This window comes from Mirounga leonina, unplaced genomic scaffold, assembly GCF_011800145.1.
Source record: "Mirounga leonina isolate KUSES-001 unplaced genomic scaffold, KU_Mleo_1.0 Mir_127, whole genome shotgun sequence".
NCBI lineage: Eukaryota > Metazoa > Chordata > Mammalia > Carnivora > Phocidae > Mirounga > Mirounga leonina.
In genome coordinates, this window is record NW_023270316.1 from 79,489,916 (window position 1) to 79,562,004 (window position 72,089).

At 40.3% G+C, this 72,089-nt stretch overlaps 3 protein-coding genes across 4 annotated transcripts; 1 reads left to right on the forward strand and 2 right to left on the reverse strand.

Moving 5' to 3' along the window:
• Window positions 1-24,791: 24,791 nt before the first annotated feature.
• Window positions 24,792-25,210, reverse strand: LOC118009201 (elongin-C-like). Its single transcript, XM_035002979.1, has one exon. It carries the CDS (start codon window positions 25,155-25,157, stop codon window positions 24,819-24,821), a length of 339 nt encoding a protein of 112 aa, XP_034858870.1. The 5' UTR covers window positions 25,158-25,210; the 3' UTR covers window positions 24,792-24,818.
• Window positions 25,211-29,716: 4,506 nt separating this feature from the next.
• On the reverse strand, window positions 29,717-30,109 carry LOC118009202 (high mobility group protein B2-like). Its single transcript, XM_035002980.1, has one exon. It carries the CDS (start codon window positions 30,107-30,109, stop codon window positions 29,717-29,719), a length of 393 nt encoding a protein of 130 aa, XP_034858871.1.
• A 14,858-nt stretch (window positions 30,110-44,967) lies between these two features.
• GJB6 (gap junction protein beta 6) lies at window positions 44,968-55,743 on the forward strand. 2 transcript variants are annotated; one of them, XM_035003743.1, is made up of 3 exons: window positions 44,968-45,126; window positions 47,618-47,782; window positions 54,212-55,743. In XM_035003743.1, exon 3 carries the CDS (start codon window positions 54,227-54,229, stop codon window positions 55,010-55,012), a length of 786 nt encoding a protein of 261 aa, XP_034859634.1. In that variant the 5' UTR covers window positions 44,968-45,126; window positions 47,618-47,782; window positions 54,212-54,226; the 3' UTR covers window positions 55,013-55,743. The 2 variants fall into 2 exon arrangements, with proteins under 2 accessions (XP_034859634.1, XP_034859635.1); XM_035003744.1 differs by having other exon boundaries at window positions 47,618-47,768.
• Window positions 55,744-72,089: the final 16,346 nt, after the last annotated feature.

Genomic DNA, 72,089 nt, shown 5'->3' on the forward strand with positions numbered 1-72,089 from the left:
ACAGATAAGGGGACCCCAAAAATGTTCATTTTAATTTGAATCCCTCTTTCAGAAAGAAAACATATATCAATAGCAGAAATAATCAGACACATGCTATATTTACTATACTGTTGAAACTTGAAATTTTAAATAGAATTTAGTGGTAACCAAAAGCATCTTCTTCTCGGAAGCAACCATAAAAAATTGTGGGTTTGTTTGTGTGTTTTGTTTTGGTTTTGGAGTTTGTTTTGGAGGGGTAGTTTTTTGCTTGTTTGATTTTCTTGGAATAGTAAATAACGGTTGGCAACAAAAAATGTCTGTGCGAGTCTGCCACAGAAGTCAAGTTCTCCAGCAGTCTTCAGGAGCCCTCAAAAACAGAACACAAAAAGTACCTTCACTGGGGAAAAGAAGAGAGGGAAAGAAAGAACAACAGCCCCCACTGCGCCTCTACATTTTTGCAAAAGTCCAGCATTCAGAAGAAGCTTCCTTGCTTGGCCTACATCTGCCGATTGGTAATTTGTAATTCAGGTTAAAAACAAAACAGAAGTGGGCATTGTTCTGATACTTGCCCTGATAAGATCCCAAGAAAACTCTGAGAGCTGGCAAGAGAGAAAAGCAGATAATGGTCAATGCTGTCATTTGAGTTTAAAAAGCACTGTGATTTTTCTTTTAAAGGAACATCTTCAGTTTCCAAGACCATACACAGGGTTCCTAACTGCAGCTCAAAATTTTCCACTGGGCTCCCTCCGGAGAACAAACACCGCTCAGTGGAGAGTGTGCCGTACCAGTGCATTTCCCGGCTTCCCCGCGGGCCACTCTGCAGAACCCAGTGCCAGCTACACCCCACACTGGAAGCTTAGACCTTAGTGAGCAGAGGTTTGCTTTTATCCATTAGTCTGCCACTCCCCCATAAGAATTATTTTCTGTTTCACCTTTGCCTTGAAAATAAGAGGAATTCCTCAGACTGGCATTTCAGGTCTTTTATAATCATAACTGATCCTTCTAAGCTGGTCAGAATAATTTTTAATATTTACCAAGTGCTTTAAAATTAACAAACTGAACTTTTGCATATATTATTTAATCCTCCAAACAGAGCTTCGAAGAAACTGTTATCATCCCCACTTCCAAATGAAGGATATTCTTAGAGAAGTAACTTGCCTAAAGTCAGTGTGGGGAACAGGGGTGGAGCTTGCCTACACCCAGGCTTCAGACTCTCACCCTGTCTCCCTTCATCTTGTAGTTGGATCTGCCACAGAAGTGTTACCTGCTGTTCCCCAGTGCTGCCGGCACCATCCTCCTGCCTCCATGACTCTGCCTGGAACTACACTTCCCATTTCTCTTTGCCATCCCCCACCATTCTTCCCCTCTTCCTCAATGCCCATCCCAGTCACCCTGGCAGCCATGTCATTTTACAATGCGAATCCGTATGGGGCTATGTGTTGCCCTTGTCTCTGGGGCTTTGGTTATCAGTGCAGATGGGCTGAAAGGGAAAAGTCTTTGATTCAGATTTGGTTTCAAATCTCAGTTCTTGCCTTTAATCCTTCTAGGCTGATCAGAATAATATTTTATACTTATTAAGTGCTTTAAAGTTAACAAAATGAACATTTGCATATAATATATTATTTAATCCTCCAAATAACACTGTGTGGCCTTGGGAAAGTTTCTTAACTTACATGAATTCCATTTCATTGGCTCTCAGAGGTTCACTGTAGTGCCAATCTAAAAGGGCCAACCTGGCACAGAGATGGGATCACTTGGCAGATTTGGCAGGACCCTGCACAAATACTCAATAAGAACCAGTAGGAACTGGCATCAAAATAATGAGTTGATTAAACACACACACGTTAGGAGACATCTGCTTAATATGAGCCTAAACATGTATTTGCATCTCTACTCCCATCTTAAATGCCAATTAAATGATGGAAGAACAAAAGATATACACTTATAAGAACAAAGAAATGGGAAGGGAAAGGAGAGGGCGGGGAGGATGGCAGATCAAATTTATGAAGACATCATGACCAGACAAATATGAAGACATTTTTTAATACAGAAGGACACAAAATTGTATTCTCCATGTTCCCTTTCTTAGGAACCTACTAGAGCTATGACTCTGTTATGAGGTTGTATGTTTGGTAGGAATGGTGGGGATGATGTAAGAGCTAACCCATCAAATGCCATAATAAAAAGTCAACAGGTCAGGGGCGCCTGGGTGCCTCAGTCGTTAAGCGTCTGCCTTCGGCTCAGGTCATGATCCCAGGGTCCTGGGATCGGAGCCCCGCATCGGGCTGTCTGCTCAGCAGGAAACCTGCTTCTTCCTCTCCCACTCCCCCTGCTTGTGTTCCCTCTCTCGCTGTGTCTCTCTCTGTCAAACAAATAAATAAATCTTTAAAAAAAAAAGTCAACAGGTCTAATATCCATCAATCAGTAAATAGCATAATAAGCACACTGTTTAGAAATTTAGAGATAAATATCAGAAGCGCTTACAAGAAATAAAGGCACTGGTTGCCCCTGTGGCAAAGTACTGGCCTAAGTACAGAGGCTGGGCAGTGTAGTGAAATATTTCTTTGAAAGCCTTTTGGTTCTATTTGAATTATTAAGCTGTGTACATTTATTAGAATACAATTAAGACCACCTATTCTTCGGAAGCTGTTTCAAAAAATAGAAATGGAAAGAAAACTTCCAAACGCATTCTACGAGGCCAGCATTACCTTGATCCCAAAACAAGACAAAGACCCCACCAAAAAGGAGAATTACAAACCAATATCCCTGATGAACATGGATGCCAAAATTCTCACCAAGATACTAGGCAGTAGGATCCAACAGTACATTAAAAGAATTATTCACCACGACCAAGTGGGATTTATTCCTGGGATGCAAGGGTGGTTCAACATTCGTGAATCAATCAGCGTGATACATCACATCAATAAAAGAAGGGACAAGAACCATATGATCATCTCAATTGATGCAGAAAAAGCTTCTGACAAAGTACAGCATCCTTTCCTGATTAAAACTCTTCAAAATATAGGGATAGAGGGAACAGACCTCAATATCATAAAAGCCATCTATGAAAAGCCCATAGCGAATATCATTCTCGATGGGGAAAAACTGAGAGCTTTCCCCCTAAGGTCCGGAACAGGACAGGGATGTCCACTCTCACCATTGTTGTTCAACATAGTACTAGAAATCCTAGCCTCAGCAATCGGACAACAAAAAGAAATAAAAGGCATTCAAATTGCCAAAGAAGAAGTCGAACCCTCACTCTTTGCAGATGATGTGATACTTTATGTGGAAAACCCAAAAGACTCCACCCCCAAATTGCTAGATCTCATACAGGAATTCAGCAACGTGACAGGATAGAAAAATCAATGCACAGAAATTAGTTGCATTTCTATATACTAGCAATGAGACAGAAGAAAGAGAAATTAAAGAATCGATCCCAGTCACAATTGTACCCAAAACCATAAGATACCTAGGAATAAACTTAACCAAAGAGGTAAAGGACCTGTACTCTAAAAACTACAGAAATTGAGGAAGACACAAAGAAATGGAAAAACATTCCATGCTCATGGATGGGAAGAACAAATATTATTAAAATAGCTATGCTATGCAGAGCAATCTACACATTCAATGCAATCCCTATCAAAATACCATCGACAGTTTTCACAGAGCTGAAACAAACATTCCTAAAATTTGTATGGAACCAGAAAAGACCCCGAATCAGCAGGGCAATGTTGAACAAGAAAACTAAAGCTGGTGGCATCACAATGCCGGACTTCAATCTCTATTACAAAGCTGTCATCGTCAGGACAGTATGTATGGTACTGGCACAAAAACAGACACATAGATCAATGGAACAGAATAGAGAACCCGTAAATGAACCCTCAACTCTGTGGTCAAGTAATCTTCAACAAAGCAGGAAAGAATATCCAACAGAATAAAGGACGGTCTCTTCAACAGATGGTGTTGGGAAAATTGGACAGCCACATGCAGAAGAATGAACCTGGACCATTTTCTTACAGCACACACAAAAATAAACTCAAAATGGATGAAAGACATAAATGTGAGACAGGAATCCATCAAAATCCTAGAAGAGAACACAGGCAGCAACCTCTTCAACCTCGGCCTCAGCAACTTCTTGCTAGACACGTCCCCGAAGGCAAGGGAAACAAAAAGCAAAAATGAACTCCTGGGACTTCATCAAGATAAAAGCTTTTGCACAGCAAAGGAAAGAGTTGACAAAACCAAAAGACAACCTACAGATTGGGAGAAGATATTTGAAAATGTCTCTTCAGAAAAAGGGCTAGTATCCACGAACTATAAAGAACTTATCAAACTTAAAAAAACACAAAAAACACAAAAAACAAAAACAAAAAACAAAAAACAAAAGAACTTATCAAACTCAACACCCAAAAAACAAAAACTCCAGTCAAGAAATTGACAGAAGACATGAACAGACATTTCTCCAAAGAAGACATACAAATGGCTAACAGACACATGAAAAATGCTCCACATCACTTGACATCAGGGAAATACAAATCAAAACCACAATCACACCAGTCAGAATGCCTAAAATTAACAAGTCAGGAAACAACAAATGCTGGTGAGGATGCGAAGAAAGGGGAACCCTCTTACACTGTTGGTGGGAATGCAAGTTGGTATAGCCACTCTGGAAAACAGTATGGAGGTTCCTCAAGAAGTTCAAAATAGAGCTACCCTATGACCCAGCAATTGTACTACTAGGTATTTATCCAAAGGATACAAACTTGTGATCCAAAGGGGCACCTGTACCCCAATGTTTATAGCAGCAATGTGCATAATAGCCAAACTATGGAAAGAGTCCAGATGTCCATTGATAGATGAATGGATAAAGAAGATGTGGTGTATAGATAGATAGATAGATAGATAGATAGATAGATAGATAGATGATAGATAGATAGATGATAGAGGTATATTTATGTATATATATAATGGAATATATACATGCATATATATAATGCAATATATATGTATGTATATATATGTAATTTTTATGTGTTTACATGTGTGTGTATACACAATGGAATATTACTCAACCATCAAAAAGGGTGAAATCTTATCATTTACATAGATGTGGATGGAACTGGAGGGTATTATGCTGCTGAGCAAAATAAGTCAATCAGAGAAAGACAATTATCATATGGTTTCACTCATATGTGGAATTTAAGAAACAAAACAGAGGATCATAGGGGAAGGGAGGGAAAAATAAAATAAGACAAAATCAGAGAGGGAGACAAACCATAAGAGACTCTTAACTATAGGGAACAAACTAAGCATTGCTGGAGGGGAAGTGGGGGGGGGTGGGGTAACTGGGTGATGGGCATTAAGGAGGGCATGTGATGTGATGAACACTAGGTGTTATATGCAACTGATGAATTACTGAACTCTACATCTGAAACTAATGATACACTATATGTTAACTAATTGAATTTAATTAAAATAAGTTGCAAGAAAGAATACAATTAAAACCTGTATTTTACAAATTTAAATAGTGGAATGTGATTTTACCAGTATGATCAGCAAGTATTTGATCCTCAGTGAGACAGAACTGGTAAACAGAACCTGCAAGCTGAAAAGACCCATGGATATCACCTACAACGATCCTAGAAAAGTGTTATTCCTGCTGATAGCATCTTATGGCACCTGTTGACCTGGAATACTTAATAATGGGTTTAAAATGCAAGACCTCTGAAGACTAAAAACTTAGCTGTTAAGTTTTCATGATACAGAAGAATTTAACAAAACTTAAGAGGAAGGAAAGCTTTATGACCTGAAATACATAGGTAAGCTGTCTAAAGTGATCCAAGGCATTTGCTCACTTTTCCCTTTTACATGCACTTATAAAACATGTGGCTTTGGGAAAGTCAGAAAGGTTTCTGTACTAAGTTCTCTTTGTTTATAAAAATTGAGATAATCAACTTCTCTAGGATTATTAACATCTTAGAATCCTGATCCATACTCATATAGAAATGAATAAGATTTAAGACTTTGAACCCCACCCAAGAGCATGTGGCTATTATGAAGATCCCAAAAGGACCTTCCTTATGGGTGATTTTGTTGTCTAAGACAATTCCATAATACATTTCCTAAGGACTGATGAAATCCTGGGTCAAGTGGAACCCACATATTAGGCATGGTTACAGGCACTGAGTGGAGAAATATGTAGAAGAAAGAATTCTTGTCTCTAAAGAACTTATAATCAAACTAAGGATATGTGAAAGTACAAAGCCACCACAGAATGGACACTTTGAGATAAATGCCTATGAGAAATTCAAGCCCCTACCAGCAGCTCATCCCAATATGGGGTAAAGACTTCAACACCCTGTTGGTGCTGATTGTCCCCTCGCTGTTCCATCACCTGCTGTCACCATGTCATCGATCTGTTGTACAGTTAGAGAGGGTGCCTGGGTAGCTCTGTTGGTCAAATGTTGGACTTTTGATTTCAGCTCTGGTCATGATCTCCGGGTTGTGAGATTGAGCCCCACGTTGGGCTCCCCACTGGACATGGGGCCTGCTTAAGAGTCTTTCTCTCCCTCTCCTTCTGCCTCTCCCCTCAGTTCTCTCCCTTTCTAAAAAATTAAAAAAAAAAAAAAGAGGAGAGAATGTCTTAAGTTGAAGTGGAGGTCATGATAAGGAATTCTTTGCATGCCCACTTAAAACACCATTATTTAAGCTGCTGAATCTTAAGCCCACTGGCCCTTCATTAACTTCCTTATTCCTGACATTCCCAACAATTTGTTGCATTTAGTTGTCTAAAATTGTGTCATTCCTGGTTGTGGCTCCCAACCCCACCTTAGAGTTGATAACACTGACATGTAAATCGGAACCCACAAAATGGAGACCACCCCAGTGGCCAGTCCGAAGTCACAAATCTAAACCTAAGACAGCCTGAGCTTGGGAAACACCTGTCACCAATCACATCAACACAATCTTCCAACTCAGTTTAACTATCTACCTTACACTAGAAAATAGGACCTGCTCGCCTTCTAAGGAAACCCCCAACCTCCTAGCCAACTATGCCATCATCCACATTGCCTCTTCTAAACTCATTCTTGCTCAAAACCTCACAGGAAGATTGTAGAGTTCTCCACTGTTTGTGAGGCACTGTTTTCCTTTGAATAAAGAACATCAAAGTCATTACTAAATTGTTTTGGTTTCATCATTTGACAAAGCAACTTTTGACCATGTCTTCACTATTGTCAGAAAACTCTGAGAAACCACAAGATTTCAGGCAGTGGCTACTTGCCATTTCAGAATACAAACCACTAAGTTACATGGGACTCATCTATCTTGTCAACACTATAACCCCAGTGCTTAGGACACAGGAGAAACTTGATAAATCTTTGCTGAGTAAATGAATAATTGGTCATCACACTTAGTAAAAAATTCGCTGGTGATCATCTTGCAGTTTATACAAATATCAAATCATGTTGTACAACTGAAACTAGTGTTATATGTCAGTTATACCTCAATTTAAAAAATATATTCACAGTAACAAATGACAAAGTCCTTAATCATATAACTTCTATGCTGTGAAAAATGCAGAGAATATTTTGAGACTCCTAGGAAATGTTTTAAAATAACTGATCCGATAAAAGTGAGGGGCTGAAATTGGCCTCATGAAAGAATTGTTATCACAAAAATGACTGTACAACTCTGTGCATGAAATAAAAGGAAGGAAAATAATGAGTACACTGGGAGAAAACAGTGCTGCAACCCTGTGAAAGCCATGGAAATGGAAATTATTAATAAATGGATCACATATAAGGAAATGCTTTGCTTCTGTTGTGGAGATGACAGAGGGTAATTTAGGAGAGCCAGGCACCAAGGGGCAAGACAGAAATGAAAGAAAAACTGGTAAGACTTGTTTAGGGAGAAAAATTTAAAAGATAAAAGGCTTTAATTTCAAAGCTTCCCTCTTTTCCCCGCATTCTTCTGAAGTTGAGTTTGAAAAGGAAGCAAATCAATACAGTGGCCACAGAGTCTACCAACGCAGAGCTGGAAATTACGTTCAGAGACACACTAGCCAAGCTGGTTGGCCAGCCCAACAACCCCAGAAACCCACCAGTGCAAATCTCCAGACACATTGTACTCATGATGGGTGACATACATCAGACGGAGGGACCTGAACATCCCCGTTGGACATCCCCTGTGAAGGCCACACTCACACTCGTACCTCATATATACTCTGGAGCCACTTATGAATCATGCAAGAAAATAAGTAACATGGTCTCCTTTCACACTCGACCAAAACAGTAAACCTACCCTGATACAGAATGACTTTCAAATGTTTCCAAAAATCAAGTCCACTTCAGCTGGATGAAGCTTTGTTGAAGAGATGCATCCATAGCACATGGAGCCCGGGGGTCAGGAGACATGTTCTGGCTCCACCTCTCACTACTAATGGGACATAGGGCAAGTCCCTTTCTTACTTTGAGATGTGGTTTTCTTAGGTGTGAAGGCTGTAAGGGCTCTGCAGATCATGTCAGATAATTGTGTGAACATGCTTTATAAACTGTAAGCAAGCATTAGCACATCTTCTGAAAATAGACAATGGGCATGGACTAGCGATGAGGCCATGTCCCCTCTGCTTGAATGCAGGCCATCCTCGGGACTTTCTTGGATCAATAGAATGCAGGAGAACTGACCCTATGGCTGCTGCGGGCATACACCTTGGAATCCTTCATTAGCAAAACTCTTTACCTTCTACATGGGTGGCTCTGCAGAGGACAGTCATCATTGAGTGTCTCAGTGTGCCTTTGGGTTTATGCTAACAAATCAGTTTTTTTTAGAGGTGGAAAGACGGAAGGGAAGGGAACTAACAGCTGATAACCTACAGGGCATCAGGGATTAATTAGATCTACTAGCTGAATTCACTTTTCCCAATCCTTTCCCCAAGTTCCACAAACACTTGACTTCTTATAAATGCAAACTCAGATTTTTACTCTTTTCTATTTCTCCCTTTAAATATTCATATTATCCATTGAAACAGTCTGTAGTATATTTACTACAGAAAAGGAGAGAGAATAGCTCTGGAGATTTGAACTAGACTCTCTCAACCCCAAAGCAGCTGGTGACCTATTGTGCCTAGATGCCATTTGCCCTTTGTTCTGTCCTGGGCTGCCACTCATCCTGCCTGGATTACAACCTGGCTTAGGAAAGGTAAACACCTTGGTTCTGTCATTCCTCTGCCTTAAGTCATCCTCAGACTTTCTATGAAACGGTCACTCTTCCACAGTTGGTCACCCACCTTGTGTTTTCCACACATCTCAAGCAATCAGCCTCCAGACATCATCAGCTGATGAAACCCTGAGCAATTATACTTGTGCCATGGAATTTCAGGATAGTTTTCAAGCACTCATTGCCCAGACAGGGGCAAGACAAAGCTGGTTTCCTATGAACAACACAAGAAGGGCAGCTGTGAGTGAGGGATGCTGCAGAGAGAAAGGGTGTTTTCTTATTGCACATAGTACATTTGAAGTATAATAAAGTGTCAACTTTCCCAGTAGAGGAACTACTATTTCCAAATACAAAAATACCCCAAGTGGTGCAACCTTTATGATTACAGTCCTTATTCTCAAACTCTATGCTCTCTTCATCTGTGTCTGAGTCCACACTATATCACAGATGACAGAGAAAAAAAAAGGATCATAATTAGAAACATTTTATAATCAGTGTCATGGAAGTCAGTTGTCTAGGCAGAATTAGTGACATAATAAATGGAATCTGACACAATGTTTCAGATTAAACTGGAAAGGGTTGCCCATCCTTGCTGGTAGACTGTGGATTCCATGATGGATTCCATGATGATGGGGGTCCTGGCCCTCAGACCAGGATATGGGAATTCAGATCCTAACTAACTGCCATTTACTAGCTGTGTGTCTTGGACACACCACCTAACCCATGTGCTTCGGTCACCCTCAGTATAGGGATCACAACTCTTATATTTTTTTTTTAAAGATTTTATTTATTTATTTGTGAGAGAATGAGAGAGAGCACATGAGAGGGGGGAGGGTCAGAGGGAGAAGCAGATTCCCTGCCGAGCAGGGAGCCCGATGCGGGACTCGATCCAGGGACCCCAGGATCATGACCTGAGCTGAAGGCAGTCGCTTAACCAACTGAGCCACCCAGGCGCCCCCACAACTCTTATATTTCAAGGATTGTTGTGAAGCTTAAAATCAAATTGAGAAGAAACACTTGGTAGCACATTATTTTTGCACAAAAAGTGCAAAAAGAATGCTAAGAAAGCATTGTCCTGAGTCCTAAGAAAGCATTGAGTACAGCTAAAGGAGTATAGACAGTATTTCTATCAGTCACTTTTTTTTTTAAAGATTTTATTTACTTATTTGAGAGAGAGAGAATGAGAGACAGAGAGCACGAGAGGGAAGAGGGCAGAGGGAGAAGCAGACCCCCTGCTGAGCAGGGAGCCCGATGTGGGACTCGATCCCGGGACTCCAGGATCATGACCTGAGCCGAAGGCAGTCGCTTAACCAACTGAGCCACCCAGGTGCCCTCTATCAGTCCATCACATCTATAAGTAAATCAAACAGAGATGGTAATACCTGGGAGAATCAGGCTCCAGGGACCACTCCAGCAGCGACTCCCCCCAGTTCTGCTGGGATGGTTGTAAAGGACAGAAAGAAAAAGTAAGTAGGTGGCCCTGCTGTCCTTCAGGTGACTCTTGACTGCAAGAGTGAAATGAAACAGTTATTCATAAGCTGTACCCACAGAAGAGGTGCCAAAGATAACCTGATTTTGCGAACAAAGCAAAACAAAACAAAAAACTGGAAAAAATGGATAAGCCCATAGCTGGGATATTTCATAAGGACTTTTGCACAATGGCAAATAGACATATATTTGATATCCCTGTGTTCTTTCCTCCATCCCCTATAAATACCCTCTCTCACCTCCAATTCACTGCATCACATTTTTGCTTTTTGTATATTTCATCTGCTTCAGAAAGCCATAACTGACTATTTAGCCCATATCCTCCCACTGCAAAGTGTCATTACATTCCAGCTAATGACTTTTGCTGACGCATACGTTGATTGTTTTGATATCCCTGGCTTCCCAAATTAAAATGTAATACTCCTGAGGGTGGAAACCATGTCCAATCTTTAATACATACCCCTAAGCATTGTGTCCAGTGGCAGTGGCAGGCTGTCTCCATAGACAACTCCAGGTACTTGTGGGATCTTTATCTCCAAGTGTTATAATTTTAAGTTATGTCAGAAGCTACCCCAGTACAGTTGGCTAGTCCCATCTTAAAAAGCCTAAAGACCTGAATCACACTGAGGTCATAAGGTATCAGCACCAGAATAAACCACCTAAATTGCCATGAAGAGGTCAAAGTCGCAATACAATAAATTACACGTTCCTAAAGCTACTAAACTGGTAAAACTAATGTGACATGAGAAAGGAGCCTGGCCAGCCTCTTACCCATGGGGACCCATTCAGACTAGTTTCCGTGTCCACAAAATCACCTATGGTTGGATAATCTCAAAGCGGTCCTCATTTCTTGCTTCCTTCTGTTTCACTCTGCTAGTAGGCCTGCTTGAAAATAGCATGTCCTTCCTATACTCTGCCCTAGTGTTTTGTCTGTATCTCCCTTTTGGCATTTTTCATTCTGTGCATCATATTATGATCATGGGCCTTCTCTTCTCTCCTACTCTTTTCTCCCCAACATGATTCTTCCCTCGACAACACCCATTCAGAGCACAATGCTTCCCCAGAGGTGTGAGGAAACAGAAAGATGGAGTGCGGGCCCTCCATCTGCTTAAAAGAATGAGTCCTGGAATGCACTGCCTCTCGGTCCAAGCTGCAACTATGCACCCAGCAGCCATCAGATTTTACTGGGCCCAGAGCTGGGTTCATCCTGAACATCACTGGCCCTAGCAATGAGGCCACAGTGCCTGGAACTTTAGGCCCATTTCAAGCCATCTTTCAGAGAACAGAATAAATGGGGATAGTTAAAAGATCACACAAATGAGTTGAAGCATAGGCAGAAGAAATTTACAGTTTAAATAGGTCTATGAAATCAAGGTTCTATCACATTGGTGCCAAAAATGTAGATCAACAGACTACAACCCAAATTTAATCTAATTTGTTTTAAGAGGAAAGAAGATTAATAAGTGTAACACTGTCTACACTCCCTGTTTATACCTTCTCATTTGCTCCTCAAACCACTTCATCCCCACTACTCCATCCCAAAGCCACAAGTTATCTCCTCATTATATAGGTAATATTAATGAAGTGTTTATTATAGTTTTCCTAAACTATGGCCAACACCATTCTACATAATAATAATGACCTGGGTGTTGTGAAAAATGAAGATTTCTGAGTCCCAAACCCAGAAAAAAGAAAAACTCATCAGCCCAGAAGAAGTATCTTTTAAATATTTTCTAAAAATGAAAGCAGAGTAAAAATATTTTCAGGTAAACAAAAACTGAGAGAATTCATTATAAATAAACATGGTTTTCAAGAAACACTAAGGCAAATTCTTCAGGCTGAAAGGAAATGACTCCAGATGATAAATAGGGCCTCCAGGAAGGACAAACACCACTGGAAATGGTAAATATGTGGTAAATATAAGAGACTCTGTATTTTCTTTTCTTCTCTTAATTTCATTAAAAAGCAAATGACTTTATTAAAAAGCATAAGACTATTTAGTGCAAAAAGAAAAGGAACGTATTGTAGGTTTTCTAAAATATGTAGATAGAAGATCTATGACAACAGCACAAAGGATTAGGGTGATAGGTAGCTGAAACTATACTGCTGCAGGTTTCCTATCTTTTATATTTCACATGATGTAGTACAATATTAATTCTACTAAGAAGTAGAATGTAAAATGTTAAAGGTGCAGATTTTAATTCCTAGAACAGTATTCTGGAAGGGTGGTCCCCTGACCAGAAGCACTGGCATTACTTAGGAACTTATTAGAAATGCACTTTCAAGGACCCCCACCCCCACCCACTGAACCAGAAATTCTGGGGTGGGGCCCAGCGATCTTGTTTTAACAAGCCCTCCAAATGATTCAGGTGGATGTGGAGTTTGAGAATCACTTTTCTAGAGCTACCATTAAAAAATAATGCAAAAAGACATAGTGACATAGGATAATTAATAGAATAGAGTAAGTAGAATAGAATAAATAGAATAATGAAAATAGAATACTAAAAAATAATTTACTCTACAGAAAACAAAAGAGGAGGAATAGAGGAGGAAAAACAGAGAGCAAGGAGGAGAAATAGGAGACAAATAGCAAAACGACAAAATTAATCCAACAATATCAATAATTTCATTAAGTGTAGGTGAACTAGAAGCTTCAATTAAAGGCAAAGATTAGCAGACTGGGGGGGAAAAGCAAGATCCAACTATATTCTGTTTACAGAAAATTTACCTTAAATACAAAGGCACAAATAGGCTGAAAGTAAATGGACAGAAAAAAATATGCCATGCAAAGAACTCTTAAAACTCAACAATAAGAAAATATATAACCCAATTTAAAAATGAGCCAAAGACCGTGACACCTCACCAAAGAAGATATACAGGTGCAAATAAATATATGAAAAGGTCTCCACATTGTATGTCATCGGGGAGATAAAAATTAAAACAAAAATGAGATACCACTACACATCTATTAGAACTGTCAAAATCTGGACCACTGACAACACCGTATGCTGGCAAGGATGTAGGACAAACAGGAAATCTCATTTATTGCCATTGGGAATGCAAAATGGTACAGTCACTTTGGAAGACATTTGGTGGTTTCTTTTTTTTTTTTTTTTTTGAGATTTTATTTATTGATTTGACAGAGAGAGACACAGTGAGAGAGGGAACACAAGCAGGGGAATGGGAGAGGGAGAAGCAGGCTTCCCACGGGGCAGGGAGCCTGATGTGGGGCTTGATCCCAGGACCCTGGGACCCTCGACCAGGACTCAAAGGCAGAAGCTTAACGACTGAGCCACCCAGGCGCCCCCATTTGGTGGTTTCTTACAAAACTAAATATGCTTGTTACCAAGCATTAGAAGTGGATAAGAGTGATCAGGGGTCCCAAACAGGACATTAGATGAAATAGATCATAGCCAAATGCACTGATCCACTCTCCCAGCCACTTCTAATGAAGACCCCCACCACTACCCTACTGAGAAGAAGGGGCAATGACAGAATCACAATTGTGCCTGTTCATTAGTTATAACTTAGACAGTGTTTATTTATGCTGCACGTAGTTGTCTGATAACCACACGGTTCCATTCTTCTCACTGATCCTTAAACAGACTTGAGTTATAATAAGGCAGTGCTGAAGAGTAAAGACCAGGGCAAACCCAACCAGAGTTTGCAATTTGTACCTGAGTGCTAAACTTGAGTAAGGGCAGGCAAGCAGCATCTTTTACAGGATGGGTCAGGCCCAGTGGCTGTGTTTCTGGGTGTGCCCCTCTGACACAGGCATGCCATCATCAAACTGATCAGCAACGCACTGTCGACTCTGCAGAACTCCCTGTGTGCTCTTGCAAGACAGGTGTGCAGGCCTATAGCAGCAGCTGTAGCTCAGGACTGATGGACAGCTCTGTCCATAAAAACACGGCAGACAGTCCGGGCAGGACATGGCACCTCTGTGTCATCAAGCACTTTTACTTACATCAGTCTGAAGAAAACAGATTTTACCTTGGCGACATGGGCAGTACACCCTAACTCTAACTTAAACAATAACTGGATGGTAAAAATCATAGCAATGTCCTGAACTTTCCTTTGAAATGTTTCAAGTGCCTTTATATGTCTTTGTGATATTGGAGACATATGAAGAAAAGGTAAATGATAATATGCAGGGTTGGATGGGAATGTGAGCAAAGGATTAACAAAATCTTTCTCTTCTGTATAAGAATTTGACCTGTGGTTACCTTTTGGGCTCTGTTGTCTTGGAAATAGATAAAGATAAAATATGTGGAGTGACTGGGTGGCTCAGTCAGTTAAGCATCTACCTCTTGATCTTGGCCATGGTCTTGATCTCAGGGTCATGAGTTCAAGCCCTATGTTGGGCTCCATGCTGGATGTAGAGTCTACTTAAAAAAAAAAAAGATAGAATATGTAGCTATCACTAAGCAGCATTACTGATGGTAGAAAAAACCTGATTGATAACTGCATCAGAATATGTGAACACCTGACAGGAAGCCACGTCCTTAGGCTTCTGTCAGTGCAGTGATCTTGCTGGTGCATGCCTTTGTGGGAGCCCACAAAGCTACATGAATGGCTCCTATGAGGAATGAGGCTCCAGAGTCAGGGCACCCCCACACCTGCCAATGAGGTTTGTCTCTTTGCACCTGAGTCATTACCTGGGGCAGGGAGAGACTAGCTCCTTATGGCCACTGGGCAGACCTCTGGACACCCACCGAGAGAGGTCTGACACTGCCAGCCAGCAACCTCTGTTTTCTGAACAATGCACTTCTGAGTAGGCTAATGCTTTGAGAATCTGAGTGTTTATTTGGCTCCACGAAGACACCCTAGTGGTGTTGTATTGAGGCATTAAACTATCCAGTTTATACCAAACAGGAATTCACATAGACACCATTGGTGGTTTCCAAGTTGTCTACCCATTTTAAAAGCAACTGTCCAGTGAACACAGATCAAAAACATCTAAGCAACTAAGCTCTCAAGTAGCTCAAATAGGTGTCTAGGCGTGAATGTACAAAAAAAATTCCGCTCAAATATTCCATGGGATCATGCTGAAGATTCAACGTGTTCCAGGAGCTTCAGAGAATACAGAAGAGGCAGCCTCTTTATTTAAGGCTCAACATTCAATCCAAGTGGAGAAGCCAGGTGTGAAACATATCCCAAGATATGTCATCTCCAACACCTAAAAATTGCAGAATTGAGTCATTCTGGCCCTCTCCCTACATTTCATTTCTGCTGATGTTTCATTTTAGTCACATGAGGTGGTGGAAAGAGCCTGGGTGAGAAATCAGAAGATCCGCCTGGGCAAGCACCTTACATTATGTGTCTGGCAGAAACACATCCAATAAATACTTGTTAAACGAAGAAATGAATGAGCCTTTCTGAGCCCTCAGCTCCTTCCTCCGTAAAATGAAAATATCTACCTCATCTACTTTGGAAAATTGTTTTCAAATGAGATAATGCATGTGAAAGCTTTTCATAAACTGTAGAGCACTGAACAATTAATAGTATAAAGGCATTCTGAACTGCCTCCTTTCATTATTGAGTAATATGAGAAAGGTGCATCTTGAGACAGGTCTTGAGACTAACAACCCACATAGTTCTCTGGTGGGAAGGAGCTAATCAATCACAAGCACAGTGGAGATTTGGTCTTAATAGAAATGGATTCTTTGCCTTATTGCTATTTTTGCCTACTGAGTACATGAAACTTGAGTAGGTTTATGTTTCAACTCCATCTTCCAAATTACATCTGTGATACCTCTGCAAGGCTTAACCTTGTTCACTCAGCACAAGTTTAGAAAATATCTCCGTGTCACTCCTTACACCACACTAAATTACAGGGACTTAGGTATTACCTATTATAGGATATCAATTTTCAATTACATGCAAAAAAATTTTACAGCAACATCACGCCCATAAAGTTGTAATTTTGCAGAGATGATTTCTTACTAAAGAAAAGCCTTCTTTCAAATCATTAATTGGGTTAGGGAAATGAGTGCCCACCCAAGTTAACAAAAATTCACTGAAAACTGGCTATGTACATGGCACTTTCCTGAGTTTGGGGTGCTGGCGCTGGGTGCTGCTGCTAGGTAGTGGGTGCTGGTGCTGTACTAAGTGCCAGGTGCTGGTGCTGGGTGCTAGGTACTGGTACTGGAAAAGGCAACAGTGATGTTTCTATATTCAAGAGTCTTTTACCCTAAAAACATGCAAATAATCTATCATTATGACATATGACAGAATGATCTTGATAAAAAGTAATTGTATGAATAACACAGAACAGTGAGGGAAAATCGCTATTATTAATGAGAATCAAGAAAAGCTACCTCTTAGCTGAGCCCTGAGAACAAGAATGAATTTTCAGATGAAGAAAACAAAACCCAAATCAAAGGAACAGCATCCACAAACACTTGGGGATATAAAAGGGCACCTTGTGCTAGTGGAACAGTGTGTGATAATAACATAAACTCTGTATCAGAATGTGTGGGAAGTAAAGGTAGAAAGTGAGTTTACAGTTTGAGTAACATGCTAAGAGGTGTGGAGTGTTCTATTGACAGCAGAAGCACTGTGGAATGTCAGGAGTGGAGGAACATGGAGGAGCTAAGTTGGAACTCCAGTCTGCTTCCTGACCGAGTATCTTCACCCTTCAAAGCCCTCCCTTGCAGGTTTCACTTAAACATCACAGCCTCAATGTGGTCCTTGAACCCTGCGGCCTGGTTTACTTGCTGTTCACCGGCTTTCAGAGCACCCGGATCTTCCTTGTGATTGTGTGTTCGATGTCCCTCTTCTCTGCCAGGGTCCCATGCAGGTCCTATGGCAGCCATGTCTGGCATGTCTCCAGAGCCTCGCACACCTATGGATACTCAACAAAAGCTTGTTGAGTGAATGCAATGAATGAGTCATCCAATGAAAACGTGACAAGGGCCTGAATAAAGGCATTGAAAAGACAGAGAACAGAGATAGGAGAGAGATCAGAAGAATCAAGGTAATGGCTGATGGGGGTTGGGAGGTCTGCCTAAAGATAATGAGGTTTCAAGCCAGAGACTGGAAGATTGTCTGGGCCATTACTTGAGACAGAGAACTCAAAAGGAAGGGTGGGTTGGGGGGAATTCTCAAACAACATTTCTTACAATATTTACTCATCACCATGCTTTTTCCTTTCTCCCCTCCCCCCTTCTTTGCTACGTAATGAAATTTAGCATCATAAATAATACTTCCTTATTCCCTACTTTACTGGAAAACTAGCACACGAGGGACAGACAGTCAAACCGTTTGTTATCCATTTGTCACAGGATATTATTTCCCCTGTTCAAATAGGCAAATGATGGCTTCCAAATTTGTAATGACCTGTTAGAAAGGATATTATAGTTTGATGCCAGCCAAAGACAAGTGTGTTAGTTATGGGTGATTGATGCTAAGCTGCTTTTCTGACACCAGCTGGGACAGACACAGGTCAAAGACATAATCCATGTCACCTCCCTTAAGACTAAGATGGATGTTGATCCTTCCAGTCGTGTAAGTAAGATTAGGTGATTGATTCTTGTAACTGTGCAAAGTTTCTTGTTAAATATTAAATAGTGGGACACTATCTTGTTTCATCAATTAAGATAGAGGATTCCATCTGCCTGGATAATCAGCTATGGAGATTCGACAGAGGTGCCTAGGAAGATAAAATAGCTTAGACTTTGGGTCAAAGTTTGACCACTGGACACAGATAGGGCCAGTCTATTGAACCAAAGGCTGAAGGTAGGTCGATTCTACAAATAACATGGCTTGGCTCTCAGCTCTTTTCTTGAATAAGGGTATAACTGTTTAGTAGATGAATAACTGTGTCCAAGTCCTCTTTGGTCCTTATAAAAATAATGCTTTGAGAAACCTAGACATGCAGATGTGGAGAATAAGAGCTGAGAGAGAAGTTCTAAAATGAACTCTCTCAGGGTCCACTTGCTTCCTATTCTTTGTTGATTTGCCATAAAAATATGAAACCCCAGGACGCCTGGGTGGCTCAGTTGCTTAAGCGTCTGCTTTCAGCTGCGGTCATGATCCCAGGGTCCTGGGATGGAGCCCTGCATCAGGCTTACTGCTCAGCGGGGAGCCTGCTTCTCCTCCTGCCTGCAGCTCCCCCTGCTTGTTCTCTCTCTCTCTGTCAAATAAATAAATAAATAAATAAATAAATAAATAAAAATAAATAAAATCTTCAAAAAAATGTGAAACCCCTCTAAACCTTCTACCTGACCACAACATAGAAATTATAAGTGAGTAACCCTGTTTGTGGAAGCCAGAGCAGCTTTTGACATAAAGTTAGGGTGAGAAGAGGTAGATCAAAGAAAGATGAGGGAGGTTGAAAGTCAAAGAGCTATAGTTTAATGTATTCCAGGAAGGCTGGTCTCATTCATTCACTCACTCACTCACTTACTTATTCATGCACTATGGCCCAGGTACCATGTCAGGTCTGGAACACCGTGAGTGTTCATGTATTTGTTGAATGAATGAAAAACAAAATTACTACAAGAAGCAATGTAATAAAGAACACACTTATGAAGATAATATTTAAATATTTTAATGTTTTGTTTGTAAGTAAATGCTATTAATTATAGGATATGATTCTGTGAATTAATGTTAGATCTTAAGCTAAAGAACCAAAGGGCTTTTTAAAAAAATTAACAGACCATTTTTTAGGGCAGTTTTAGGTTTGCAGAAAAATTGAACAGAAAGTAGAATTCCCATGTGCTCCCCCCAGCGCCCTATATATAGTTTCTCCTATTATTAACACTTTGCTTTAGTATGGTATGTTGATTAAAATCAGAGAACCTAAACTAACATGTCATTATCACCCGAAGTCCATAGTTCACATTAGGGCTCACTCTTGGTATTATTGTACATTGGGTGGGTTTTGACAAATGTTTAATGACATGTGACCACCATTATAGTATCATATAGAATAGTTTCACTGCCCTAAAAATCCCCTATGCTTTACCTATTTGCCCTTTCCCCTCCCCAAACGCTTGGCAACCACTGACATTTTAACTGTCTCCATAGTTTTGCCTTTTCCAAAATGTCATATAGTTTAGAATCATACAGTATATAGCCTTTTCAAATTGGCTTCTTTCACTTTGTAATATGCATTTAAGTTTCCTCCATGTCTTTTCATGACTTTTCATCTATTTTAGCACTAAATAATATTCCCTTGTCTGGAGACACCATGTTTGTTTATTCATTCACCTACTGAAGGACATCTTGGTTGCTTCCGAATTTTGACAGTTATGAATAAAAATGCTATTAACATCTGTGCATAGGTTTTTTTGTGGGCATAAGTTTTTAGCTCTTTTTGGTAAATACCAAGAGTGCAATTGCTAGACTGTATGGTAAGACAATGTTTAGTTCTGTGAGGACCTGCCAAACTGTCTTCCAAAGTGGCTACACCATTTTGCATTCCCATCAGCGAGGAGTGAGAGTTCCTGTTGCCCCATATCCTTGCCAGTGTTTGGTCCTTTCATTATTGTGTATTTTAGCCGTTCTAATAAGTGTGTAGTGGTATCTCATTGTTGTTTTAATTTGCATTTCCTGATGACATATGATGTGGAGCATTGCTTTGTATGCTTATTTGCCATGTATATATCTTCTTTGGTGAGGCGTCTTGTTCAGATCTTTTGCCCATTTAAAAAATTGAGTTGTTTGTTTTCTTATTGTTGAGTTTTAAGAGACTGTGCATATTTTAAGTGACTGTGCATACAGTCCTTTATCAAATATGTGCTTTGCAAATATTTTCTCCCAATCTGTGGTTTGTCTTTCATTCAGTTTTTTATTTTAATGAACTTCAACTTACCAATTTTTTCTTTCATGGATTGTGCTTTTGGTGTTGTATCTAAAAAGTCATCATCAAACCTAAGGTTTCCTCTAGATAATCTCCTACACTATCTTATTATTTTAATTAATCTCTACACCCAATGTGGGTCCCAAACTCACAATCCCAAGATCAAGAGTCACATGCTGCACCAACTGAGCCAGCCAGGCACCCCCAAAAGTAGGTTTTGTATTTTTTTATCCACTCTGATAATCTCTGCCTTTTAATTGGTCTATTTAGACCATTCACATTTAAGTTGATATTGGTATAGTGGATTTAATATCTAATATTTGTAACTATTTTCTATTTGTTGCTTTTTGTTTTTATTTTTGATCTTCCACTCTTTTCCTGTCTTCTCTGGTTTTATTTTATTTTTTAAAATATACATAATTTTATTACAAAAATTTTTTTAATTCTATTTTATTATGTTATGTTAATCACCATACATTACATCATTAGTTTTTGCTGTAGTGTTCCATGATTCATTGTTTGCATATAACACCCAGTGCTCCATTCAATACGTGCCCTTTTTAATATCCATCACCAGGCTAACCCATCCCCCCAACCCCTCCCCTCTAGAACCCTCAATTTGTTTCTCAGAGTCCATAGTCTCTCATGGTTCATCTCCCCCTCTGACTTCCCCCCCCTTCACTTTTCCCTTCCTACTATCTTTTTTTTTTTTTAACGTATAATGTATAATCTGTTTCAGAGGTATAGGTCTGTGATTCATCAGTCTTACACAATTCACAGCACTCACCATAGCATATACCCTCCCCAGTGCCTATCACCCAGCCACCCATCCATCCCACCACTCCAGCAACCCTCAGTTTGTTTCCTGAGATTAAGAATTCCTCATATCAGTGAGATCATATGATACATGTCTTTCTCTGATTGACTTGTTTTGCTTAGCATAATACCCTCTAGTTCCATCCACGTCGTTGCAAATGGCAAGACTTCGTGTTTTTTTTTGATGGCTGCATAATATTCCATTGTATATATAGACCACATCTTCTTTATCCATTCATCTGTTGATGGACATCTTGGCTCTTTCCATAGTTTGGCTATTGTGGACGTTGCTGCTATAAACATCGGAGTGCACATACCCCTTCGGATCACTACATTTGTATCTTTGGGGTAAATGCCCAGTAGTGCAATTGCTGGGTCATAGGGTAGCTCTATTTTTAACTTTTTGAGGAATCTCCATACTGTTTTCCAGAGTGGCTGCACCTGCTTGCATTCCCACCAACAGTGTAGGAGGGTTCCCTTTCCTCTGCATCCTCACCAACATCTGTCATTTCCTGACTTGTTAATTTTAGCCATTCTGACTGGTGTGAGGTGGTATCTCATTGAGGTTTTGATTTGGATTTCCCTGATGCCGAGCGATGTTGAGCACTTTTTCATGTGTCTGTTGGCCATTTGGATGTTTTCTTTGGAAAAATGTCTGTTCATGTCTTCTGCCCATTTCTTGATTGGATCATTTGTTCTTTGGATGTTGAGTTTGATAAGTTCTTTATAGATTTTGGATACTAGCCCTTTATCTGATATTTCATTTGCAAATATCTTCTCCCATTCTGTCGGTTGTCTTTTGGTTTTGTTGACTGTTTCTATTGCTGTGCAAAAGCTTTTATCTTGATGAAGTCCCAATAGTTCATTTTTGCCCTTGCTTCCCTTGCCTTTGGCAATGTTTCTAGGAAGAAGTTGCTGTGGCTGAGGTCAAAGAGGTTGCTGCCTGTGTTCTCCTCTAGGATTTTGATGGACTCCTGTCTCACATTTAGGTATTTCACCCATTTTGAGTTTATTTTTGTGTGTGGTGTAAGGAAATGGTCCAGTTTCATTCTTCTGCATGTGGCTGTCCAATTTTCCCAGCACCATTTGTTGAAGAGACTGTCTTTTTTCCATTGGACATTCTTTCCTGCTTTGTTGAAGATTAGTTGACCATAGAGTTGAGGGTTCATTTCTGGGCTCTCTATTCTGTTCCATTGATCTATGTGTCTGTTTTTGTGCCAGTACCATACTGTCTTGATGATGACAGCTTTGTAATAGAGATTGAAGTCCAGAATTGTGATGCCACCAGCTTTGCTTTTCTTTTTCAACATTCCTCTGGCTATTCAGGGTCTTTTCTGGTTCCATTTAAATTTTAGGATTATTTGTTCCATTTCTTTGAAAAAAGTGGATGGTATTTTGATAGGGATTGCATTAAATGTGTAGATTGTTCTAGGTAACATTGACCTCTTCACAATATTCGTTCTTCCAATCCATGAGCATGGAACGTTTTTCCATTTCTTTGTGTCTTCCTCAATTTCTTTCATGAGTATTTTATAGTTTTCTTTTTTTTTTTTAAGATTTTATTTATTTACTTGAGACAGAGAGAATGAGAGAGAGCACATGAGAGGGGAAGGGTCAGAGGGAGAAGCAGACTCCCTGCCGAGCAGGGAGCCCGATGCAGGACTCGATCCAGGGACTCCAGGATCATGACCTGAGCTGAAGGCAGTCGCTCAACCAACTGAGCCACCCAGGCGCCCTGAGTATTTTATAGTTTTCTGAGGACAGATTCTTTGCCTCTTTGGTTGGATTTAGTCCTAGGTATCTTATGGTTTTGGGTGCAATTGTAAATGGGATTGACTCCTTAATTTCTCTTTCTTCTGTCTTGTTGTTGGTGTATAGAAACGCAACTGATTTCTGTGCATTGATTTTATATCCTGTCACTTGACTGAACTCCTATATGAGTTCTAGCAGTTTGGGGGTGGTCTTTTGGGTTTTCCACATAAAGTATCATATCATCTGCAAAGAGTGAGAGTTTGACTTCTTCTTTGCCAATTCTGATTCCTTTTATTTCTTTTTGTTGTCTGATTGCTGTGGCTAGGAAGCAGTGGTGATAGTGGACATCCCTGCTGTGTTCCTGACCTTAGGGGGAAAGCTTTCAATTTTTCCCCATTGAGAATGATACTCACTGTGGGTTTTTCATAGATGGCTTTTATGATATTGAGATATGTACCCTCTATCCCTACACTCTGAAGAGTTTTGATCAAGAAAGGATGCTGTACTTTGTCAAATGCTTTTTCTGCATCTATTAAGATGCATTTCTTTTATTAATGTATTGTATCACATTGATTGATTTGCAGATGTTGAACCAAATTTGCAGCCCAGGAATAAATCCCACTTGGTCGTGGTGAATAATCCTTTTAATGTACTGTTGGATCCTATTGGCTAGTATTTTGGTGAGAATTTTTAAGTCCATGTTCATCAGGGATATTGGTCTGTAATTCTCTTTTTTGATGGGGTCTTTGTCTGATTTTGGGATCAAGGTAATGCTGGCCTCATAAAACGAGTTTGGAAGTTTTCCTTCCATTTCTATTTTTTGGAACAGTTTCAGAATAGGTATTAATTCTTCTTTAAATTTTTGGTAGAATTCCCCTGGGAAGCCATCTGGCCTGGGCTTTTGTTTGTTGTGAGATTTTTGATTACTGCTTCAATTTCCTTAGTGGTTATAGGTCTGCTCAGGTTTTCTATTTCTTCCTGGTTCAGTTTTGGTAGTTTATACATCTCTAGGAATGCATCCATTTCTTCCAGATTATCTAATTTGCTGGCATATAGTTACTAATAATATGTTCTATAATTGTTTGTATTTCTTTGGTGTTGGTTGTGATCTCTCCTCTTTCATTCATGATTTTATTTATTTGGGTCATTTCTCTTTTCTTTTTGATAAGTCTGGCCAGGGGTTTATCAATCTTATTAATTCTTTTTTTTTTACACTTAAACAATACTGCAGTTTATCAAAAGACACATAAGAAATGTCACCTCTTATGTCTTTGACAGTTATAAAAATCAATGTTTTGGCTAAGTTATAAACATGTTTATAATGCAATTATTTGCATAACTCTAGTAATGCTAACAATGGCTATAAGATCAGAATAGGTTTAAAAAAAACACTGAAAACACAAAAATATGTAGCCCCATTATTTACCTGTAGAATGTGTTCATTTATGCTTAAATTTCAGTATTTACTATATCACCACTGCTCTAATTTTAAAAATCCCATCCAAAGGATAAGGCAAAACCACCTACGAATTGGCATATTTGTTTATTTCTCAATTTGTGAAAATGTCCTTAATTTGTTGATGTAGCAAATAAATTTCAACTCTGATTGCTATGCAAAAGAACAGAAGATAATCTGCTTTGCAGTGAACTTTAAAGTTCAACTGCACACAGGCAACATGCTATATATGAAAAAATTACTAACTCAACTACAGGTATTAAATACTGAAAAAAGTTAACAGTTTATTATAATTTATTTTATTTAACAATCTAGGAAGTTCACAGCCATCAGCAGTTCCAGTGCAATTTCAGGTGCAATTGGGAATTCAGGAATCTCTGTGGAGCTGTTAGTGTAGCAAACCTCGTAGGTAAAATACATGCACACTTTTGATAGCACATGTGAAGGAATCTCTCTAAAATTGACTTCATTAGTTTCGTTCTTTGCAAACTGACCTGGGCCACTCAACATGGCTTTTATTGTTCCAGATGTTAGTGCATGTTCTCTTTTTACAATAAATTCATGACCATCCAAAGATATCAATTTGATATACATGGCATCCGGGCCTTCACAGCCACCATAGGTTTTCTCTTCTCCATCCATTATGTTCTTATGAAAGTCTACTTTACTTCCACAGGAACTTTAGTAGTTTCCTGGTGAGGTGGGGACGCAGTCCAATCTTATTAATTCTTTCAAAAAACAAGCTCCTAGTTTCGTTGATCTCTTCTGTTCTTTTGGTTTCTATTTCATTGATTTCTGCTCTGATCTTTATTATTTCTCTTCTCCTGCTGGGTTTAGGCTTTATTTGCTGTTCTTTCTCCAGCTCCTTTAGGTGTAGGGTTAGGTTGTGTATTTGAGACCTTTCTTGTTTCTTGAGAAAGGCTTGTATTGCTATATACTTTCCTCTTAGGACTGCCTTTGCTGCATCCCAAAGACATTGAACAGTTGTGTTTTCATTTTCATTTGTTTCCATGAATTTTTTTAATTCTTCTTTAAATTCCTGGTTGACCCATTCATTCTTTAGTAGGATGCTCTTTAACCTCCATGTATTTGAGTTCTTTCCGACTTTCCTCTTGTGATTGAGTTCTAGTTTCAAAGCACTATGGTCCAAAAATATGCAGGGAATGATCCCAATCTTTTGGTACTGGTTGAGACCTGATTTGTGACCTAGGATTTGATCTATTCTGGAGAATGTTCCATGGGCACTAGGGAAGAATGTGTATTCTGTTGCTTTGCAATGGAATGTTCTGAATATACCTGTGAAGTCCATTTGGTCCAGTGTGTCATTTAAAGTCTTTATTTCCTTGTTGATTTTTTGCTTAGATGATCTGTTCATTTCAGTGAGGGGGGTGTTAAAGTCCCCCACTATTATTGTATTGTTGTCAATGTGTTTCTTTGATTTTGTTATTAATTGGCTTATATAATTGGCTGCTCCCATGTTAGGGGCATAGATATTTACAACTGTTAGATCTTGTTGGATAGACCCTTTAAGTAGGATATAGTGTCCTTCTTCATCTCTTATTATAGTTTTTGTTTAAAATCTAATTTGTCTGATATAAGGATTGCCACCCCAGCTTTCTTTTGGTGTCCGTTAGCATGGTAAATGGTTTTCCACCTCCTCTCTTTCAATCTCGAGGTGTCTTTGGGTCTAAAATGAGTCTCTTGCAGACAGCATATCTATGAGTCTTGTTTTTTTAATCCAATCTGATAGCCTGTGTCTTTTGATTGGGGCATTTAACCCACTTACATTCAGGATAACTATTGAAAGATAGGAATTTAGTGCCATTGTATAGCCTGTAAGGTGACTGTTACTGTATATTGTCTGTATTCCTTTCTGGTCTGTGTTACTTTTAGGCTCTCTCTTTGCTTAGAGGGCCCCTTTCAATATTTCCTGTAGGGTTGGTTTCGTGTTTGCAAATTCTTTTAGTTTTTGTTTGTCCTGGAAGCTTTTTATCTGTCCTTCTATTTTCAGTGACAGCCTGGCTGGATATAGTATTCTTGGCTGCATATTTTTCTCATTTAGTGCTCTAAATATATCATGCCAGTCCTCTCTGGCCTGCCAGGTCTCTTTGGATAAGTCTTTTGCCAATCTAATGTTTCTACCATTGTAGGTTACAGACCTCTTGTCCCAAGCTGCTTTCAGGATTTTATCTGTCTCTGAGACTTGTAAGTTTTACTATTAGATATTAGATACTATTAGATCTATTTTTATTGATTTTGAGGGGGGTTCTCTGTGCCTCCTGGATTTTGATGCCTGTCTCCTTCCCCAAATTAGGGAAGTTCTCTGCTATAATTTGCCCCAATATACCTTCTACCTCTCTCTCTTTCTTCTTCTTCTTCTGGGATCCCAATTATTTCATATTGTTTCATCTTATGGTATCACTTATCTCTCAAATTCTGCCCTCGTGATCCAGTAGTTGTTTATTTCTTTTTTCTCAGCTTCTTTATTCTCCATCGTTTGGTCTTCTATATCACTGATTCTCTCTTCTGCCTCATTTATCCTAGCAGTTAGAGCCTCCATTTTTTATTGCACCTCATTAATAGCCTTTTTAGTTCTTTTATTTCTCCAGAAAGGGTTTCTCTAATATCTTCCATGCTTTTTTCAAGCCCAGCTAGTATCTTTATAATTGTCATTCTGAACTCTAATTCCAACATCTTACTAATGTCCGTATTGATTAGGTCCCTGGCAGTCAGTACTGCCTCTTGTTCTTTTTTCTGAGGTGAGTTTTTCCATCTTGTCATTTTGTCCAGAGGAGAACAGATGAATGAGAGAACAAAATGCTAACAGGGTAACAACAACCCAGAAAAATATACACTAAACAAATCAGAAGAGACCAGAAACCAGGGAAAAAGAAAGGGAAAGAAAGAAAAAACAAAAAAACAAAAAAACAAAAACAAAAACAAAAGAAAGAAAAGACAAAGAAAAAGAAAAAAAAAAAGAATATGGTCAAATATGATCAGGCTGGTGAATAGATGAGTGCCACACACTAGATTTTGGGTGTATTTTGGTCTGTTAGAAGAAAGTGCCTCCCAAATTTTTAAAGAAAGAAAAACTTATATATGTACTAAAATAAGGGTAAATACAATGAAGGGATAGAATACGATTGTAAAGATGACAATTATAAGATTTTATAAAAGGAATTGATAAGAAGTTGGTTGAAAAAAGAAAGAGGAGAAATTAAAAAAAAAGGGGATGAGAGAATGTGATCAGGCAGGAGACTAGAACAAAGCCATACACTAGAGATTTAGAGTATATTTTGGTCTGTTAGAAGAAACTATATCCCAAAATTTTAAAGAGAACAACTTATATATATACCAAAAATAGGGTTAACTACAATGAAGGGATAGAATATGATTCTAAAAATGAAAGATAAAAAAGATTTTTAAAAAAAGGGATTGATAAGATATTGGTTGAAAAAGGGAAAAAGAAAAATTTTAAAAAATAGAAAAAGAAAAAAAAGAAAATTAAAAAAATTAACTTTGAAAGACTTAAGAATCATGGGAAAAAAGCCATGAATTCTATGTGCAGTATTCCCCTAGCTCTGGAGTTCTGCCATTCTCATTGATGGGTAAACTTGGTCTTGGCTGGCTGTTCTTGCTGATTTTCTGGGGGAGGGGCCTGTTGCCATGGTTCCCAAATGTCTTTGCTGGAGGTGGAATTGCCCCGTCCTTGCCGGTCTGGGCTAAGTAATCTGCTCAGGTTTGCTCTCAGGAGCTTTTGTTCCCTGCAAGCTTTCCGTTCAGCTTTGGAGGCCAAGAGTGAAAATGGCAGCCTCCCAATCTCCACCCCGGAGGAGCCGAGAACTCGGGCCCCGCTCCTCAGTGAGCCCCCAGAGAAAAGCAATCACTTCCATCTCCCCCGTCTCTGGCCACTCTCCGTGCTCACCTGGCCTGTGACCCAGCATTTCTGTCTCTGACACCCAACTCAGTGTGGAGTCTCCAAACCCAGCAGATCCCTGTGGTGCGCTCCCGTGCCACTCCTCCCCAGGGGAGGAAGGAGAGTCTCCCCGGATCTGCCACTTGTTGGGTCCCTGCTGGAGGAGCAGTGGCCTGATTGTGCCGCGGATCACGGTTTATGGCAACCCCGACCTGAGAGCCCACACCTCGACTCCATCTCTGCAGCCGGCTTCCCTGCTCTGACACCTGGGAGCTCTGCCGCACTCAGGCACACCCAGTCTTTCTGTGACCCTGAGGGTCCTGAGACCACACTGTCCCAGCAAGGGTTCCACCCCCTGCTTAGCCACTGGAGTGACGTCCCTCAGCGGAGCCAACTTCTAAAAGTTCCGATTTTGTCCTCCGCGGCTCTATCACTTGCGGGTAGCAGCTGACGGAGGCCCCCTCCCCCACTGTCTATCCTCCGGAATATCACCTCGGATTCACTTCTCCGCATGTCCTACCTTCCAGAAAGTGGTCGCTTGTCTGTTCAGAGAGTTGCTGCTATTCTTTTCTTTGATCTCCTGTTGAGTTAGTAGGTGTTCAGAATGGTTTGATCCCTATCCAGCTGAATTCCTGGGACCAGATGAAATTTAGGTCTCCTACTCCTCTGCCATCCTGCTCCTCCCCCAATTTTTTTTAAAAAACAAAATGCAACATTCTAAAAAACCCAAAATTTACTATTGATACTAATTCCTACAAGTTTGCTGTGCTACAATACACAAGTCAAGAAATTAAGAGAACCATTAAATATTTAGAAACATTCAACATCAGAAGCTTTAAAATCTAACTGTATGTAGTAGCCCCTCAAAAAGCTACAACCTGCATTTTTAAAAAAGTATTTTCTCTACAAAGGATCTTATCAGCTACACAAAAATCTATACAGTTTTTTATTGAACCTAATATTGAGCTGCACTTGAATTCACATTCTTAGCAAAACAATTGCCTGAGCACACATGCACACTCCACACATATCATTACAGGATAGCCATTTATTCTTCTCCTCCTCTTCTTCATCATCTTCATCTTCCTCCTCCTCTTCCTCTTCCTGCTCATCCTCTGGTTCATTCTTTTCTTTGAACCTGTTGGCCTGCCAGGACCCTTCTTTCCCGCTTCACTTTTGCCCTTGGCGTGATAATGCAGCAATATCCTTTTCATATTTCTCCTTTAGCTTAGCTGCTTTCTGTTCATATGGTTGTTTATCTTCCGCTAACTGTTCAGACCATATCTCACCCAATTTTCTTTGCAGCATCCCCAATGGATAAACCAGGGTGTTCACTTTTGATCTTTGGGCGATGTTCAGAGCAAAACAGGAAGAAAGCAGATGGACGCCTTTTAGGAGCATTGGGATCTTTTTTCTTTTCCTTCTTGTCACCTTTGGGAGGAACATAATTTTTCATCTCCCTGTCATAGCAAGCTTTGTCACTTTTTGCCATATCTTCAAATTTCGACTTTTCCTTTGCAAACATCGTCTTCCATCTCTCTGAACATTTCTTAGAGAATTCAGCGAAATTGATGGAAGAGTCTGGGTGTTTCTTTTTGTGCTCTTCTTGGCAGGTCTGCACAAAGAAGGAGTATGAGGACATCTTGCCCCACGGCTCGTTGGGGTCTCCTTTACCCATGGTGACAGACGGTGTCTACCTGGTGGTAGCTTTTCCTCAGAGTCCTGCAGAGAGGCCTGATCCAACAGGGACGCTTCCTTCCCCAGGCTCCAGCATGAACTGGATTATCTGTCTTCTCTGGCTTTAATTGAGCATTTTATATGATTACACCTTTTCTCTTCAGCATATCAACTATACTACTTTTTTTTTTTTTTTTTGCTTTTTTTTTAGTGATTGCTCTTAGGTGTGCAAATACAATTTCAACTAATCTTTCAAATGACCATTTCAAATATCCACTTCATGGATAGTTTACATACCTCATATCAGAGTATTACACATTATCATCAGATCATCATATCAGAGTATTACAAGAGTTGTCACACATTTCACTTATACATAACTGAACAATTGTTGCAATTATTGTTTTGATCAAACTCTTTTCTGTTAGATCAATTAAGAATAATAAAAATAAAAGATAATATTTTACCCTCATTTTTGCCTTTTACCCTCATTTATGTCTTCTGTAATGCTCTTCCATTCTTTATGTAGATCCAGGGTTCTGGTCTATATCATCTTCCTTCTCTGTGAAGAATTTCTTTTAACATTTCTTGCAAAGAAGATCGGTTGACAAATTCTCTCAATTTTTGTTTGAGGAAGTCTTTATTTCTTTTACTTTGTTTTGTTCTTTTCCCCTCCACTTTAAAATATTTTTATTTTTCATTGTGATAAAATACATGATATAAAATTTATAATTTAAACATTTTAAAGTGTACATTTCAGTGGCATTCAGTATATTCATCTGGTAGCTCAGTCATTCTCTTCTCCCCCATCCATATTCATAAATTGTTTCATCTTCCCAAACTGAAACTCCATACCCATTAAACAATAACTCCCCAGTCTTCCTCCACCCACCTCCTGGCAACCACCATTCCACTTTCTATCTCTATTAATCTGACTACTCTAGGTGCCTCATAAAATGGAATCAGGAAGTATTTGTATTTTTCCTTTGCTTTTGAAGAATTTAGCTGATAGAGAATCCCAGGTTGGTAAGGTGTTTTGGTTTTTTTTTTAACACTTTATTTCACTCTACCCTCTTATTACCTGCATTGTTTCACAAGAGATATCTGATGTAATTCTTATCTTCATTCCTCTATAAATGAGGTGGGTATATTTCCTCTGGCTTCAATAAAGATTTTCCCTTTTCATTGATTTTCTGCAATTTGAATACAATATGCCTAGATGTAGATTTTTAAATACGTATCCTGCTTTGTATTCTCTAAGCTTCCTGCATCTGTGATTTAATCTCTATCATTAATTTTGAGAAATTCTCAGTCATTATTACTTCAAATATTTCTTCTTTTCCTTTCTCTTTCTTCTCCTTCTAGTATTCCTATTACACATATGGTACAATTTTTATAATTATTCTATAGTTCTTGGGTATTCTGCTCTTTCCTTTAATTTTCTTTTCTTTTTTTTTTGTTTGGGAAGTTTCTACTGACATATCTTTAAGCTTCCTGATTCCTTCATGAGCCATGACCAATCTAATTATGCACCCATCAAAGGCATTCTCTGTTTCTCTTGCAGTGCTTTTGATCTCTAGAATTGTATTTTATTTCTTTCTTAGAGTTTCCATTTCTCTGCTCACATTGCCCATCTGTTTTTGCATGTTGTCCACTTTCCAGCAGAACCCTTAGCATATTAATCAGTTATTTTAAATTCTTAGTCTGATAATTCCAAATCTCTGCCATATCTGAGTCTGGTTCTGATAGTTGCTTTGAATCTCATACTGTCTTTTGTGCCTTTTAGCATATCTTACAATTTTTTGTTGAAAACCAGCCATGATGTATTGGATAAAAGGAACAGTATTGGCTCTAACAGCAAACTTCTGCTCTTGGAAAGCTATGATTCTCTGTGTCTGCTTCCCTCTCCAGTTTGGGAACAGCAGTTTCTCTGTGACCTCAACTCTCTGATGGATCTAAGAGGAGTTGTTGATTTTTAGTTTGTTTAACTTTTCTCTTGTTGTCAGAATAAGAGTGATGACTTCCATGATCTCTACATGTTGGACCAGAAACCAGAAGTCTCCAAAGGACTTTCATTGAACCTTTTATATATTTCATAGATTCAGTGAACATTTATGAAGCACTACTGGGTGAGATAGTATAGCCAACCTGCACCCCATACCCAAATGTCCAGCCTCTTCTGGACACCCAGGAGATTTGCCCATGTGAGACCTCCAATTTCTAGAGACCATGCACATGGGATTAGTAGGAAAGGAGAAAACAGACAAAGGAAGAGCTTTTAGTGAGGAAAAGAATCAACCCTACTTAGAGTTTTAGCCTAATCCTTTCATAAAATTATAGCCAACCTCATGGCTGCCTAGCTCATCCCATTTTGTTCCTAGTTATGGAACATAGAATATGGTAAACTGGCTATGCAACAATAAACCTTTTCCAGTTTCCTTGTATCTTCCCAAAGTTTGTTCTCCCCAACTTTCCCACAGAGAAAAAGAGAGCTGAAACATCGTGTGAGTCTGTACTTGTTTTAATATTCTAGTATCAAGTCAATTAGAAGATTTTCTTTCCTGGTAGTTGCATCCAAGAAGAAAGGGATGAGCTACTGACCAGATCCAAGAAGAGGTGTAATCCCATGGCCTGGGTTGCAAAAGCAGTTCAATGCTGCCCAATATCAGGCACAAAAGTATTGTCACCTTTCAGTAATTAGCATGAATAGAAGAGCATACATATTAGAATAGAATACTAAACCATGGGTCATCCAGTACAGAGAGGGAACACAATGCTGTGGGGGTGAAACTTTGCACTAATTCAAAATAATTTAACTCATAGAACTTCAAAATAGATTAAAATTTTACTTTTTCACTACTTTAGAGAAAAAATTTGCTAACAAATTAACAGTATAAAACTTCTCTTTGGAGAAGTACTAAACTGGAGAACAAACCTAAAATCTTTTAAAAGCATCTATGTGCATAAAAACGATCGTGATAGAAATGTTTACATCAATTTCCTAAGAACTTCTCTTAGGCAATACATTTTTGTTTAGTCCTATTTTTCAATATATTCTTAAAAGCAATGGCTGTATCTCTTTCTAAGTACTTTAGAAACTTCTGACTAATTCAGAATGGGAAGAAAGAAGAAGGATTAGGCCAAACTGATAAGGCTTTTCTGTATATTTACATTAGGAAATAGGGTCATTTATAATAATTTATAATACCGCTAAATAAATAAAGTGATACAATAAAGACCCAACCAAGTAAGAATGGGCCAACTTTCTACCTTACTTCCACATAGGAGCTGCCCCTTTATTCTTTATTTCCCTAAAAGCTGCTTTATTCTTTCCACATTTCATTTCTCAAATTGAATTATTTCATCCTAAGTAGTAGAAGTAACTAGGAACAAAACGGGATGAGCTAGGCAGGATTAACTGTGACAGGAGAAGTTCTCCAGACTATTAAACCACCTAAATCTTTAAGGTGACAGATACGCTGTTTTAAATCAGCCAAATCTAAATGAAATAGAAGGAATAAAGAGATTCTGAGAAATATGTTTCAATAAACAAGGGCAAAATAAACCCATGCAGCAGCTTTGAGCCAAAAGTTTTTTCCCCAGCTTCTCCTCAAATGTTCCTCAGGACATTCTAAAGTCTCCCTGCAATGTCTTCAAGCTCAAACAGAAAACCTGGACACTTCTGAGAACAGGAGGTGGGAGCACTCCAGAAAGCCAGTTCCAAAGAGCCCAGGTATTGACTGACACAACAGGGAGCCCAGAAACAAATGGGGCCGCCAAACCTCAAATAAGCACCATCCCAGCTGAGATTAGCTGCTGTTGCCCCAAATTCACATTGCAACAACACCATCAGATTACAACCTGGCAAGACGAGAGAGAACCAGGCAAGGGCAGGGGAATGTGACACCAAAGTAGATTGTCAACTGTTGACATTTTTTTGTTGAGGGAGAAATGTCGTATCAAAATGGCATGGGGTGGGTGTTATACGCAAATAATGAATCATGGAACACTACATCAAAAACTAATGATGTAATGTATGGTGATTAACATAACATAATAAAAAAATTAAAATAAAAAAAAGGCATGGGGCAAAGATTGAGAAGTTACTACATTCCAGGCACTGTGCTTGTCCTTTCATACACCTGGTCTCATTTAAGATCCCAACAATACTGAGATGCTAAAACATCCCCACTTTACTGAAGAGGAAAGAGTAAGAGAATAAAATGGAGAAGGACAAAGAGAGGGAAGGGGAGAAATCAGCTTTCACTGAGCACCTGCCCAGGTGCCAGGTCCTGTCAGGAACTTTCACCTGTTACCACATTTCATCTTCACATTTTTAAGATGGCAAGTTCACTTGTCCAGGATTCATTAACAAGTAAAAGCTGGGGCTGTGGCTGTAGTTAGGTCTTCCAAAGCCAGGATAGCATAGAGAGCAACTCAGAAGCCTGACTAGCCAGCTGACAGCTCACGCCACAGCCATGCACAGAAAAGCTGAAGGGAAGTGAAAATCACCATTGGAGAAGTGGTAAAATACAGCGTTGAGGGAGAGGTTCAATTAGAGGCAAGAGAGAGCAGATGAGTGGAGGCTAATGGGAGCTTCCAGGAGGGCGCATTCAAAGGTAGCAGCCTGTAGGGAACAATTATGAAGTTGGAGACTGAATGATACTCAGTCTGAATCTTAGCTCTGGCACCTAGCTGGGAGACCTCTTAAGTCACAAGTGTCTCCCTAGGGACAGTATTACCTGCTTTGTGGGACTGTTGGAAGGTAGGGATGATGCCTGTTCCATGATATTTATTAACAAGTGATAAAAACATTATTATTATATTATAATCCGTGGAGTATGGCTGGATTTGGCTGGGAAGCAGAGAGGGACCGCATTGCTATTGCTGGAACTTTTAGGAAGCAGGAAAGCTGAGAGATCCGGAGGCTCCTCTTCACTCTTCATGGGGCCTTCTTTTCCATCCTCTTGCATTTCCTCTCATGCCACCCAGCACTCAGAGTGTTTTCTCTGAAGCAATACCCAAGCTCAGCTGAAAATGTGTTCCAATTTGCTGCAAGCTGAGTTAGGAACCCCAGAGCCAGGCACCCCTGTCCCCAAGTGATGGAACCTGTGTGGACAAACCACACTACAAAAAGCTTGAGATTATTGAAAAAGCCCACTTGGAAACTACTAGGGAGAGTTGGGAGTAGACTTAAAATAAATTGTCTGCTTTTATTTCACTGTCACGGTTAATGTGAATTTACTCGTGCTGCTTTCTAATATCCCATGGCAAATTCCTTAACTCCTATCTCCATGCCCTCAACTCAAAAAACTGGCATTACACTACATTCACCTCAGGCCCTGGCCCAGAAACCTTCACCTGGTATCACACCTGGACTGCAACGGTTATGTCATGTCAGGAGACTTACATTTTGCAGAATGGTCATGGAAAAGAAGTAAACAAACAAAACTCCATATAAGAAGTTCATTGCTCCAGAAGGATGCATTTGTAGTTAATTCAACACCTTATCAGCAGGCGATTTCTTCTTTCCCAAAGAGCACGCTCCTAGAAAAATGTCTCCAACATAGTCTTCATTACTTTTACAGAAAGAAGGAAGAAAGGCATACCTTCCAATATCCCTAGTCTCTTCTAGTTTATTTTTTAATCTTTATTTTTCTTGCAATCAATATATCACATATTCATGGGGGTGGGTGGGTAAGATTACTTGTAAAATCACCTCAGACAGGATAACAAATAATTGTTAACTTTTTGTGGTGGCTTCTTTTGACTTTATAGCACACATTAAATTAGGGTCTTAACAAGTCTCCTCTGTATTCAGAAGCCTCTGCTTTGCTCCCATGTTCTTGGCCTGTTTATGGTGCTTGTTGCCTTTGACCACTCTTATCACAGCCTGCAGTGCTGTACTGTACTTGCCTGTCCACTGGCGGGCTCCTCAGCTCCACTGTTAGCCCTTGAATGAGAAGTGACCTTGTCTACTGTGGTGGCCCTAAAGCTTTGCTCCCTTTGGTAGGATTCATCTGCTGGGAAGAAGACTGAACCACCTGTGATAGTTAATTTTACCCATCAGCTGGGCTAGACTACAGGGCCTAGGTGTTTGGGCAAACATGAATCTAAATGGTTTTTTGTTTTTGCTTTTTAAGATTTTATTTATTTATTTGAGAGAGAGAGAGAGAGCACAAGCAGGGGGAGGAGCAGAGGGACAAGCAGATTCCCTGCTGAATGGGGATTCCTGACACAGGGCTCGATCCCAGGACCCTGAGATCATGACCTGAGCCGAAGTCAGATGCTTAACTGACTGAGCCACCCAGGTGCCCCAAACATGAATATAAATGTTCTGTTAACATATTATTTAGATGTGTTTAACAGTTAAACCATAGACTGAGTAAAGCAGATTACCCTCCATAATGTTGGTGGGTCTCCTAATCCAATCAGTTGAAGGTCTTCTCGAAAAGACTGGTGTCCCCCAAAGAAGAGAGAAATCTGTCTCCAGATTGCCTTCAGACTCAAGCTGCAATATCAACTCTCTCCTGGGTCTCCAGCCTGCTGGACTGCCTTGAAGATTTTGGACTTGCCACAATCATGTGAACCAATTCCTAAAATAAACTTATATACACACACACACACACACACACACACACACACACACACACACTATTGGTTCTGTTTCCTTGGAGAATACTGATTAATACAACACCTCCTGAATACTCTGTCCCCACCCAGTCAGCCACACTACTACACTCTTCCCCTTCTTGGGCTAGCCTTCTGTCTCTCCATTTCCATATTTTCTCTCCTGTTACTGGCTCCCATTCCACTTTCCTGCACTCTCAGTGTTTACACCTCCACCTTTTCTCCCATCCAACTCCTTCTTTTAAAGAATTCCCTCTTTCAAGCTGCGACCATATACTGACTCAATTCCACTTTAACTTGATTGATTTACTCCAACAATTATACAGAAGAAGCAGGCATGGTTTGTGCATTAGGTGAGTGGTACTAAGGGTGGAGAAGGGGCAATGATACAAAGATAAGTTAAGGCCTGGGTTCTGTCCTGAAATGTGTTAACAATTAAGGAAATAATTGCAAGAGAGGTCAAAGAGGTGCATATGCAACTGTAACAGAGGGAGGGCTGCACATGGAGCATAGGAGCAGGGCTGAGGGACTGGGGAGAGTACATGAGGGAAGATCCCTCTCCAGGAGTAAATGGGGGGAAACAAGTTTCAAAGAACAATTGTGGAAAAGCAAGCCCATGAAAGATGGATAGGATTTTGACCTCAGCTGGAAAAAGTGCAGGACGGTTTGGAAAATACTGAATAGACAGAGTGAACAGTAAACAGGGAGTCCAAAACAAGACTGAATTCCCAGATCTAGGGTTTCACTCCTGACATTCAGCCACACTTCACCTATAACGTTTCACCAACACCCCACAGTCAGCATCACCAGACATCACTCACTCCCAAGGCAGCTTCCTTTGCCAACATCTCTTTTTGTCAATGGAAGAGAAATATGATTCTCTAGATCACTCAAGTTCAAAACTGACCCTCTGGACTCAGCTTTTTCCCTTCCCAATGGTGATTATGTTACCAGTGTTTCTCCACTTAGCAGACCTTCAGTCTGTCCCCCATCCAGACAGCACCTGGCTAAGAGTCATTTGGCCTCTGGTTGACTTTTCCCCTGATAAAAACCCACTGCCTGCTCATTCTGTTTACAGTTTGTAAATGTCTCCTGTAAAGAAATGTGTCAGCTCCCACTGGGTGAGATCAGCAGCTTAGAAAAGAGGGAAGAAGCATCCCCCTCACTGAAACACCAAACTCATATTGATGGTGCCCAAAATTACAATCACACCATATGCACCTCTTTGACCTCTCTTGCAATTATTTTACATCACACCAACTCATAAACGTGCACTTCATTAAAATTGCCAGATTCAGTTCACATCAAGTGGCATTGTGCTCCTTCTTCCTCATTTCAGAGCTAGTTTAAATTCTTCTTCCTGACTGATAACCCCTGGCGTGCACTTTGGCCCTGCCTGACCACTATGTCCACATATTCCCAACACAAGCACTCCACTCCAGCCAGGCCAGCCAGGCCCTGCCCCCACCTGCCATCACATGAACACACCACATTCATCCCTGCTGCCACACACACATGCTTGCCCGCAGACTGTCCCAAGTGCTCTGTGCCCCCCTGCCCAGGCCATGAAGCTCTGCCCAAAGCTTTTCACCCTCACTGAGCTCTCCCCATTCTGATCCCCTGAAGAACAGAATTTGGCTTCTGTATATGTTGTATGTCTTACATTGTGAAATAATATTCTGTGTGACATTACATTATATGTGATAGTTATTATACATAGTTCCAATATATATATTTTTTGTGGCCAGAACTAAGAGGGTTATAATAAGTCACCCAGGATGTGCATTTAAGGTCATGAACATGTCAACCCAAAATTAGTACTGATCTGTCACAGAAATATCTCAATCTAAGAAATTACTAATAAGTTGCTAAAGGAAACCTGGAAATACTAAAGTTTGTTAAAAGCAAATAACAACAACAAAAAAGAAGATAAAAGAAGGAAAACAGTCTGGGTATGTGTATTCGAAGAAAATTATATCCCCACTAGGTATATTTTTATACGACATGAGAAGTAAAGAGGTGCTTAAATAAGAAGTATATTCTGCAGAAGTTTAGAAAGCAAAAAGTCAAAGACCAAGAATCCAGCACTTCTTTGGGAAATGATCCTGTCTCTAGATGGCAGGCCAGATACTTTACGGAGGTCGATTTATCAGGCTTCCACTACTTGATGGAAATAATCCTTAAAGGATCCACCTGTTCTGGTCCTAATTGCAGGGTACCAGAAGGTGGTGTGTGGGAATGGATGGGTCTCCCAGGGGAACCTTCCCACCGAGTACCCCTTGGCACTCCACCAGAAAATAGTTACATTGGACTGTGGCCTTTGAATCCATCTCTTCCAAGTCTGATAACCTCACAACATTGTTTCTGGTTCTGTAGAGCGAAGACCCCGATGCTGCACTCTGGAGATGTACTGCACTGAGGATGCCTATCACCCCTGGCTGGGGGAACAATAGGCCCCTTTCCCTCTTAACAGCAAGTGTCACAGCTCCCTGTTAGATTCTAACTGTTTTGAGGGTCAGCACAATGTCCCATTCTTCCTGCAGAGCTTCCACTCTATCAAGTACACAGGTACCTCACTGATTATATGTTGGGACTACTTTTTTCCTCAAAGTTTCACCCACCAGACTCTTCTCCTAGTATTTTCAATTAATCTACCCAACAAATACTCCTTGAACTTATTCATTTATTTAACAAATGCTTGCTGAGCCTCCAGAATATATCAGGCACAGCACTAGAGCTTTACAGGTACACAAACTGATGAACAACACAGCCAAGCTCCTGCCCTCAGGGAGCCCACAACTGAGGAGAAGAGACAGAAGAAACAAGCAAGCATGATCACAGACACTGAGCTCTCCAGTTAACAGAAGCAGGGCTCCTTGGAGAAATGGTTGATCCTAGGGATGGGCCAGAGAATATACAATAAGAGCATCTTGCAGTGCCAGAAAGAAAGCATTTTAAAAAAACCCCACAATGATGAGTATATATCAGAAGAGAAACAGGAACCAAATGAAAGAGATCCTAATGAACAAAGCTGAAATGATCTGAACAACAAAATAAACAAGGTAGTATTTATGGATTATAATCCAAAGTATAAAATAAATATCCATGAATCCATGGTAATATAAACAAACGTTGACCAAATGAGTAAATTGGGAAGAAGGGACAAATTTTCCATACAGAAGAATAAGAGATAATTATATAGCTACTCCAGCCTCAAAGAGGTAGAGCATGAGTCCCCACCCATTAAGTGTGAGCTGTGCAGTGATTCCTTCCAAGGAGTACAGTATGGAAGAGGGCAGTAATTTTGCAGTGGCAAAACCTGACAAACACTACCCCACCCAGATGATCAAGCTTAACATCCCAAGTGATAAATCATGTTGATTAGAACATGTGCCTTTGATATGACGTAATGAAAATGGCAATCCCCTCTGTGGTCTTCCTCCCCAAAACTAATAACCCCCATCTAATCATGAGAAAATATCAGACAAACTTCAGTTGAGGGACATTCTGCTAAATACCTGACCAGTATTCTTCCAAATCAGCAAGGTGACCAAAAACAAGGAAAGTCAGAGAAACTGTCACAGCCAAGAGAAGCCTAAGGAGACATGATGACTAAAGTAATATGCTTTCCTACATCCTGGAGTAGAAAAATGACATTAGGTAAAAACTAAGGAAACCCGAATAAAGTATGGACTTTCATGAGTAATAATGTATTGATATTTGTTCACTAATTGTAACAAATGTATCATAAGACTGTCAGACTTTAATATTAGGGGAAACTCAGTGCCGGGTATGTGGTAACTCTGTACTCTCTTTGCAGTTTTTCTGTAAATCCAAAACTGTGTTAAAATAAAAGGTTTATTATAAAAATAATAAAAGGACCAAAACCACAAGGAGCCCTTTCAATTCATCTATCTGAAGGGCAACATGGAATATTAGAGAACAATTGCAGAGTAGGAACCAGTATCTCAGGCAAGCCACAGTGCTCCTGATGCCGACAGCCAGAAAGAGTAAGGACAGGTAGGCATGGTTTTTGATGATTGCTTCATGGTGAGACCACTGCTGCACCCCTTCCCAATTTCACTAGCCATCACAGGCATACATTTCATCCTCCAAAAAGAAGTCCTTGCCTCATCACAGCAAGATCCACAGGGAACACAGAACTGCCAGAGTTGGGCAGCAACCTACATTTTGCACATTGTCGGAACTCTGTATTTGTTGAGATAGTATTTGTAAATCCCTTTGCCACATTAAAATATTCATAATCGAACAGACATTTCTCCAATGATATACAAATGGCCAACAAGCATATGAAAGGATGCTCGGTGTCATTAGACATCAGGGAAAAGGAAGGCAAAACCACAATGAGATAATCCCGTAACATCCATATGCTGGCTGTAACTTAAAAAAAGAAAAAGGAAAATAAAAAGTGTTGGTGAGGATGTGGAGAAAGTGACACCCTCAGACACTGGTGGTGGGATTGTAAGATGGTGCTCCTACAATGGGAAATGGGCGGTTCCTCAATAAGTTAAACATAGAATGACCACATGACCCGGAGGTCCCTCTCCTTTTTTGGTTTATAGTCAAAAGAATTGAAAGCAAGTGTTCACGCAAAAACTTGCACATGAATGTTCATAGCAGGTTTATTCGCAATAACCAAAAGGTATAAACAACTGAAGTGTCTGCCAACAGATGAATGGATAAATAAAAAGTGGTATCTACACCCATTAAAAGGAATGAAGTACTGACACACGGATGGACTTTGAAAACATTAACGTAAATGAAAGAAGCCAGACACAAAAAGCCATATATTGTACGACCCCCTTTATATGAAATATCCAGAACAGGCAAATCCATAGAGACAGAAGAAAGTAGATTACTAGTTAACCAGGGGCTGGGAAATGGGGAGTGACTGTTTAATGGGTACTGGGTTTCCTTTTGGGTGATGTAAATGTTATAGAACTAAACAGTGGCGATGGTTGCACAACACTGTGAATGAACTAAATGTCCCCATGCATTGTACAATTTAAATGGTTAAAATGGTGAGTTTATATGTATTTTACCATAATTAAAAATCACAAGTGCATTCCTTAATCCCATCCCCGATTTCACCCATCCCCCTACCCTCCTCCCCTCTGGTAACCATCAGTTTATTCTCTGTAGTTAAGAGTCTGTTTCTAGGGGTGCCTGGGCGGCTCAGTCCATTAAGGGTCCATTAAGGGCCATGATCTCAGGGTCATGGGATTGAGCCCCGTGTCTAGACCCATAGCAGGCTCCAAGCTCAGCAAGGAGACTGCTTGTTCCTCTCCTTCACCCCTGCTTGCATTCTCTCTCTCTCAAATAAATAAATAACTTTTTTAAAAAAAGAGTCTGTTTCTAGGTTTGATGTATGGAAGTGCTGAATCACTACATTGCACACCTGAAACTAATTTAACACTGTATATTAACTATACTGGAATTGAAATGAAATAAAAAGAAATACATGGGAAAAAATAAAAACACTTATCTTTTAAAATATCAAAAGGCAAAGAATATCCATAACTAGCATGATTCCGAGTATGGCTCTCAGACCACCTATAACAGCAATACTCAAGATAATTGATAAAAATGAAAGTTCCTGGGCTCACCCAAGACCCACAAAAGTTGATTCCCAGAAACCTGTATAGTATTGTATTATCCTTTCAACAGCATCTCACATGATCTTTGCACACAGGGTTGAAAAAAATCAAACTAGAAAACTCTTGAGATGGGAAGTGTCTCCTCTATGTCCTCAGCCTTATATAGGCCTACTCGATACAGGCTTTTTTGTTGAATGAATAGACAAATGTTGGTTTTCATTTAAAGGGAGCACACTGTTCTCTCCCTTCCAGGTGTCTGGGACTATGTCAGTTATAAGGAAGAGTCCCCGTGCTGTATTTCCACCTTAGACTGTTAGTCTGCACCAGCGGCCAACAGGGAGGAGTATGGGAGGGGGGCCATAATGGGGGAGTGGGGGCTGGGGTCGCCCTTGTTCTCTAAGCAGAGGCAGGAGAACTCACCCAGAGATTTTATAGATTTTCAAAAGAGTGCTTCACCATCATCTTTTCAAACCTCCTGGTATTGCAAAGGAAGATCCACACTCTACACATTCTGTGCGGATTAAATTTATGGCCTCTAGAAATCATCATTAAGATGCAGAGGGAAGATATTAATCAAATGAGTTTCATGTCACTGATTACAACCAGAACTGCAAAACCTTGCTTTCAGAATTGTGTGCTACTGTTAAGTGGACAGTAGGGTTGTAATCAGCTCAGAAAGTTTTTCCATGTTTGTTACACAGGTCAACAACCCAGTCAACACTCTAGGTGCCTTTGGTTCTCATTAGCATAAAATCTTTAACTTTCAGTTTTCAATGAACATCTCAACAAGTCTATACATTTATATAATCCATATTAAATTTCTTCTGCAACAGGATAAGTGAAAATTGGGTGGGATTAAATATTAAGAGGCAAAGTGAAAAGCCATAGATAACCCGAATAGGAAAAGAGGTATTTTTCCACAGAATTGAGATAGTTCTCTTTTTGGGCACCTGAGCAAATGTAACACATTCTTTGTAACTACTTTTGAGTTCAAAAGTTCTTTCCTGAAAGGGTCCTGGTACAACGTCCGTTGGTCCAGAATATAAGTGTTCAAACACAATGTTGCACAGAGCAGCTGTAAGGAGTGGGAATGTGGGTAGTCATTCTTTAGGAACAAAAGCCATTTCCAGGATTATCTGCTATGTTGCTCAGGCTTTGCCAATCAATATGCATATACTCACCGAGCAGCATCTACTATGTGCAAAGTACTTTACCTAGTGTGGTGGGAATGCAAAAAAAGGCTTAAACTGTTTATAATTCCCAAAGAGGTTTACAACTTGCTTTTATAATTGAGTTATGTTACTATGCAAACAGATGTGCCTGGCTGGTGCATTTGTTTGGGGGGAAAGATGGAGAGACTAGAAAGGAGGGCAGGATAGCCAAACCCTTAAGGCTGAGGGAACATTCAAGGCACAGGATACATTAAGACAGCCAGTCTGTCTAACGAAAAAGCCTAAAACAGGCTTTTGTGTGTCTCCAACCTTACGTTCAAGGACATTCCAGGGCCCACCCCAAAGTGTTTTAAACTTATCTGAGGCAGGGCAATTCTCTGAGAATCTTGTTCTCCTCAAAATATTTCGGGAGGTAGAGCTTTATAGTCCAGGTTCATTTTTCAGGACCTTAAAGAGGCACCTTAAGAACCACCACTAGTCCTGTTGCATGAGAGAAGATGGCCCAACAGCTAGTGCGTGGTTTAGGTGCAGCCATTTAATCACCAACCAATTTCGTGAAACAAGCAAGTCATACATCTCTTGTCTGATGTAGAACAGGTTTGAACCTGTGACGCCGGGTCCCTAAACAGCTCCCACCATTTCCACCCACCAGCCCCTGCACCAGGCCCTCTCCTACCCCGGGCATTCTGAGACCTGCCTGAAAGAAGGGCACCAGCTTGGTCCTTACGTGGCGCGCTAGGCTAGCAGAGGGAGGCCGGCTCTGCTTCCCCTGCAGGAGGTGTCAAAGGATGGAGGTAACTAATAAAAATAACCTCTTCGACTCCTCTAAACGGTCATTAATTAATAAAAAACAACAGTCACTGTGCCTCCAGGCTGCTCTCTAGGAGAAGGCCGTGCACGGGTACCCGGAGGGCTGTAAGAGGGTGGCAGTGTCCGAACAAAAAGGAGGATGTGTCCTGGCAAAAACACAACCTGTCCTTAACACTGATTCCAACGAGTCCCCCCGCTTCGAAAGCCTCGCTAAGGGCTGCGGACCCACTCGCCCAGTCCCTTTCCCTAGGGCGCCTGGCCAGTACACCCCGGTTCTCGGGCCGAGGGGCCTCCCACCCCGAGCGCGGGCTCTGCCAGCGAACCCCTCCCCACCCGGAGCGGCCAGGAGACGCGGGCCGCCCCACCCTTTCAGGACCAGGTCGGGCCAGCCCCCGGCGCCCGGCGCCCCCGAGGGAGGGCCAGTGCTGCAACCGTGGCCCCAGCTCGCCGCACCCTCGAAGGAGGGCCACTCCTGCACCCCCCGCTCCCCGCGGCCAACCGTCGCTCTCCTCGCCCCCGAGGGAGGGCCTGCCTTACACCCCGCGGCCCCGGGCGGGCGCGCGTCGCAACTCGGCGCTCTTGCGTCTCGCAGCCCGCCGGGAAGCGTCAGGGCAGAGGCGGGGTGGGGCGCGGTTAAAAGGCGCTGCAGGGGGGAGCGGGCCTGTACCCGAAGCCGAGAGGGAGCGCCGACTGCACACTCCCGACACCGGCCCAGGAGTCCGCGGCGCCCCAGCCCGACCTGCTGGCCGGTTGCAGCGGAGGGCCCCGGCCGCAGTCCCGCCGAGCAGGTAAGCGGGCGCCAGGCGCGGCGCCCCCGAATGCTGGCAGCGGGCTGGGGGGCGCGGTGAGGGAGGCGGCGGGCGCGCCGCGCCATCTCGGCCCTTGGCCCGCAGCTGTTGCCTCCGAGAACCCCGAGCAGGTGAGGCAGGCAGCCTGTCGCCTCTCTCGCCCTCGTCGCCCCTGCTGGCGACCGCTCCAAGGTGGACCCTGTGGCCGCAGGGCATGGTCACCCTCCGATCGCTGGGCGGCTGGCAGCGGTGGGTGTCCACGTGTTGGGGTTGCCCAGGGCAACCTTATCTGCTGCGGATCCGCATCCTCCCGTGTCCGCTGGGGCCCGGGCCGATTCTGCCCGGCACTGCCCGGAGTCCTCTGCGCACCCGGAGGAGCGAGGATGGACGGGTTTGACTTTTAACCCTAGATGGTCCCCCTTCGACCTGCACAACAGGTTTTATAAACATACCACATCGTGTGTGTCAGTGGCCAGAGTGTGGACCCGTGCCCCTTTCCCCCACTTCCTTTGCTGCATTTTGGATTTTCTTTGCTTTTATGCAACCTTGACGAAGTCTTGCTTGGGTCTGGGGAAAAGGAAAGCCGGTTTAACCGGGCTATTGGACAAGTCCCAGGTAGAACTGACCCGTTTGGCTGCATGATGTTTGCCCAAGGAACTTGGGAAACTCAGATGACAATAATGCAATTACTGGACAATTACTGGACAACAATAATTAAGTGTCATTGGTGACACACGTCAGTTAAAAGGTGGAGGCACCAGAAGGTACTTCCCGTCTAGAGAAGGAGAGCAGTCCCAGGTGTTACCTGGCATCGGGTGTTTTGACTGGGCTGGCCTCCCTTTCTGGAGAGCAGGACTGAACCTCAGGTGAGTGTGGCCTGCATGCAGTTATGGACGCTTGTAGGGGGTAGAAACGTGCAGCCATTGCAGGGATACCTGGTCCAGCAGCGACCGCAGGGTCCCCTAGGTGGAATCTCACTGTCAGCGAAGTGGCTGACTGAATGTTACCATGTATTTTTGTTCTTTCCCTTCAGTAGACTGTATGCCATAGAAGTATTTTCTTGCCCCAGTTCTAGTAAAATCTAACCAATGTTCTAGAAGAAAATGTCCTGCCCCAATGCAGTTTCCTCAGAATTGCAGGATGCTGCTCCAGACTGCTCCTGTGGAGAGCTTTGTCTGTTGTTTGGATCAGGTGGAGCCTTTGGGGGTATTGTTCGAACCCTGCCAAGGAGGGGAGAAGGAAGTTATGAAGAGAGAACATCAACACTCTCTAGGCTGTGACGTAACTGGGGTGGGGGCTGGGGGTGCAGCGTCCCCCATCACCATCCCCACAGTGACCCAAACTGGCAGGACACTAATCAGTCCAGCTGCTTCACTTGTGTTTTTATTTTAAAACCAAATCTGGTATTGGTGAGAGTGACTTCATTTTCTTTTTCTTACTTTTTATCTTCTGAATTATAACAGCTTTAAGAAAGAAAAGAACTGCAGAAGATCTGACTAAACAACTGAGTAGGGTGAAAGGAAAATTCTTACTTGCAAACCCTCACCGTGCATCTTTGAGTCAATCTGAATATTCCAGGAATTATGAGTGGTTTGTAGACGTTAGTTAAAATGTTAAATAGAATAAAATTGTGGGAAAATAACTTTTAACACAAGTTTCTTGGCCATGAGGACATAATCCTTCCAGTGGCTGCATTATGATTTATTAAGATTTCTGTTTTACTTGCTTGAGCCATGAGAATAGAACTGGGTCCGTGGAGCGGCTTTTCCTTTTTTATTTTCATGGTCATTCAACTCAAGTTAGACTTAAATCTTTGGGAAGGACACAGGTTTGCTTGAATGAACAGAGACTGCTTAATGGAAAATGTTTTAACTCTTTGACTTCCCAAATGGGTTAAGAAACACATGTAGTTTTATGAATTGTCCATGTTTATATTTAGACTCCATACACAGAAAAAGTTCTCTCAATTTTATTGAGTTAATTTTGAAGAAGTACATAGATCCTAAATCCATTTTATCACTAGCTGTTACTCATAAAGGACAGTTGATGAAATTTTGAGTCATTAAATTTAAAAATCAGAGATAAGGTTGTCCCTTGGATGACCTGAGCTTTCTAGAGACAACAGATATAGATTCTTCTTGATTAAAGAGAGAATTTGAGATTTTTTTTTTTTAAACTCCTGATTTGGGGGATAAAGGAGCATATCCAGTTTCTCAAACTCCCTTACTCTTTTTCTCAATTGCTCAAGGAATGGGGTTGAGGTTTGGGATTGGGTATTATTATTATTTTGATAAGGAAAAGAATCTACACTAAAGATTTTATTTTTATTTTATTAGTATTCAAAGTATGAAGCATCAGGAAATTGGCAGTCTCTAGACTTCCCTCATAACAGTTCTGGGGATAAAGAAAAACTACCCACAAAGGTCATGCAATAGACACGTGGGAAGTAGTTAAAGAAATATGGCCACATCTGTGTTTTTTCCCTCAACAGGTGACATCATCACTGAACTGAAACTGCACAAAGATTTATATTCATGTCATTACTGTGCAACATCAGCTTTTAGGCAATCAAATGGTGTAGAAGAAAGCCTGAAGCCCTTGAGGAGGGAAACTTGCCTAATTCTTCTCCAGGCCAATTAGCTGTGAGTCCTTGGAAGTAAGGCCCATATGTGTTTGTTTTGCTTTGACGTTGTTTTTTATCAATATAAAACTCCTCGACTCCCCAGAGCTAATGTGGAAATCATGAAGAATGTGTTCTGTTCTCGGGTATATCAAATATTCAATGAATAACTTTGAAAGGGTCATCCAAAGGGAAATAGAACTTTCTAGAAAGACACTTTCCACCTCTTGGTGTCTGCTAAGGGGTAAGACTATAATTTTAAAGCTTTAGTTTGGTTCTGTCATCAGTGAAACTAAAATGTCATTGTTAAGCAAACTAGTTATGATTAAATTCTTAAGTTTTAAAACAATCAAGAAATTTTATTACTTAAATTATTTTAACTGTAAAAGGGAAGAACAATCTATCTTCATAATACTGTGTGTATCATCAGAAGTAAGATCAATGGTTTACTTATTCTTAGAGGTAAGTATTCCAGACTGGAGCTTTAGTATCAAGAATGCAATATGGAGTTATTCACCATAATTAGATATACCACAAAACCAAAGACAGTTTACCCTTGTAACTTGAAGTGTAACCAATTTTTTTTTTTTTTTTTTTTTGAGAGAGAGCACACAAGCAGGGGAGGGGCAGAAGGAGAGGGAGAGAGAACATCTTAAGCAGGCTCCGGGCTCAGCAGCGCGGAGCCAGACTCGGGGACGGAAGGCGGGGCTCCACCTCACACTCTTGAGATCATGAGCCTGAGATCATGACCTGAGCCAAAATCCAGTTGGGCACTTAACCCACTGAGCCACCCAGGCGCCACGAAGTGTAACCACATTCTTGGACGGAGACAAGACTACAGAAGCTAGACAGATGTATTCTTTCCTTAAAAGAGAGCCAGAGATGGGGCACCTGGGTGGCTCAGTCGTTAAGCGTCTGCCTTCGGCTCAGGTCATGATCCCAGGGTCCTGGGATGGAGCCCCGCATCGGGCTCCCTGCTCTGCGGGAAGCCTGCTTCTCCCTCTCCCACTCCCCCTGCTTACGTTCCTGCTCTCGCTGTGTCTGTCTGTCAAATAAATAAAATCTTAAAAAAAAAAGAGAGAGCCAGAGAGGCGCCAGTTAAGATAAACCTCTCTGTTCACAAAGAGTTAATATTTTACTTTTTATTGAAAAGGCTCCTCCCATTGGCTGCAGTCTGTCTAAAGCATGAAAGGAAGGAGGTATTTTGTTTACTAATACTAATTGCAAAGGGTGCCAATGGATGCAGTTGTTTCGGAAAGTAATTTTCAAAGAGCATTCAGCCTTCAAATCTCCTACAACCAAGATGTTGGTGGAAAGCTCCCCCAGGAGTTATGTTTTTACAGGAAGAGGCAGGAGAGGGTTGGGCGCAGTGGGCAGTCTCTTCCCCCCCAAGGCAGAAGTGCCTTCAATCCAGGGAAAGGTCGGGTCAGGAGGAAAAGTGGAGGTGAATCTTCTGCTCTCTGTCAGCTCCCTCCTTTCCGGGCTCCTCCCGCGGGAAGGGTGTCCTGGGGGCAGCCAGGCATGAGGGTGCCTGCAGCAAAGTGTCAGGAAGCTGGGGGCAGTCCCTTTCCCTGACTGGCTCTGACAGTTGTGAGGCAAGCTGTCCTTCTGCTCTTAGCACACGGACAATGATACCCAGGTCCCATATACGTAAGACCCTCAGGAATGATGTGGACTATACAGAAGAATCAAAAGAGAAGCTCTCACTGTAGGAAACATGGCGTCACATTCACTGAATGGTTTTCCTGGGCGCACTTAGGGCAAGGGAGGGACGGAGAATATGGAGGGCAGCGCTTCCTGTCATTCCTACTGTGAGAAGTAATAGGGCTTTTGTTGCTCCTGCAGGAAGATACTGCAGATCAGGTGGTTTGTCTTTAGCCTGATTGTCTTGAGTGACCAGTAGGCTGGACACACTTGTATTTGGGTTTAATCACTCATTTTTCTTAGTGACCTACGCATCTCTTTTTCTCCCTTTAAAGGCACGGGGGGAAATTACTGATATTTAGTGGAAGTCAAAAGTACTGTAAAATAGATTATTTTCTGTTCAGCTTTGCTACTTGGATAGAACTTCAGAATGTGTGATTTGGGCACCCAGAAAAGCCAAAAGAAATAAAACCACTGCCATAATAATTGTTCCTTTTTTTTTTTTTTTTTTTAAGAAGGAGAAGCCCTAAGGCACGGGTGCCAAGGATCCTGCTTCTAGAAAGCCAGAACCATATTCTTGTGTGGAAATTCTGACCTCATGACCTCTCCCACAGCTTCAGCCTCTCCAAATTCATTCAGACTGAGTTGTCCTTTAGCACCTTGATCGGTTTGCTTGCTAGAAGGGCAGGTAATAGGTGACCGCAGGTGTGCCAATGTTCAGGAAGCCTGTTGATAAAGAACTCAGGGGAAAACAGCCTTCTTTCTAAATTCTCTGCACTTTGGAGGGTTTAAGAAAATGTGAACTTTTATTTGATAAATCGAAAATTTGTTGATTGGGCACTTAATTAAACCAAATTGCAGTGGGGGATGTTTATTGGTTAATTAGAGAACATCTTCATTTTATTAACAAATAGGACTGTCCCCTAGGTGAACAGCTGTGTAAAATATGTTTAAACATCAAGATGTATGTGTTTCTACCTCCTGAAATGCTTCCAGGATAGAAAACAATTAGCAACAATTAGGAAAATTTATTATAACGACTTTCATTATAAACTAAAAATTAATTTTATAATTCATGTTATCCAAGATGAGTTTTTATTTTTTTAATTTTTTAAAGATTTATTTATTTATTTGAGAGACAGAGAGTCGGGGGGTGAGGGGACAGAGGAAGAGGAAGAGAGAAACTCAAGAAGACTGCGCTGAGCTCGATCTCACGACCCTGAGTTTAGACCTGAGCCAAAACTGAGAGTCGGTCACTTAATCTACTGTGCCACCCAGGTGCCCCCCAAGATGAGTCTTTAAAATCAAAGATACATGTACTGTGGACATTGAAAATCTCTTTCTCAGAAGGTGGGCACTAGCTCCACACCTCTCTTGTATCATGCTTTTAGAAATAATTTTTTTTTAAGATTTTATTTATTTATTTGAGACAGAGAGAATGAGAGAGAGAGAGAGCACATGAGAGGGGGGAGGGTCAGAGGGAGAAGCAGGCTCCCGCTGAGCAGGGAGCCCGATGCGGGACTCAATCCTAGGACTCCAGGATCATGACCTGAGCCGAAAGCAGTTGCTTAACCAACTGAGCCACCCAGGCGCCCTTAGAAATAATTTTTTAAATAATTTCTCCTTGATAAAATAGGAGAAGAGTTTCTGCCTTTTCTCTGTTAACAGGTAAAATTATGCCTTGTGCTCTATTGTGCCCACCCCTTTCTTTTCTTTTGGCTCAAGTATCTTATTTTTCTTTCTTTTTCATGATTTTTATTTTCCTTTTTTTTTTGCTCAATTAGTGATTAAATTTTTTGACATTGTTGTTACAAGTCTGGACTCCTCCACTTGTGTATCGTGATCTGGGTTGTCTTCCATCTTATTGTTGCCTGAAAATCTGAGCCCCTCAATGCTGCTGGAAGTTTCTCCCTCCCTTAGCCGACTCCCTCAGAACTGTGGGACACACTCAAGAGCTCTTGTCTTCCCCCCCGACCCCCACTGCCAACACCCCTTTTCAGGTCTTCAGCTGTGGAATTCCACCTGTCTTTTCGTTTTCATTGAAAAAATTAGTAAAGTCTAGGCTAAGTTAAAATGATAATTTGCATTTTCCCATTTCTGCCACAATGTAAGCTTTTGGCTCAATTTTAGTTTGGACTTAAGAATTCAAATGTTCTTATCATATTCTGTGTTAAAACTTTTCATACTCCATGGCATTTGAACAAGTTTTAAGATCTATGAACATTTCAAAGTCCTTTACTTCTTTCTGGCCAGTGGAGTTGGAACAGGCCGGTATGCACTAAGCCCTTCAAAACGATTTCTCCGGTTCCTTATTCCTGGCTCCACCTCCTTGGCTTTGGTGCCGGCTTGCAGCATCTGGGAACCCTGAATACTCTGAGGGTGCTGGTTTGTTAAGTGCTGTTTTTTTATTCCTTCTTATGGGTTGTTCAAGGAAAGAATAAGCATCTGTGAAAGTCCATGATCACTTCAATTATCCTGTCTTCTGGTGACTTCATTAATCAAGTGAAAATATACGTGCTGAAGTGCAGTCCCGTTACCGCCTCCCCATTTTTTTCTTAAGATATTATGTGCTCCCTCCTTGCAGAGTTGTGATCTAACACCTTCAGTTTCCTAGGATAGGAATGCATCATTGGATAGGAAGCTCTCCCCAGTGCTTCTAGCCATGACCCTCCTGCATCCCCTATTTGCTCTAAGCTTTGTTCAGAACCTACTCAGTGCTGGGAACTGGACTGTGCCTTGGGATGCAAAGATGAAATAGTTAACATATCGGGGCGCCTGGGTGGCTCAGTCAGTTAAGCGGCTGCCTTCAGCTCAGGTCATGATCCCAGAGTCCTGGGATCGAGCCCCGCATTGGGCTCCCTGCTCAGCAGGAAGCCTGCTTCTCCTTCTCCCACTCCCACTGCTTGTGTTCCCTCTCTCGCTGTGTCTCTCTCTGTCAAATAAATAAATAAAATCTTTAAAAAAAAATAGTTAACATCTCTATACAGTAGACATTCAATAAATACTTATGGAAGTCTTGGTGATTATTATTTACTTGGCTTGGCAATGTGGTGACAGGGAGACGTTTGTCTATAATTGAGCTCTATATGCTTTGGCAAGAGGAGAAAGCAGGGGGAGAAACTCATGATATAGAAATTTCTAGCTATGCCCTGCTTGCGCTCCCCTCCCCACCCCTTCCACAGCATGTGCCCCCTACTTCCACTGAGCAGTTCAGACAGAGGAGGAATCCACAAAGACCTATAATGTGGATGGTGGCATTTTTCCTTGGACCTATGTCTTTCTAAGAAAAAGGTGGTGCCTAAAAACCAAACCAAGGGCAAAGATGAATTTCTCAGAAAGCCAACTAAAGTGGAGGTCTGCTTTTCATAATATAGGACTGGCTGACTTTATTAGCATCAACAAAGGGTCTTGCTTCTGGGGCACACATTAACAGCTCATCTAGGGACTTAGTGCTGAGCATTCCTGAAGGAGCTGAGGCTGCCTCCATTTACCCAGTTGTCTCAAAGAGCAACAGATGTGATGCAGAGGGGGCGGAGCTGTGGGCAGGAGATGGAGCCAAGAAGGTGGTGGGGGTGGGGGTTGTCAGCCTGAGGAGAAGCCTGACCCCGGGGTGCAGTCAAATACAGGAAAGTCGCCCTCAGACAGATCGACGAAAGGACTTTGGCAGCTCCCTCATCCCCTGAAAGGTTTGACAATTTGTGTAAGCCTGTTTTCTGAAGAGAATGTTTTCTCTTTCAAAAGATTCTCAGAGTTCTTTTTTTTTGATCCGAATACTGAATAATTCTCTAGGCTTCTGTAGCAATGTAGGGTAAGAAAGTGTCTGTCTGAATTGTAGCAAAAGTTCCTGTGGAAGTCAAGAATGTTTTCTCTCAGGATGCTAAATCCGTGCATTAAGAGGGAGGGGCTCTGCATTGCTGGTTCCCTTCATCCATGGCTCCTGGTGTGTTCCTGGTAACTGGGGAGGGAAAGCTAGTGCCAGCCCCGGTTATCTGGAGAGCGAGTGAGTGCTTTTTGTAAAAGCTAGTAATTCTCTTGCAGAAGAGGACCTTTCAGTAGTGTGTGACATCAGGTCTCCTAAGAACACATGATTCCAGCAAATGATGTTATTCAAACTAGAAATAAACATAAATACATTGTATAAACTAGCAAGTATCGGGGTCTCTTCCCCCTTCCCAGTCTGCTGGGTACACCACATATGTCATTCCAAGGATTATTTTTTTCTCTCTGATAAGCCGTTTGATGGAATAGGATCTACTGTGGAACGTCTGTGATCCCTTGGGCAAAACAAAACTGATACAGTACTTACACGCATGGTGGTTAAAAGAAAATTGGGAAATGTATTTGTTTATCTCAGTTCCTGCACTAATGTCGAACAGCAACCTAATATATAATCTGAGTTCAGTTGCATCGAGATGATCTGAAACCCCCAACGGTTATTTCTGGTTTAAAACTGTTCGAATGTTCTTAGAGTGGGCATTCCCTACCAGAAAACCTACTAGCAACCTAGGAGGCTGAAGTTATAAAATATCACAGCATACTTTATTGTTTTTTAAGATTTTATTTATTTAGTTGAAAGAGAGAGAGAAAGAGAGCAGGAACGGGTGGGGGGACAGAGGGAGAGGGAGAAGCAGACACCCTGCCGAGAAGGACCTGACCTGAGTTGAAGGCAGACGCTTAACCACTTAACCCACTAAGCCACCCAGGAGCCCCTCGCAGCATACTTTAAGAGAAATTTGCTTCGGTCTATAATATAACTATACTATTTAATAAAATCAAAGGAACTTTCCATTAACTAACCTTTGCTAATTTTTGTCTGTTTAGGAATAGGCCAACACAATGGACTGGGGTACCCTACACACTTTCATCGGGGGAGTAAACAAACACTCCACCAGCATCGGGAAGGTATGGATCACCGTCATCTTCATTTTCCGTGTCATGATCCTTGTAGTGGCTGCTCAAGAAGTGTGGGGTGACGAACAGGCAGATTTTGTCTGCAACACTCTGCAACCGGGATGCAAAAATGTGTGCTATGACCACTTTTTTCCTGTGTCCCACATCCGGCTGTGGGCGCTGCAACTCATCTTTGTCTCCACCCCGGCCCTGCTGGTAGCGATGCATGTCGCCTACTACAGACACGAGGCCGCCCGCAAATTTAGGCGAGGAGAGAAAAGAAATGAATTCAAAGACTTAGAAGACATTAAAAGGCAGAAGGTTCGGATAGAGGGATCCCTGTGGTGGACGTACACCAGCAGTATCTTTTTCCGAATCATCTTTGAAGCATCCTTTATGTATGTGTTTTACTTCCTTTACAATGGGTACCACCTGCCCTGGGTGTTGAAATGTGGGATTGACCCTTGCCCCAACCTTGTCGACTGCTTTATCTCTAGACCTACTGAGAAAACCGTGTTTACCATTTTTATGATTTCTGCATCTGTGATTTGCATGCTGCTTAATGTGGCCGAGTTGTGTTACCTGCTGCTGAAAGTATGTTTTAGGAGATCAAAAAGAACACAAACACAAAGAAATCATCCCAATCACGCCCTAAAAGAGAGTAAGCAAAATGAAATGAATGAGCTGATTTCAGATAGTGGTCAAAATGCCATCACAGGCTTTCCAAGTTAAACATTTCAAAGCACTACATAGCTGACTCATAACAAAAGTGGTGCCTTCTGAAGGCAGTGCCCACCTAAAAATCCCTTCCATAGGCTGAAGACTTTGTCTTTATAAATGCTTTCATAATACATAAATACCTGGGTTAACTTTTTGTAGAACACTTGTTCCCTTAATATGCAACATAATCAAATATGTGGTCCATCTCTGAAACTAAGACAGGATTACAACTGTGCCTTGAAGTAACTTTAACATGTTTAAGTGGACTGTCTGACATACTAGGTATTTCCTGAAAATTTAAGTGTGTAACTGTGTTGATAAAGAACATTTATGTAGAAAATTGATACTTGGATTAGTTAAAGATATTTTTATAGGATTGAATGTTTTAGTTCTGACTTTGAATTTATATAAAGTATTTTTACAATGACTGGTCTTTCTTACCTGGGAAAACATATGAGGTTAGTTTTAGAATTATGCCATAAGTATGTAAATTTTGAACTTACAAAGAGTCTATCTTGTTGTAAATAGTGTTTTGCAATTTCTATTGACAAATTTATGAACTATCATGATACTCTTAAGGTGGAAATTGTTCATTGTACAATATATTTTTATTGCTTCCTAAATGTAGACAGAGCTGTATGGAAGTAGGAAGCTTTTTAAAACTGGACAATTTGCAATCATTGTGAACAGCTGACTTGAATGTTTCACCTCAATAAAGATCAGCCCCATTGCTTATGCCTTCATCTGCATTATGGGTTTCTGTTCAGTCTAGGCCTCCATGTGGTCATCCCTCATGTGGTAAGATGAGTTGGTTGGGTTACTTTTGGTGGGCAGGCTGCTGGTTGCATGGGGTGGGGGGTGCCTGGGAGTTCAAGCCTGACTCTTGCATCCTCACATCAACTGAGCAGAAGCTGAGCTTAGCAACCCACCCAGTCCATAGCTTGGAGAGGATCTGGCTGCTTTAGGACACAGAAAATGTCCTCTGGGTCAGTTCAGCCCTGATAGAGAGGAGGTTGAGGAAGTCAGGGGCAACTCTCAGACGAAGCTTGCCTCAAAGGATTCATTCGTTACCTGAATCCTTCAGACCATGGTGACTGAGATAAGCACCCACAGCTTCACACCCACAGATGAGGAAACCTTTCTCTCCAGGGATTTCCAGATTGAACACAGATGCCTTGAGAATGGGTGCTGGTGAGTCAGTCACAGACTGGTCACTCTGGAGTGGTAAGACACACACACACACACACACACACACACAAAACAACTGTGTAAAGGGACAACATTACCATGGCATATTCTGCATGAGGAAACCTAATAAATAATAAGTGTCCACAAGAGCTTGTTGACACATGTCAACATGGCACCATGATTCCAAAATATCTCTCCAGAAAAACAAAATATTCTCATTTTCTTCAGAGTCCAAAGCAAATTCCAGACACATCATTTCACCCATAAATGTCTCAGTATCAATCTATAAAAACCAAAGACTAATCTTTTAAAACAAAACTACAATCCTACCATCGCATTAAAAAATCTAGTTAGCACTCATAATTCCCAATGTCCTATAATGTTCTTTCTTTTTAAATAGCTATTCGAATGAGCATCAAATGAAGGATGAGGTGAAATACCAGGGGCAGATAAAACAGCCTTAGGAGCAATACCAATCTGTATCAGAAAGGAACTGCCTTCCCACCATGATCTTGGGATTTCTGGTCCCCCTCATGACAACACCACCTAACCAGTCCCTCCTTTCTTATTTTCCATCTCTTTCTCTTCTCCAGTTGTTTTCTGCTCTTTAACTCCCTTTATGCTCCTCTCTGGAGCTGTCTCTCCATACCACTGCACCAAGGTCAGGAGTGGTGGGCCACATTTTCTTTCCCCATCCACTTCTCAGCACCTTCATCTGGGCCCACCCTCACCACAGAATCCAAGCCACTGTCAGCACCATGACTTGCTGAACACCAAATCTGATGGCTCTTTATCAGTTTTCATCTTCTTAAAACTCTTTTTGAGACCTTTTTTTAGATTCCGAGTCACAAGAAACTGCCCAACCTAACCTTGGGTCTCCACCTCCAACAGCTCCTCTGTCTCCTGCATTGACTTCCCTCCCTCTCTTACCCCTTGAGAGAATACCTTTCTTTTTCTCACCCTATCTTTGGCAATCTTATTTACCTGTACAATTACCCTGAGATAGTATCCCATTTTACACAGAGGTTAAATAACTTGCCCAAAGTCACAGAGGTAATACGTAGCAGATACTAGGTCCAAAACAAGTCCAACTGTTTCTAAAGGCAGAGGCTTAACCACCATGTTGCACTGGTTCCCAGAGTTCCATGTTGGATGACAATGTATAATGTATGATGTTAAAAAAAAAAACCCACGCACTTCTCACCTAGCTCCAACAATGATCTATTCATGCTTTTTCACTTTCCCAGGAGACTCTCGCCTGCTTATCCCCCACTCTGGATTGCTCTGAAGCAAATTCCAGACATGTCATTTCATCAGTAGGTATTTCAATATGGGTCTTGTAAGAGTAGACTAATCTTTTACAACTGAAACATAATGCCACCATCACATTACAAAATCCAGTCATGGTTCATAATTCCCCAATTGTCCAATAAATGTTCCTCTCTTTTTTTCTTGTTATTTTGAGATAATTGTAGAATCACATGTAGGCATAGAAATAACACAGAGGTCAGAGGTCCATGTGCACCTTGCACAGTTTCTCTCAATAGTAATACCTTGCTATACTATAGTATAGGATCTCAACCACTGCATTGACATTGATACAGTAAAGACACAGAACATTTCCATCACCACAAGGATCCCCATGTGGCCCTTTTATACCTACATCCAACTCTTTCCTATCCCATCTCCACCTACCACATCCCTTTCTGATTCCTGGAAACCACTGATCTGCTCATTATTTCTATAGTTTTTCTCACTTCAAGAATGTGATTATAAAAGAAATCATATAGTATGCAATCTTTTGAGATTGGGTTTTTTTCCCCTCAGCATAATTCTCTGAAAGTTCATCCGGGTCATTGTGTGCACCAGTAGTCTATTCCTTTTTACTGCTGAGGAATGTTCCATGGTATGGATGTGCACAATTTGTTTAAACATTCACTCACTGAAGGACATCTGGGCTGTTTCCAGTCTGGGGCTTATATGAAAACTATGAACTTTCATATACAGGTTTTTCTGTGAACACATTTTCATTTCTTGTGACAAATATTCGAGAGTCTAATTGCTGGGTATATGGTAGTTGCACATCTCATTTTTTTAAAGAAACTGCCACACTGTTTTCAGAGTAGCTGCACCATTATACATTCTCACCAGCAATGTATGGGTGATCCAGTTCTTCCTCATCCTTGCCAGCATTTGGTGTTGTCACTATTTTTTATTTTAGTCATTCTGATAGATGTGTTTAATTTGCATTTCTGTAATGGCTAATGAAGTTGAACATCTTTTCATGTGATTTTTAGCTATCTCTAAATCATTTTCATTTTCTAATTAGATTGGTTTTTTTCTACTGTTGAACTTAGAAAGTTCTTTATATATTCTAGAGATTAGTCCTTGGACAGATAGTAGTTCATAAATTTTTTTCCACTCTAGCTTTTCTTTTCATCTTCTTAACAAGGTGTTTTGCAGAGCAATAGTTTTTCATTTTAATGACGTCAATTTATCAATTTTTTTCTTTTATGGATTGTGGTTTTGGTGTCAAGTCTAAGAAGTCTTTGCCTAATCCAAGATCCCAAAGATTTTCTATTTTTTTTCTAAAAGCTGTATAGTTTTTACACTTTACATTTAAATTTGTGGTCCATTATGTGTTTAGTTTTATATAAGGTCTGAAACTTAAGTTGAGGTTCATTTTTTTGCCTGTAGACAGATGTCCAGTTGCTCCAGCACCATTTGATGAAAATGTCATCTTTCCTCTATTGAGTTGTTTTTGTATTTTTGTCAAAAATCAGTTAAGTATATTGGTGTGGAGCTATTTCTGCATTCTCCGTTCTGTTCCATTGATCTGCATGTCTATCCTTCCACCAATACCAGATACTATATAAATAACTCTTGAAACCTGCTAGAATGACTCCTCTCACTTTATTCTTCCTTTTCAAATTGTTTATGTAAATGTTATGTTCATGTAAATTTTAGAATCATCATGTCTATGTTTACAAAAAATCTTGCTGGGTTTTTGGTAGAAATGGCATTGAACCTGTATATCAATTTGGGGTGAATTGACATCTTCACTATGTCAAATCTTCCTATCCATATACACATTATGTCTCTCTATGCATATCTTCTTTGATTTCTTTCATCAACATGTGTAGTTTTCAGCACATGAATCATGTAAATGTTTTGTTAGATTTACTTCTAAGTATTTCATTTTCTTTGATTGTAAATAAATAATTTTTTATTTTAATTTCAGAGTCTGCCTGTTCATTGCTAGTATAAAGAAATAAATGGTTTGGGTTTGGGGGTTTGATTTCGTTTTTTGTATTTTGTGATCTTGATGAACTCATTAGTTCTAGGAGATTTCTTGGGATTTTCTGCATAAGACAACCATATCATTTGCAAATAGGGATAATTTTATATCTTCCTTTCTATTCTATGTGTCTTTTATTTCCTTTTCTTGCCATACTGCACTGGCTAGAACTTCCAATACTATTTTGAATATGAATGATAAAAACAGAAATCCTTATCTTGTTCCCAATCTTAAGGGGGAAAAATTCAATATTTTACCACTAAGTATAATGTTAACTATAGGTTTTTATAGATATTCTTTATGAAATTGAGGAAGTTTCCCTCTATTTTTATTTTTCTGAGAGTTTTTATCATGAATGGGTGTTACATTTTGTGGAAAAAAAGTTTGCAATAAATGATATGATTATGTGATTTCTCTTCCTAAGCCAATTAATGTGGTGGATTACCTTAACTGATTTTCAAATATGGAACCAGTCTTGCATCCCTGGAATGAACCTCACTTCATTGCAATGTGTAATTCCTTTCATATATTACTAATTCCATTTGCTAATATTTTATTAAAAATGTGTACATCTACAAGGGAAACAGAAGCAAAAATGAACTATTGGGATTTCATCAAGATAAAAAGCTTTTGCACAGTGAAGGAAACAATCAACAAAACTAAAAAGCAACATGCAAAATGGGAAAAGATATTTGCAAATGACGTATCTGATAAAGAGTTATTGTCCAGAATTTATAAAGAACTTATCAAATTCAAAATCCAAAAGACAAGTAATCCACTTATGAAATAGGCAGAAGATATGGATAGACACTTTTCCAAAGAAGATATCTAGATGGCTAACAGACATGGAAAGATACTCAACATCACTCATCATCAGGGAAATACAAATCAAAACTTTGATGAGATTTCACCTCACACCTGTCAGAATGGCTAAAATTAACAAGACAGGAAACAACTAATATTGGCAAGGATGCAGAGAAAGGCCAACCCTCTTACACTGTTGGTGGGAATGCAAACTGGTGCAGCCACTCCAAAAAACAGTGTGGAATTTCCTCAAAAAATTAAAAATAGAACTACCTTATGATCCAGCAATTGCACTATTAGGTATTTACCCAAAGGATACAAAAATACAAATTTGACGGGGCACAAGCACCCCAGTATTTATAGCAGAATTAGCTGCTACAATAGCCAAACTATGGAAAGAGCCTAACTATCCATTGGGCTTCAACAATAGCCAAATTATGGATAGAGCCTAAATGTCCATTGACTGATGAATAGATAAAGAAGATGTCATGTGTATATATACAATGAAATATTACTCAGCCATCAAAAAGAATGAAATTTTACCATTTGCAATGGTGTAGATGGTAATGAAGTATATTATTCTAAGCTAAATAAGTCAGTCAGAGAAAGACAAATACCATATGATTTCACTCATATGTGGAATTTAAGAAACAAAACGGATGAACATAGGAGACGGGGGAAAAAAAAGAGAGGGAGGCAAACCGTAAGAGACTATTAACTATAGAGAACAAAGTGAGGGTTTTTGAGAGGAGGTGGGTGGAGGATGGGCTAAATGGGTGATGGGTATTAAGGAGGGCATTTATTGTGATTAGCCCTGGGTGTTATATGTAAGTGATGAATCACTAAATTCTACTCCTGAAACCAATATTACACTATATGTTAACTAACTAGAATTTAAATAAAAACTTGAAACCAAAAAAAATGAAAAAAAAAAAGAATTTTTACATCTATATTCTCGGGGATGTTAGTTCTTGGTTGTTTTGTTGGGTTTTGGTGGGGGGGGCTTCTTTTGTTTTGTTTTGTTGGTATTGTCTTTGTCTGGTTTTGGTATCAGGCTAATACTAGCATCACAAAATTAATTGGGAAGTGTTTTTCCCTCTTTTATTTTCTAGAAGAGGTCATGTAGAAGAGGAGGCAATCCTTCTTTAAATGTTTGGTAGACTTCCGGGCGCCTGGGTGGCTCAGTTGGTTAGGCGACTGCCTTTGGCTCAGGTCATGATCCTGGAGTTCCGGGATCGAGTCCCCCATCGGGCTCCCTGCTCAGCAGGGAGTCTGCTTCTCCCTCTGACCCTCCCCCCCCCATGTGCTCTCTCTCTCTCAAATAAATAAATAAATAAAATCTTAAAAAAAAAATGTTTGGTAGACTTCCTCACTGAAATTATCTGGACCTGGACATTTCTTGAGTTTTTTTTTTTTCTTTTTACAAATTCAATTTCCTTAACAGTTGTAAGGCTTTTCAAAGTATCTGTTTCATATTGGATGAGTTGCAGTAGTTTGTGTTTTTTGAGGAAGTGATTCATTTTGTCTAAATTGTAAAATTTATAAGTACAGAATTGTTCATAGTATTTTCTTATCCTTTTGATGTCTATAGGTGATATACCCTGTTTGATTCTAATATTGGTAATTTGTGTCCTCTCTCTTTTTCCCTCTTTGTTAATCTTGCTAGAATTTTTGTCAATTTTATTGATCTTTTCAAAGAACCAGATCTTTGTTTAATTAATTTCTTCTATTCTTTTCCTGTTTTCAATTTAATTGATTTCTGATCTTATCTTTATTATTTCTTTCCTTCTGTTTGCTTTGGGTTTATTTTGCACTTCCTTTTCTAGATTCCTGAAGGGGGAGCTTAGATTATTGATTTGAGTCTCTTCTTCTTTTCATATATGCATTCAGTGCTGTACTATTCCCTATCATCACTCCTTTAGCTATGTTCCACAAATTTTGATATGTTGTATTTTTTAATGACATTGTCTTTTATTGAGTTTTGAGTATACTTTTGTTTTGAAGTTGTGATGTTTTCTTCTCTTTTTTAATTTTTAATTTCAGTATAATTAACATACAGTGTTATATTAGTTTCAGGTGTACTGCATACTGGTGCAACCACTGTAGAAAACAGTATAGAGGTTCCTCAAAAAATTAAAAATAGAATTATCATATGATCCAGTAATTCCACTACTGGGTATTTACCCAAAGAATCTGAAAACACAAACTTGAAAAAAATATATGCACCCCTGTATTTATTGTAGCATTATTTACAGTAGTCAAGATATGGAAGCAACCCAAGTGTCCATCAATCGATGAATGGGTAAAGAAGATGTGGTATATATACACAATAGAATATTACTAGACCTTAAAAAAATAATGAAATCTTGCCATTTGCAACAACATGGATGGATCTAGAGATTATAATAAGTAAATCAGAGATAAACAAGTACCATATAATTTCACTCATATGTGGAATTTAAGATATGCTGTATTTTTTTATTTTCATTCAATACAATGTATTAACCCATCATTTATTTAGAAGTGTGTTTTAGTTTCCAAGTGTTTGGTGATTTTCCTGTTATCTTTCTGTCATTGATTTCTACTTTGATTCCAATATTATCAGAGAATATTCTCTTTCTTATTTCAACTATTTTAAATGCATTGAGGTTTGTTTTATGGCCCATTTATTAAGAATGTCTTTTTATTCTGAGGTTTTGCCATCTGTGGCCTTACTAACTCTGGGAAGACTGCCGCTCCCATGGCTAGCTAATTCCTAAAGATAGCAAACAACTCCCCATGAGTTCATGTTTCATAATCAAACAAACCAATCTAAAACCCATAACCCCAGCCACGTCTTTTTACCAGGATTTCAAAGGGCTCTCACATTCTGGGCCTCTATCCACCTGCCTTAATCACCCCAGGGCCAGATACCAGACAACTGGCTGAAAATTTTCAAACTAGCCAATCCTAAGACTGTTTACTCTGCCTTGCCTTTCCCACAGAAACAACAATGAAGAGTTTTGCCCATGTTTTCCTTGCACCCCCACTGTCTCCTGAATGACCCTGTGGCCCTGCATGTCATGCTGTGCCTCCTGCTTCTAGAGAGCTGTGAGTTAACACTTCTTCCTTCATGTCAGTCATTTCTGAGTCTGCATGTCTTACTTTACCTGATTAAAACAAATCCTGGATACATTTAAAAATATCTTGGCATATGTTCCATGAGCACTTGAAAAAAATGCATTTTCTCTTACCCAGTGAAATGTCAATTATATCTTATTGGCTGATGGTGGTGTTGAGTTTTTCTATATCCTTGCTAGTTTTCTGTCTAGTTGTATCTGTTGTTGAGAGGTGTTGAAGTCTCCAACTTTAATTGTGGATGTGTCTATTTCTCCTTTCAGCTCTATCAGTTTTAGCTTCATATATTATTCATTCTGTGTTTAGTGTATACATATTTAGGATTGCTATGTCTTCCTAGTCAATTGACATTTTTATCATGATATGCTGCTCCTTTTTGTGTCTGGTGACTTTTTTTGCTCCAAAGCCTACTGTACCTGATATTAATAAAGCCATTACTGCTTTCCTTCGGTTGTTTGTATATGTCTTTTTCCATCCTTTTATTTTCAACCTACCTATGTCATTATATTTCAAGTGAATTTCTTGTAGACAGTATCTGGTTGGATCATGTATTAAATCCATTCTGTCAATCTGTGTCTAATTTGGTGTATTTAGTCCATTTACATCTAATTTAATTGTCGGTAGTTTAAAGCTTAAGTCCACCACTTAAGCCATTTATTTTTTGTTTTCTGTTTCTTATGTCTATTTTTTATTTTGGTTTTCTTTTTCCTGCCTTCCTGTGGTTTGCTAAAATGTTTCTTAGAATTCCATATTTATTTACCTAGTGGTTTTGCATGCATCTTCGTATAGCTTTTTTAATAGCTGCTCTAGGTATTACCTTACATACACATAACATCACAGTCTGCTTGCATCATCATTTTACCAGTTTAAGTGAAATATAGAAACCTTACCTCCCTTTCCATTTCTTTACCCTTCTCCATCTATAATTGTTTTAAATATTTCCTCTACATACATCAAGAATCACATACATCTAGAATAGTTTTTGTTTCAACTGTCAAATTTAGAAAACTCAAGAGGGGGGCACCTGGGCGGTTCAGTCTGTTGTGTCTGACTCTAGGTTTCGGCTCAGGTCTTGATCTCATGGGTCATGGGATCAAGCTCCATATAGGGCTCCGTGCTCAGTGGGGAGTCTGCTTGAGGATTCTCTTCCTCTGCCCCTCCCCCACTCACATGCACTCTCTCTCTCTCTCTCAAATAAATAAATAAATCTTTAAAAAAAAGAAAAAGAAAACTCAAGAGAAGGAAACCCTATTGTATTTACCCATATTTTTGCTTACTGTAGTCTTTCTTTCTTCCTGATGTTCTCAAGTTCCTTCTTTGATTTCTTTTCTATATAAAGAACTTTCTTTAGCCATTCTCTTAGGATACACCTGTTGGTGACAAATTTTATGAATGTTCTTTCATCTGTGAATGCCTGGATTTCCTCTCAATTCATGAAGAATATTTTTGCTGGGATTAGAATTTTTGGTTGACTGGAAAAATATTGTGCCACTTTATTCTGGCACCCATGATTTCTGATGATAAATCCTCTATAGGGATGCCTGGGTGGTTCAGTTGGTTAAGTGGCTGCCTTCAGTTCAAGTCATGATCCCAGGGTCCTGGGATTGAGTCCTGCTTTGGGCTTCTTGCTTAGCAGGGAGCCTGCTTCTTCCTCTGCCTTCCACTCTCCCTGCTTGTGCTTATGTACACTCTCTCTCTGAGAAATAAATTAATTAAATCATTTTTAAAAATCCTCTATAATCGGGCGCCTGGGTGGCTCAGTTGGTTAAGCGACTGCCTTCGGCTCAGGTCATGATCCTGGAGTCCCAGGATCGAGTCCCGCATCGGGCTCCCTGCTCGGCGGGGAGTCTACTTCTCCCTCTGACCCTCCTCCCTCTCATGCTCTCTGTCTCTCATTCTCTCTGTCTCAAATAAATAAATAAAATCTTAAAAAAAAAAAAAAGAATGATCACTTAAAAAAAAAAAAAATCCTCTATAACTTGGATTGTTTTTCCCTATAGTAATAGGTATTGTTTTTCTCCAACTGCTTTCAAGATTTTTTCTTTGTCTTTAGTTTTCAGAAGTTTAATTATGATGTGTTCTGCCATGACTTCTTTGGATTTATCCTGTTTAGGGCTAACTTCTTGAATCTGTGGGTTTATGTCTCTTGCTAAATTTGGAAAGTTTTCAGCCATTATTTCTTTGAGCACTTTTTTTTAGTCCTGCCCTCATTCTCCTCTCCTATGAACTCCAATGACACAAATGTCAGGGCTTTTCTTATAGTGATACAGGTCCCTGAGACTCCATTCTTTTTTTTTTTTTTTTTTTTTCATTCTCTGTTCTCTCTCTTGTTCTAATCAAGTGGTTTTTATTATTTTGGCCCACTGATTCTTTTCTCTTTTCCATCCCTCTGCTGTTGAGCTCACCCACTAAGCTTTTTATTTTGGTTATTGTGTTTTTTAGTTCTAAATTTTCCATTTGGTTCTTCTTTAATGTCTTTTTTTTTTTTTTTTTTTTTTTTTGCTGAGACTTTGTATTTTTTGCTGAGGCTTTCTATTTTTTCATTTGTTTCAAACATATTTGTTATTGCCTGTTGAAGTATTTTTATTATGAATGCTTTAAAATTTTTTATCAGCTATTTTAGCATTTCTGTTATCTTGGCTTCTGCATCTATTGATTTTTTTCAGTCAGTCTGAGATCTTCTTGGTATGATAAGGGACTTTGATGATTGCATAGTTGAGGTATTTAGTATGTTCTTTTATCTTTTGTATTTTCTATAAACTGATAGTTAGATTTAAAGGCTTTAGCAGACTTTTTTTATTTTGCAAGAGTGTTTGATAGTTGATGTTGTATATTCCCACCAGGAGGCACATAATGTCTGGCTGTCTCTTTATGGTGCTGTCAGCAACCATTGATGGGCACTGCCCAACTCCTTTAATTTATTACAGGTTGCAAAATGGATTATTCTGACTAATATTTTCAAACTATCACTTGTACTAACCAAGAGGCTCCTAGGAGTCAGGTCCTGTGTTGAGTGTCAGGGGACAGACTGATGACTGAGATATCATGACTCTCTACAGTCTAGTGGAGGAGTTACAAACAAATAATGGGACAGTGCAACAATAGTGATGGTGATAAACCAGGAGTCATTGGGATTTGTTGGTGGAGGGGCAGCCAAACCATCTGGGCAATGTCCTGAAGAAGGTGAATCTTAAAGGATAATTAGAAGTTAGGCAAGAGAAAGGGGAGAAATGGATATTTCTGAAAGGCAGGTAGGAAGCAACATAGCTTATGCAGGGAGTAGCAATTTAGTGTTTTTAACCCCTGAACTGCCAGGGAGAAAACAGTGACACCTGAACCTGAAAGTGGGCAAGGTTACCACTGAACACAAAGTGAAATCCCAAATCCACTGACATCAGCATATTCTTCCAAGTTTCTCTTGCTGATGTCTCAGTGCTCCCCGTCCTCAGACTGCCCAAGTGCCCACTCTGTTTCCTGAGGCTTGTTTATTATCCTCACCTTTGGGTGTTGCATCAACATTCTCCTGCCTAGAATGTCCTCCCTGCCTGTCCCTTCCTCCAGCCTTTCTTTCTAAGCTAGTTCAAAGTCTTCATTCCCAAGATTCTCCCTGCCTCATCCCGGGCAGAACCACTCCCTCCTCACCCTCCTCCCCCAGGGTCAGCCTGTGGGTGTTGCACTCCTGTGTTCTCATTGCTTCCCCTCTTGGTTGGGGGCTCCTGGATGGAGGAGAACCAATTCACTTTATCCCCAAAACATGTACCTTCAAATAGTGAGTGCCACTGAATGTATTGAATTAATTGGGGTCTTGAATACTAATACCTCTTCTCTGGGCTTTGTGGCATAGTTGTTTAGAAGGAAAGAAGGCTCATTAGCTTGCCGTCCTGAGGGAGACCCGACAGCAGCTTTCTGAAGCCCAGCAAACAACTTCCCCAACTGCCAGAACTGCCGTTGCTATGGTTTCTCCCACCCACTAAGAGTACTTAGGTGAATGCAGATTGAAGAGGAGAGTGAGGCTGGCCAAGGCCTTTTCAGGTCATTTTAAGAGGGAAAAAATTTGATGAAGTAACAGAATGCCTTGAAATCATTCAGATGTCAGAGTGCAGTGAGAAAAATTCACCAAGATGAAAAGTTAAATTAATTGTGAAAACACAGCCAAATAATGAGATAATGCTATAAGACCTCAGAGACTCCAACATTAACCAACCTTAGAAATGTGAAGATACTTGTTAATCTAAATTATTTCTAGGTATGATTCATTAGACAGACACTAAAATGATTTATTTTTAGCTTTTCTGCTAACATAATTTTTCAATTTATGGATTCAGGGTTAATGTGGTATTTTAAATTATAAGATTTTTATTTATGCATTTGAGAGTGAAAGAGATTGAGGCCACAAGTAGGGGCAGGGGCAGAGGCAGAGGGAGAAGCAGACACTCCACTGAGCGGGGAGCCCAATGTGGGGCTGGATCCCAGGACACCAGGATAATGACCTGAGCCGAAGGCAGACGCTTAACTGACTGAGCCACCCAGGCACTCCAGTATTTTAGATTATAATTAGTACTCAGCTATAAGTAATTGTTTCTTTGTATATCATGTTACTCTTATTCATTTCTTATTAACTGAGAGATTAGCTTCCTATTCAAAACATATTGATACAAGACAGTGTATACAAGACTGAGACAGTCCCTTTTGACTGGTAATCAGTATCTAAATCTTCAGTGTTCAGAAAATGAAAGGCATAAGTTGAGAGAAGAATTAATCATTTCAGGTTAAACTTCAGCCCTAAAAGAGACCTATGAGTGGTCTTCTAGATTGTGCTCATGAAGGGGGATGCCCAACACTCATCAGGAACTAATATTTAGCTATAGTGCTAATATCAAAGAGATGCTCATCATTCAAAATGTGCCACAATCTCTAATTTACAATTTTATATTGTGCCTCCTCCCCAAACATGACTGTTCTAACACAAACAGAAGATGGATAAACCCTCATCAGTTGGAGCTAGCATTCATAGGGTCAAGATCTTAAGTTTCCCCTGAAGCACATCTGTCAAAATAGTGCTAAGTACAGTTACAAAACCATAAGGACCAAATTAACATAGACTACAAACCATGGGTCCTCAGACCACAGCCCAGGAATCTGTATTTCTAACAAATTTCTGAGTTGCTTTTTATTTTTTTTATTTTTTATTTTTTTTTTCGAAAAGGGTTTTTTTTTTTTTTTAAGATTTTATTTATTTATTTGAGAGAGAGAGAATGAGAGACAGAGAGCACGAGAGGGAAGAGGGAAGAGGGCAGAGGGGGAAGCAGACCCCCCGCTGAGCAGGGAGCCCGATGCGGGACTCGATCCCGGGACTCCAGGATCATGACCTGAGCCGAAGGCAGTCACCCAACCAACTGAGCCACCCAGGCGCCCCTGAGTTGCTTTTTATACAGCCAGCCTCAGTCCAGGTTCCCATGGAGCAGACAAACTTTTCAAATGTCAGTGGGCCTAAGAATTTCCTGAAGTTGTTTAGAATGTTTGTCCGCAGAGTCTAATTTGGTCAGCCTGGGGAAGTAGGGGGATTGACATTCTAAGATTTCTTTGGCTATCCTCATACCGGTCTTCAGAAACACAGACACATGGCATTTCAAGCAGGCTCTTTGAAAATAGCTGTGTCTCCTTGAAATATTTCCACTCTGGAAATGCATCTGTAAAAGGTATGCTGTGTTCAGCCACAGGATGATTACAACTATTGTATAAACACTATAGATTGATTCGCCCCTTTGTGGCCCCTATGGACTCAAAACATGAGTTTCTCTGTTCAGCAACTTGTTCCACACAGGAAAGGGGGGAAGCTCAGACAGTCACACCTGTGTCAGTGGTTGCCTTGCTCTGCCCAGCCCCGAGCCTCAGCTTTCAGTGGACTGTGTCCCCCATGGTCAGTCAGTCTGTTCTCCAGGCTACTAGGCAGCTCTCTCAAACACCCTGTGGTCACCCGTCACTCTCCTCACAAATAAAACCACATTAAAGACTTCTGATAAATTCTTTTCAGGATCTACTTTCTGTCTTTATCCTACTTAGCTTTCTGCTTCCTTTGGTGCCACAGGCCTCACTTCTTTTTCTGCCAGCTCCTTTGCTTTGTTTTCCTGTGGCTATCTTATTTCTCCTCTCTTTCAAAATGCTCTCCCTTATCTTCTCTGATACAGACAAAAGGTCAGAAGCCAAGCCCATCACAAGGTGAGAGCCCAGTGTCCCAATTTGCTCTGTGTCAGAGTGGCTGTACCTCTTGGATTTGCAGACAGCCTTGGCTATAGATACCAGGCAAACCTGAGGCAGAGTGCAATTATTTCAATAAAGGTAGTCGCTCAGATCACATATTCCCTCTAATGATGGAGGTAGGTAGACTTCTGGCTCCAGTTGTTTCTTCTTCCAATTCTTACTTCCTCCTTGATGCAAAGTGAATCTCTTTAAATTGGAGATCCTAATTTCTCAAGTGTCTACTGCAAGCCAGGCACTGTGCTGGGCATTGTACAAGATAGGATGTAAACTTCCATCTTACAGAAGAGGAAACAGGCTCAGAGGACTGAGGCATTTCACCTCAGGCCATGAAGTTGATACAGGAAAAAGCAGACTCAAAATTGAGTGTCTATGACCCATTCCCCCATCACACTGCTGGGAGTGATGGAGAAATGAAGACAGAGTGGACACCAAACCTCAGTTCTTCTTGAAGACATTTTCCAAGACCCTGTCTCCTTATCTGCCCTCACACACTATACACCCTGGTGCAAAGACCTGGTGGGAAGAAGGTGCACAATAGCAAGACTGAAAGTGACATGCATGGCTTGACATAAACAACAGCAATGGCTTTTTATTGTTAGTAATATAACCACTGGACAAAAATAATGCTCAAAAGACATTATCATTAAAAATAGAATATACAAACATATATTTTAACAAAATAGCAATTATTTCTATTAAAGCTCACGATTCAATAAAAGAAAACCTACACTCTTCAATGAGGAAAAACTTAGAAGACTATCACAAATAGGTTTCACATAACAGATCATTTGAAGTAATAAAAATTTCTAAAATTTTATCAAATGATATTTGTGAAAAAACATTTTAAAAGTGTGATCCAAAATTTTTAACATTATCTACTGTATAGTTTCAAATAATCAAGCAAGATATTTCTGGCTCAAGTAATGGTGGGTTAGTTTATCCAAGACAAACCTTACTGCTGAGAACACGTAGAGGAGTTGAACAATGTGAACAAACATGTTTGAAAACCTCAGAGTGCTACCAGAGTAGCAAAGACTTGAAGGGCCAAGATCCTGACCAGAAAAGATGAGCAGGGAAGTGAACCATTTTATCCACAAGGCATTTGCCAATTTGCAAAAAACAAAACAAAATCAAAGTTGAGAGGCTGAACAGAATTTCTGGCAATCTCATGGGGCTGGGAGAATGAAAATTGAATTTGGGGGCCCACCAGAGGACAGGCTCTTGTAAATATCCCACCCTTTCAGTCTGGACCTCCAAAGGGCTTAATAAGAGTAAGAGCAACCTGAAATCAGACAACTCACCAAGACTAAAGCCAAGTTTGAATCAGTTCAGTCTTTGATTGGATTGATGGTTGCACCTACCATAACTGCTTTCCAGAAGCAAAAATAAATGCTCTCCAGATGAATTAACATCAGGCTGAGGTTCTAAATTCTGCATTCAGATTTATCTTCCTATCAGCCACCACAGGTTCACTTACTACTCACAGTGCTGATCTTGAACCTTCTCTCCATTTCTGGCACCTTGGAACCTCTATGTCTTCATTTCTTTCACTTAGTTACTTATCACAGTTTTTTTAAATAACATTTTGTTAGAATTATTACATCTGAAGGGGGAAGAGGAAACTTCTAGAATAGGTCCTACTGACATGTTGCCAGAAGTCCAAATCACCTGGAAAAATCTTTTGCCTCAGTTACCAAATCTCTTTAATTCAAAATACATAATTTCTTAAAAAGTCTTCCCTAAATACTGAAGAGATGACTATCAAATACATCCTTATCTCTTCCCTTTTTTCTATATTATTATTTCTTAATATTTCTATGATAAGTGAAATAAAACTCAAAACTACCAATTTTTCTACTTGTTACGAGGTTTTAGAAAACATCTGGAGGAAGGGATTGGTACTGAACTCTAACCTAGGTTTCAAGAAGCTTCCCTCCGCCATGTACTTCTTTCCCCTGACTTCATACACCCACCCCTCTGTGACACCTTAATTTAAATTTTGAACAAGTAATTCACAAGAAAAAAATAAAGGACAAAGAATTAAAGAGGATACAACACATTTTCTAAAAATAAAAGTCTTAGGAATTGGTCAATGAGAAAAATCCTCCATCAGGCACTTCACATAACATGTTTAATGTAATTTTTATGAACCCAAAACCCAACCATGCTGGCACCCTGATCTTGGACTTTCAGCCTCTATAGTTTCAAAACAGTGAGGAAAAAAATTTTGTTTTTTAAGCCACTCAATCTATGGTATTATGTTATGGCAGCCCAAACTAATGAAGATAAGGAGTTTATCTATTTTATTAATATTTTCAAAAAACTAAACTTTAGCTTTGACTTTACTCTATTATTTGTTTTCTTTTTTTAAGATTTTATTTATTTACTTAAGACAGAGTGAGAGAGAGAGAGAGAACACAG

Coding starts and splice junctions, on each gene's coding strand:
- LOC118009201 (XM_035002979.1), bottom strand. CDS start 25,157: ATGGATGGAGAAGAGAAAACCTATGGTGGCTGTGAAGGCCCGGATGCC.
- LOC118009202 (XM_035002980.1), bottom strand. CDS start 30,109: ATGGGTAAAGGAGACCCCAACGAGCCGTGGGGCAAGATGTCCTCATAC.
- GJB6 (XM_035003743.1), top strand. CDS start 54,227: ATGGACTGGGGTACCCTACACACTTTCATCGGGGGAGTAAACAAACAC.